Raw genomic sequence first — 71,453 nt, 5'->3', positions numbered from 1 at the left:
AAAAATTTAAATTCTATTCTGTCAATTAGAAATGTGTTAAGGTCAATGACAAATACAGTGGAAATTTATTTATTTGTTTGTTTGTTTGTTTCAAGAGACAGGATCTCATTCTATTGCTCAGGCTGGAGTGCAATGGTGCAATCACAGCTCACTGCAGCCTAGAATTCTCAGGCTCAAGCAATCCTTCTACCACAGCCATCTAAGTAGCTGGGACTATAGGCACACACCACCACACCAGGCTAATTTTTTTTTTAATGTAGAGTCAGTGGTCTCACTATGTTGTCCAGGCTGGTGTCAAAGTCCTGGGCTTAAGCAATCCTCTGACCCTGGCCTCCCAAAGTGCTGGGATTACAGGTGCTAGCCACTGTGGCCAGCCTCAGTGGAAATAAATTTAATAAATTTCAAGAGAGTTTGTAGAAGGAGCATGTAGTTTTAAAGTAAGAGAGGAAAAATTAAATCAATACAGTCCACATTGAATAATTGTAGTATGCATTCTACACAAATAACCATTAGTAAACTATGCTGATTCAGGTGGGGTAGATGGGGTGCGGTGTGGTTCTTGTATTAGAGAGTAGAGTTTGTAAATACATACCGAAGAGTTGAGTTTATTTTGTTCAATCAAGCTTGGTAGAGAAAGAGACAGAGAGAGAAAAGGAAGGAGAAAGAAGAGAGAAAAAGAAATATTAGAACCCATGCCCCAGAGGTAGTGTGAGGTGAGATCCCTGAATCTTCTGTCCCCTCCATCAGCCTCAGTGTCTCTGTTCCTCCCACCATGTGTCTTGCTTCATTGTGACTTCATATTTTACACACACACACATTCATGTGCATACACACAGGACCCCTCAACTACCTCACCTAGTGCTCAACTAACAGAGTATGCTCTCTCTTCCCACACTAAAGGAAATTCTCAGAGTCAGACTGACTCAGAAGATGGTAACTGAAAAAAACATTTCTAGGCTGGGTGCAGTGGCTCACACCTGCAATTCATCACTTTGGAAGGTCAAGGTGGGAAGATTGCTTTAGGCCGGCAGTTCCCGACCAGCCTGGGCAACATAGTGAGATCCCAGCAATACAAAAAAAATTTTTTAAATGAGTCAGGCATGGTAGTGCATACCTGTAATCCCAGCTACTCGGGAGGCTGAGACCAGGAGTTCAAGGCTATAGTGGGCTATGATTAAGCCACTGAACTCCAGCTTAGACAACAGACCCTGTCTCTAAAAAAGAGAAACAAAGCAATTTGAAATTTCCTTTCCTTTCCTTTTCTCTTTATAGGCAGAATCTATGTCAGTTATTTTACCTGTCCTGGTGTGGCAGCCACAGTGGGTGTGTGCCCATATCCCTTCACCATTCAATTCTACAAGCTTCAGGCTACTTGGAAGGAAGACCTGACTCTGCCTGGGGCTCTTTCTGGCTTTAGAGGTAGGGAGTACTGGCCGTTTACTACCTTGGAAATGGCCCTCAACCAACAGCAGACGAGGAGTCGGGGAATAAATACCACCTTCCTCACTCTCCATGAGTCGAGGTCTGAAGCAGGGTCCATTCTGACTGCCCAAGTTCTTAGTGCAGCTGAACCCCTTCTCCCCCAACAATGACGCCCCCTTTATGTGGCTGCCTGTCCTTCACTTATAAACCACTTGCTCTCAAATTCTTATCTTAGGATCTACTTCTGGAGGAACTGAAACCGAGACTCCTGCATTTTTAACACATAAAATCTTTACCTCACTGTTATGTTCTAAAAAGGAAACACTGAAAGGTTTTGAGTGTCAAAATCCAGCGTTATCAACCAAGACCTCTTCTCAGATAAAAACTACAGGCATACCACACACAGCCTATGAGCCTTCCAAGGGCCCAGGAAATGGTTTGAGATCCCAAACAAGAGACGCTGGAAGACACACACACACAAATCCCAGCGAATCTCTGTAACCATATGTACTATATATTAGATTAAACATCTACAAAATATAGTATGAGTCCAACTTGCCATCCACAGCTGAAACAGATTCATGAGTAGCTGTATATGAATTATAATTAACGTGGGATGTGGGTATTTTAGGATGCTATCATTGATAGCAGGCAGGACAGAGCATGAAAAAGGCAGGCTGGTGGGCTATGAATGTCATAAAATAGTCCTTTGGTTCAGACTGGAATCCCTCTGTCCAAGACTACACACTTGGACTCTTGAAAACACATGAGAAAATGTCTTACTGGCTGAAACTGCCTCCCTCAGAGTTATAGATCATCATCTGTGGACAGAAATCTTTTCTGGGGAGATGTCACCAGCGTTCAAAATCCAATATTTGCTCTGGCTTTGTTCTGCCTTCACAGGAATCCATGCTCCACAGCAGTTCCCAGTGAGCTGCACTCTTCCCAGGCAGGATGCTGACACCTCCGCCCCCCACCCCCGACATTAGCTTTATATCCAAATGTGACTTGGAGGCTGGTGAGGCTCAAGGTGATCAATGACAGCTCCAATCAAAGCCACCCAGACAGGCAGTGCACTCGCCGCTCCTTGATATAAAAGGTGTTTTATTTCTCATCCCTTTATTTTTGTCACTGAAAGAATGCTTCCCATGTGTGGATTAATTAAAGTGTAAACATTAAATATTGATTGATGCATTATCAGCATGGAGCAGTGGCCTCCCGTCTGATTGATTCCTACAGTGATTTATTGTCATATTTGGGGAGTCATTTCACTTGATAACCGAGAGGGATCGCCTGCCTCCCCCCACCACGCCGGCTCCACTCCCCTCTTTTTTTCCCGGTACCTCCTCTTAGTCTTCTAGGTGACATCTGAGTTCCAATAACTAAAACATCTTCATCTTACTGTGGAGAGAAAAGTGTGTGGCCTGACATTTGTTTTGCGTATGCGTATGTCTGTGTGTGTCTCCCAGGCAATTATCAAATCAATTAACAATTTAACACAGAAATAACCAATCTGCCCTCTTCTTTGGGATATTTCTGATTAACAGAGCTTTCCCCTACAGAGCTCTGTGAGACATGATTATGGGAAGTTGGGGATAGAGGGTGAAGGGGAGCATAAAATGAAACAGAGAGAGAGAAAAAAAAACCTGTAGTTCCCGTTTTGTCATTTTTCTGAGGTTTGCTTTCGCTGTGGAACTAGAAGTGAAGGGGAAATAAAATAGCAATTTATATTTATAATTGGATGTAAGTCTCTATAGATATGAATCACCATACCACATTGTATCAGATTGACCCACGTGAAATTGCTGTTTTCTAGGTCAAAAATGATCAAATATTGACAATTTCATATAGCTGAAGCTTATATATTCAAACTCCCGTCTGAAGTGGGATATGATGGTTAGTGTTTGTTCTGTTTTTCAGTGAGAAAAGGGCGACACACACAGTTACCATTTAGTTTGTGTTTTAGCATAAACCAGACATGAATCTAAACACTTTATGTAATTTCCTACCACAGCCTATGAGATGTGGGCACTACTGTTGTACCCATTTCACAGACTTTTGAAAAAACAAAAACAACCAGAACAAGGATTCAGATGCTTAAATAAGTTGATGGAAACTTCATGGAGCACATAAGTCTGAAGATGCCGATCTCCTTGCAACGTGTCCAGTTTGAGGCATTCACCAGTCGAGGGGAGACACTGAGACATCCCAGGGGCCCTTTACCCCGGTCAAGGGCACACATGGTCCAGCATCCCCACAAATGGATTAAAGACTTTGGCTTTGAAATCTTTCTGTTTCCTGGCTGAAGGAGGGAGCAGACACTGTCCAGATCAATGTGGGGAAAGCATAGGAGAGTGTTTGACCCTACTCTCTAGGCTGCTGTTCTGAACAGGAGCCCAGAGTCAGCACCTACCTAAAGAAGGGACATTTGAGGCCTTCCTTGCTCCAATAAGGGAAGCCAGAGAGGATTTCCCAGGAGTCTTCCGTCACCAACATCCAGTCTGGACCATTTGCTCAGGGAAATGAGACTCTGGTCTCCTGATTTGTCATCAGACTAATTAGCAAATGGAACCAGAAAAGAAAGCCAGCACACTTTTCCTCTGAACCTCCCTCAGCCCTGGAAATACTGGCTGGTGGCTCAGGGTCCCCATCCCCAGAGGACTCTACCTATTTCATTCAGGGCTCCAGGTCCTCGTGAATGCCACTGCCATATTGTACAAATCACAACACACAGCAAGATGCTTCTCCACATGGTCAGGGGATGAATGAGTCCTCTGCTCCCTCCAGGACCTGCCTGTCAGTTCCCCCACAATCCTTCCTCTCTATCTGCTTTGATTGACACTTTTTGAGGATAACCCTAATAAGATAAAACGTGACTGGTTGTAGCCTATAGAAAACTTCATACTCAGTCAGGCATGGTGGCTCATGCCTGTAATTCCAGCGCTTTGGGAGGCCCAGGTGGGAGGATCAGGAGATCAGGAGATCAAAACCACCCTGGCTAACACGGTGAAACCCCCGTCTCTACTAAAAATACAAAAATTTAGCTGGGTGTGTTGGTACGTGCCTGTAGTCCCAGCTACTCAGGAGGCTGAGGCAGGAGAATCGCTTGAACCCAGGAAGCGGAGGTTGCAGTGAACTCTGGTATGAGCGAGATTGCTCTACTGCACTCCAGCCTAGACAACAGAGAAAGACTCCATCTCAAAACAAACAAACAAAAACAAGGAAAACTTCATACTCTACATAGGACAGTATATAATTGATATAATTATACCATTATATAATTGATAAGTGATATAATTACAATTATTAATTAGTAAGAAATGTGTCAATTGGCAACTCCTTTCTACTAATGTATCAATTAATTAGAAATGTATCAACTGATGAGGGAGATCCAGAAGAACAGTGTGCTGGCTTCCTTTTCTGGTTCCATTTGATAATTAGTCTGATGACAAATCAGGACTATTTAATACAAATGCATCCCACTATTATAAGATGCTTCTATGATAAAACCTCTTTCTTCTTTAGTGTGTGTGTGCATGCCTCTGTGTTGTTGTTGTTGGTAGTGGTGGTGGTATTGCTTGTTTTCCAATTTCTCAAGTTGAATGGTTTGTGTATTCTCAGTCTTGTATTTTAGTAAATCCATGTAAGGCTATAAATTGCTCTCTGATACTACTTTAGCCACATCCCATAATTTCTGGTATGTGGTGTTGTTCATTTCTAAATGGTTTGTTATTTCAGTTTTGACTGCTTAACCCAAAAGTTAATTTGAAAAGATACTTTTAAATTTCTAGGAGAGAACATTTGTAGCATATTTTCTAGAAATATTACCTACTATAAATTCTAGGACTAAACTTCCTGGAATTATCCTTTCAAATCAGTTTCATGGTCCTTAAAATTCAAAGATCTGGAAGATTCAATTGACATGATCCCATTACCTGCAAGGTATATCTGACATACCAGATGATTGAAGTTCATAGATTTGTCCAGAGGCGCAGAGCAGAGAAAGGACATACTTCGTGGTCTCTGGACTTCTCTTAGAGTGCTTGTTCCTGCCACATTTGGTCCTGGCTCTGAATAAGATTCCTTTTCTCAAAAACATCTATTGAATATCTGGTGTATGCTAACTACTATTCTAGGTGCTGGGAGTGCAGCAGTAAGTGATACAGACCAAAATACCTATTCTCAGCAGCATTTTTTTGAGGAGCTTGCTTTCAGGTAAATGAGACCGAAGTGTGAAAAGAGGACCCAGAAAGAGGAGAGAACACTTGGGTGCAGAGGAGCTGCTACTGCAGAGTCAAGGAAGCAGAAAGTCCTCCTCACGAGAGACAACACATCTATCCCTAAAGGGTTCCAATAACTCTTGCAAGTCTGTTTCATCGACTCCTTGGAGGTGCTCAAGTTAGTGATAGACATGCCATACGCTGCTTCCCTTCAGAGACACCCTCCCAAGGCATGACCTTCTTCTAACCCACCAGGCATTTGCTGGGCATCTACCACTCGAAGTATACTGCTAAGCACTTTTACCCAGGATCTTTTTTCTTGTAATCCTACCATTTCTGCCCATTTTACAGATGAGTAAATCAAGGCTCAGGCAAATAAACTCACCTAAAGTTAGCTTCTCAGCAGGATATGGTGCTCTGCTGCTAAGAACAGTGCTCATTCCAAGACTCCAACATTGTTGGGGGGTGGGGTAGGGTGGGTTTCATCAGAAGGAGACGTAGGGAAAAAAATCTGTGGAATTTTGGTTGGTCTGTTATACTCTGTTATCTGTATGTGAAACCTATTTTGCCATCAACATCATCATCAACTTCATCATCTCACCAAGAGATAATCATCTTCATTGCTATTATGTTATGAGCACCCAGTGACTGCCCTAGCCTAACACTTTAGATCCACTGCCCCTTTGCTCAGGATAGTGGTGAAGAGTGAGGATTCTAAAATAGACATCTTGGGTTTAAATGCTAGCTCTACTTTTTAACAGAGTGAGGGTGGCATTGGGCTTAGTCCTGGCCCAGTATTGCAGAGGAAGTAAATAATGGTAGCCTGGACTAAACCTAGGCCTGTTGGTCCACAAAATTCATGTTATCTTGCCTCCCAGAGGCTGAGCATGACTTGAAACAGAGTCCTTGAAGAAAAAATTCCACCATCTTCAGAGAGCATTCTACAGACTCGTGGAAGACATTGAATAAGCCTGAAAAGTCAAAGTAGTATTTGGATCATATCTTGTATCCAAAGGTAAAAAGAAAGAAATTGGACATATGGACATTTTTTGGATCTCAGGTGGGCGTGGGGAAAACCATTGCCTAAGCTTTCTTGCCAAGTAGAGCATGGCTTCCTGGAAGTCAAATGACTTTTTCACATGGTCACAGGCCGGAATAAGCCCTCTACTCCCTCCAGGACCTGCCCATCAACTCCCCCCACAAGCCTTCCCCTTCATCTTCTTCTACTGACGCTCTTCTGAGGATCACTCAGATAAAATCAAACATGATTGGCTGTTATAGAATGGCTATAGCCTGTAGAAAGCTTCATACAATACATAAGGGGAGTATATAATTACAATTATCAATTAATTAATAGTGTGTCAACTGGTGGCCATTTTCAGAAAATGTCCCAGCACAAACACATTCCATTATCATAAGATTCTTCTGTGATACAATTCAGGTAAAAAGTCCTTTCTTTCTATGTGTGTGTGTGCAGGTGTGTGTGTGTGTGCGCAGGTGTGTGTATGTGTGTGCACGCACACGTGTGTGTGTGCATGGTGTAATTGTTATTGATGGTATTTTTTTTTCCAACTTCTTGAGTTGAATGCTTGGCTCATGTATTTTCAGTCTTGGGTTTTGATGAATCTACTAAAAGCTATAAATTGTTCTCTGAATACTACTTTAGCCGCATAGAGAAAGTTCTGCTTCATGGCTTGAAACAGAATTCCGAATGCACAGAAATTGTTGAGTTGTGCTCAAGGGAGGCAAAGAAGCGGGGGAGAGACCAAGAAGAGGCTGAGCATGGCTGTGGTCTTGAGTGAGGTTAAGCTTGGCCTGAGGGAGGTGGAGACTCTGAGAGGTAAGTTGCTCCTTAGGAATGGAGTCAGCCATTCACTGGCTATAGGCTGCTCAGAGAAGGATGGGTCTAACTCTGCCAAGATGACAGCTCTGAGCCATTGGTAGCCAACACTCAGCAGCCAAAGAGTAGGTATCCTCACTCCTGACCTAGCAAAGGGGATGTGGACTGGGCCCCAGCCTTAGGCCCCCCACACAGCTGAAGTGTGGGTGACTGAAGTACCCTCTGTAGCAGCACACCAGTACCTTAGTGCTGACACTGGAATTGCTGGTTTATGGTGATAACAAAAAAGAAGACCATTTTTAGACAGTATTCTGACCTTAAATTCTTTGCAGTCAATGCACCCTCTTACTGCATGCATGCCACTGCTGGTACACTGACGGACACAGGGCCTCTGCATGGAAGAGAAGCCAAGAAGCCCTTTGCAGAATAACCAGGAGGTGTCTCATGGGCTTCATGCTCTCACAACTTGGTTTTGTCCATAACTCAGCAGGAACACCCTGGGATTCACCTCGAACCTCACTCACAAGGGAGGTTGGAGGTCTTGTTCTCAAATGTTCTCTCCATCTTCACCCTCTAATTTCTCCTTCAATAAGAGAATATAGCTTCTATCTAAGGGAAGCACAAGTCAAACCCCACCCAATCTGAGTATGCTTCACTCTTACTTAGCAAAACTGTAACATCAAATACCTCCATTTCCGATCCTGGAAGAAATGGGAATTGAGAGAGTGACAACCTGATCTCAATATTCAGTGAGTTCAAAAATAATGTTTAAATAGCTCCAGGATGACCTTGATGTGAAGACACAGAAACTTGGATGGTGCATTGTCACAGATGTCTCCCTAGGAGAGACGATCCCTTCATTTCAAGAAGGAAGATTCTGACATCCCGGTGGTGCTGCTTTCCCTGCAGATACATTGCAGTGTAACTGACTACAAGTCAAACTGTAGCTACATTTTCTATTAAAAAGAAGATTCCTAGGAGGCAAGATAGCCAAGGCTGCTTCTTACATGGTACCAAGGTGCTCCTTTTTAGCAGACATTAATTCAGAGACACGGGGATGCAAGAATGTCACTCTTCTGTGGCTGAAGGGACCCAGAGCTGTGACAGAGCAAAAATCATAAAAGAGAATGCAGAAACCATATGTTTGAAAGCAGTGGAGCTTTATACAAAAAGACACTAAATCTCCTTTCAACAAAAGCTATATCTGTGACAAACTACTTTTTTATTGAAAACAGCTTCTTTTCCACTGTCCAAGAGAAATTATTATCTAAAAGGAAAAGGATTTAATACTATATTGCATTATTTTCCCCACAAACACTGACACAAAAGACAACTTCGTCACTAAAGCTTTACAATTCTATTACTTGAACTTGGACCCTCTTACCATAAAAGTGTACCTACTCTTCCAAAAGTGAGGGTCTAGAAGGGAAAATTCCATTATTTCTTCTTACAAAAATGGCATTCTCATTTTTTAATCAACAAGCACAAGCCATCTCCTCTTGTTGGTGTGTTATTTCCTGAAATTGTATATGATGAGTTTAGAAAAGTTTGAAAGGAGAGTTTTGAAGTTTGCTAAATGCCCACCATCTCCATAACCACTCAAATCAGGCTATTTTTTATAATTCCTCTAAATTGAATATCTTTGATAATAAATGCAAATTAAGGAGCAATAAATTATAACTTCTAGCCTGACCAGTGACTAATTACATATATTATAATTAACTATAGTTTCCAACACAAGGTATTTATCTTAATAATCATCCCATATCCATTAGCATATCTTAAAGGGTTTTTGTAAAACAGCCTTCACCAGCTGAAGAGCCATCTGAGGTTCCCCCTTTGGGCTATGAAAGGGTGCAGATTCAAAAGAAATGGAATTACTTTAAAAAGAAGTCTTGGCTAAATATAAGTTGAGAGATTCAGATTATAGGCATAAAACCCTGACTTAAAAATATTTATCCTAAATACACCCTGTGGCCGTCACTAGAGTCTTTAAGTTCTAAAAATCTACAATTTCCATGGATCTGCTCAAAATATCTTTAGCCCTCCGGGCCTCTTGTGAATGCATCAATCAAAACTTGGGGTTAGGATTTGAACTTCACCAAGGGAAGCTATCAGATCTTTCAGGAAGTTTCTGATCTTGTTCTATAAAAATTAATAAGGGGAGCCAACTGTTGGTGGTGGCAGGAATGAAATAGCTCCCACTGACTTCATTCTCATCCTTGCTCTACTAGTTGATTTCGAAACTTAACTATCTTCCTGATCCATAGTTAGTACGTGGTCACAGGAATAAAATGTCTCCCTCTGACATTATTCTCATCTTTGCTCTATTGTTTGTTTTAGAAACGGAAGTACTTCCCTGACCCACAGTTAGTTGAGCTCCTGGAATGATTAGGAAGGGAAAGCCCACAGGCTTCTTCAGACCCAGTTATCTGCCAGCTTGTTGTAAACTTGAAAGTTTTGCTTCTTAGATGTGCTATAGAGTTCAGGGGTACATCTAAAAACACGTGAAAATGGCCCCTAGGTTCTCCCCCTTCTCTGCTGGCAGCACCAGCCCTTCTTAAAAACCATCAGAGCCTCCTCCGAGGGTTTTTCCCCTGGTTCTCAGGAATCTCTGGGGTGAACGGTTAAGCCTTCTGATACAGCTGGTAATCCAGCTCTAGCCAGTATCACTGCATTTTCCAACTGTCCCTGGGCAATTGTCCCAGGGACTTAAACAAGTTGGACCAAAGGCACCAGGAAGGTCAAACTGCAATAGAGTGTTCCCTGATTTTATCCGGGAGATTGATGCGCAAATCACCTTGATTTCGATTTGGCACCAGTGTTATAAAATGCACTTGCAATCACCGATAACGTGTAAGATTAGGCCCCAGAGTGGTACACTGTATTTTATGCCCTTCATGGAGTTTTCCCTAATGCAACCATAAATCAGCCCACAAAGCAGGGCATTTTGTCCATGTTAATAAAGAGGACAGTGAAAAACCCAGGGTGTCTTGGGATGGAGACATTTCTGGAACTTGGAACGAGCCTGAAATCTTTAGCTTGTATTAGGGCCACCTGAATGCAGCCTTCAGGGGATAGACGACAGTGGGGGCTTTTGGGGAAGTCACAAAAGAACAGTGACAACAGGATCACCCAGCAAAAAGTGCATGAGCACGGCCACATGGGTGCAAACATTTCCATTTCTGAGCATTTAAGCAGAGATCCAAAATCTTGAGATAGGAGAATAAGCACAAAATAGAAAGCAAATTTGTTCTAATACACATATTTCAATTTGGAAACGAGAGTAACGTAGTAAGAAGAGTGGGGGTCAAAAAAGAAATTCAGTCAGAAAACCACAGTTTGCAAAATTAATTTTGGCCATAGCTACAATATGTCTTCTTCTATGTCTTTCCTGCCTGGCCCCACTAAAGGTTTACATCAAATTATTATTATTATTATTTGGCCAGGCATGGTGATTCAAGCTTGTAATTCCAGCACTTAGGGAGGCTGAGGTGGGCGGATCACCCGAGGCTGGAGTTTGAGACCAGCCTGTTCAACATGGTGAAACCTTGTCTCTCCTAAATATACAAAAAAATTAGCTGAGCATGGTAATGGGCGCCTGTAATCCCAGCTACTTGGGAAGCTGACACACGAGAATTGTTTGAATCCGGGAGGCAGAGGTTGCAGTGAACTGAGATTGTACCACTGCACTCAAACCTGGGTGACAGAGAGAGATTCTGTCTCCAAATAATAATAGCAATAATAATAATTGTTAAGAAAATAGGTACTTTATTTATTTTTAATTCACAGAAACCATCACCATAGTTTTATATAACAATTTCACAAGGTGTCCAGAGTGTCAGATTTCACTGGTGTAGGAAGGTATAACAACTCAATATATGGGGAGAAAAGACTGTCTGGCACCTCAAGGCCCATCTTCCCCTTGGTGGGATGGCTTAAGCTCAGAACAAATTCTGCTTAATGGAAACTGCTCTGCTCTACTCCCTACTTCCTTTCCCCCTCAACACCACCCCAGGCACCTATGGGAGTCTAAAGCAATAGGCATCTGGCCTTGAGCAAGGTCCAGTACGGCTGGTGTGGATCTACAAAAGAAGGGGGAAATCTAGGTTGGAAAAAAACATAGAAGTAATTATTCGCATTCTCCCCAACAACTCCCCCACCACCACCACACACACCTTTTTATTCTTCTAGAGCTTCAAGACTTCTTCTTTAATCTAAAACAAGTAAGAAAATGTCTAATGAAAATGATTCCCCTGTTGGGGACTACGCAGATAGCCCTTTCTCCTAAGTAAAACAGAAACCAACAGGCTGAAAGTGTCAGAAAAACTTATTCCGCTTAATGCAACTGAATTTCCCTTCAATTTAAACAAAAACTCATTACAATCAAACACACATTTGAGTCTTTTATAAAGTTTCACATTTGTATTTTTGAATGTCATTTAAGAATGGGCATGATTTGGGTCTGAAAGTGAAGAAACTAGAGAAACTCACCCTGACACTTGCAAATAACTGGCAGTGTTGGCAAAGCAGGAAGCATGCTTCTTAGCAGATGCCCATGCCATGGTTTTTGTTTTAATCAAAGTGGAAAAAGCACACACCACTTCTTCTTTTTTCTTTTCTAAGAGATGATATCTCGTTCTGTCATCCAGGCTGGTGTGTGGTGGTGCAATCATAGCTCACTGCAGCCTCCAATTCCTGGGTTCAAGGGACCCTCCCACCTCAGACCACTTCTTTTTTGAACCATCCATTCTCTAATGATACCTTATCAAGCTAGGAAAACAAGTTACTGAAGAAAAATTTGCATTGAGTTTAGAAAGGAGGAGAAAACGGACCTTTCTATGCATTTTAAAAGCTCATCGTCTTGAGGTTAAATCTGTGTTCTAATATCTGGCTTTATTGTATCCAAATAAAACTCTCCAACACTTTTAGACAGTTTGCAACAAAAACACAAAACAAAAAGATAAGAATAAAAGCAAGCTCCCTGCTACACTTGCCCAAGGTCAGAATGTCAATTTGAAGTAACAAAAAAAGAGAAACAAAGTAGCAATCACATCCTCCTTTTAAAAAAAAAAAAAAAAAAGGAGGCTAGGCTCAGTGATGAGTGAGAAACCCAAACTCCTGCACTGAGCAGTGGTCTGCTTGCCTTCCAGCACAAGGTGAAAGACTTTGGAGCATCTGCCCACCTGTGGGCAGAGCAAACCGTGCCCAAACCCAGGAAGAATTTTCTCACCGAGGGGATCCCACTGACCCGGCTGAGCAGGCGCACAGAGGAATCTTCTTTTTGCTTCCAGGCAAGAGGGAGCTTTCTGGTTGTCGCTGGCAGGGGAAAGTAGGCAGATAGAGAGGATGTGGGGGAGCAGACACAGATTGAGAAGTCCCGGCTCATCCAGTACCAGGCCCTGGGCTCTGTCTCCTGCCCTGGCCCTCCCAGGAACGTGCAAAGCTATGTGAAAGCCAGGGGCCAGGAGGCTGGGCTCCTTGTAAAATGTGCCACTCAGGGGTAGGGAAGGGGGGTTCACATGCTTCAAGGCAGCGGGCGGAGGGCAGGAGGCAGAGGGCATGTGTGGAGACAGCTGCCCCAGGAGACCCCCTCCCAGGCAGGATACATTTTCTCATCTTGTCTTCACCAACTTCTCCCCATGGGATATCAGAGGGGCTGAGAATCAGGAGACCTGATCTAACCTAGGCGGGTCACTGCTTTAGTGAGTCTTGGATGCTGTGAGAGTTAACCTGCCAGAGCCTCAGTTTCCTCACTGGGGAAAGGCAGTGCTGGTGGCCGACCTGGGCACCTGGGAGGCTCGGGCACCTGCAAGCTTTGTGACCGGGGGGACACCTCCTGGCTAGCAGCCCCATGAGGAAGGGTAGAAATCCCTCCTGTGAGTACTACTGAGATTAGACTGGCTAACTGAATAATGCTAGTTAAACACACACGCACACACGCATACGCACACACACACACGCACACACGCACACGCACACACGCATGCACACATGCGCACACACCCACACGCACACACACACGCACACACACACACGCATGCACGCATACGCACACACACATGCACACATGCGCACACACCCACACGCACACACGCACGTGCACACACGCACACACACACACAGCCTAGTAGTCTGGCACATAATAAAGCCTAAATGTAACACAAGTTTGTTTGCATATTTGCTCATTTTCCAAAACACTACCCTTCAAAAACAGAGATTCAGCGTACCTGAGTGTTAGAAAAGCCTTCCTCCTCGGAGGGTCTTTCCAACACCTTCCACACCCACTCATGTTCAGCAACCTCCATCGATGCCTGTTCCAGTGCTTACGAAAGCTCCCCCATCACACTGGGGGAAAGGAAAGCCAAGAAAACATGCACCAGATTTAATAATCCCTTCTGGGGGCGAGATCTCAAAATGGCAAGGGTTTTGGGGATCAGAGAAAAGAAAATTTTTAAAGATGGCTTTTAAAAGCAATAAGGTTCTATGGGAGGTTGGGTTACGTCTGGGAAACCTCTGTACATACCTTCCGTTCAATTCTGCTGTGAACCTAAAACTGCTCTCTAAAGTCAAGTCTTTTTCAGAAAAAGCAGTAAGTGGTAACTTGATAGAGCTCATGAATAGCCAGTGGGTTTGTGGGGCTTGCCCAAGTCCAGGTAACCCCATCACAATGGATTCCAAAAGTGCTGTATCAAAAAAACCACAGAGCATGGGTCATGGTGGTTTGCCCCTATAATACCAGCACTTTGGGAGGGAGGCCAAGGTGGGAAGATCTCTTGAGCCCAGGAGTTTGAAACCAGACTGGGCAACATAGTGGGACCCTGTTCCTAAAATTTATTATGTTTTTAATAAGAAAGGAAATTAGCCAGGCCTGGGGGTGGGGGGTGTGCCTGTAATCCCAGCTACTCACTATCAAGGTAGGAGGATCCCTTATTCCCTGGGGGTTCTACGTTGCAGTGAGCCATGATTGTGCCATTGTACTCCAGGCTGGGTGACAGAGTAAGACTGTCTCTATAAAATTAAAAAAAAAAAAAAGTTAAAATTAAAAAAACCCTGCTGGAGCAGTGGACCTAAAAAGCAGCATTCAATCCAGGGATAATGAAGGCCCTGGTAATGTTAAATACTATTTCTAGCCTAAGAGCTTACACTCAATGTAAAAATCTGTATTGTTTTAATATCTGAACATAACTAAGTCAGTGGATTAGACATTGTAAGCAGACATCAGAACATTTCTGCCTTGCATCCAAGAGTTAAAGGACTGATGTGGGCAAGGACTTGGGGAATGTAAAGAGCTAATAGACATCTGGCTCTTACTCCCTGTCTAGTCCAGGAAAGTAGACCCACCCTGACGGACGGGACAGGAAGGCTGAACACAGCACATGCTTCTCTCTCCATGTTCACACACTTTTTCTGCATCTGTTCAGAGTGTGTGTGTGTGCATGTGCATGTGTGTGTGTCTTGTTCTTGCTGCCTCTTCTCTCTGGCATTGTCCCACCCCATCCTCTGCCGCCCTCTGTCCCCATGACTCCCCAACCCCCACAGACACCATTCTTGATCATTATAGTTTATTGATTCTCCTGGTGTTGGCTGCCCCCGGCGCTGTCTTCCTTAGTTAGCTGGGGCACCCTCCCAGCTCCATCACAGCCTGCATTTCTCAAGAGGAAAAGCACTCCCATCGCTAATCTGGAGAAAGATGTTGCCTTGACCAAGGTCCTGGGAGTCCCTTTGGGAGGTGAGCCTGAATCCCTGCCCCCCACCAGGACCCCAACCCTCCACCCGCTGAAAGCCGAGGCTGAGCCCAGAGGGCAACTGAAATAATAGTCATAGAAGTAAACATATATTGTCACTTACCACATGCCAGGCAAGTTCGCAGGCACAGTCTGCACGTCCTCCCAAATCCCTGGGGGAAGGGGTTACTACTCATCACTGTGAATGAGAATCAGGGAGGTGCAGGGTTCCCCTGAAGTTACACAGCTGCTGCATGCTGCAGCTAGGATCTGACCCCCAAGCTTGCACACACAGATCTCCAACTGTTGCCTGAAAGGAAGGAGCAAGACCACTGAGGTGAGGACCAAGCAGATGGTGCGGGGTGAAGGAAAACTCCCCAAGATGCTGGCTTTTAAAAAATGCATTCTGAGATGAGCGTGACAGGCAGGTTCCCCGCCCATTGCCACCCAGAAAGAGAGGGTCCCAGGCCAGCCTGAACCAGTGCCCCAGCTGCGGAGGGAGACAGCCTGGCTCCCAAGCTGTTTACTTCTCAGCCATAAACAGGAAGGCCATAAAAGGGGCCCCTTTTGGTCAACCACTCAGGGGCTTCTCTCTTCTCCTCCTCTTCCTTTTCCTACTCCCAAGTACGTGTCCCTAGGCAGAGAGAGTGTTTCCTTGAGGCTGCTATCTCCCAAATGTCATTGTCCCTTTGCCTTAAAGAACATCCTTTGAGCTGGAAATTCCAAGTGCTGAAGTCATGACCAAGTTGACAAAAAGGTAGACATTTGTGTCTAGCCCAGAGAGCTCAAGGACATGTGGGGTACAGTACCAGGCATGCAATGGCCTTTCTGATCTCCATAGGCCACCTACTTTTTAAAACTAATGAATAACTAGAATGCCTCCTTTTCTGAAAAGAGAAAACCACAATTCTAAAAGAAATCTAGAGAGAAAGTGACCAAGATATTCAGAGGTGAGACATCCCAAAGGAAAGATTAGACATCACGTCTCAAAGAAAGTTCTCTACCACATTTTTTCCCAAAAGCTTCTGCAAAAATAGAAAAGATAGAGAGAGGGATTCCACAACCAAGCAGGGTTGCCCTCTTAGAGACACATACATCGTGCATGTGGCTTTTTAAAGGTTCTGATAAGTCCTGCAGCAAAGGACCTTGTTTCATTGCACGAGTTTTCCAAATTTTTTGCTCACAAGATTCTATTTCCACAAATGGTTCATTTATTCTTACGACATTTCAAGTCTCCTTTGATGCTTTGGAAACCTCTGGATTAATGCATGAGGTCTTGTGCTGAATGCTCACTGGTGTCACCCAAACTTGACTTTATTTTTCAGTTTTCACGTTAGGGCCTCTTGGACATAACCTTTACTGTTTACTGTCTTCACTCCTCAAGAATGAGCTGAGCCTCACAAGACAGCTGACGAGATTAGGTAGATGGAAATACCTTGGCCTCATTGGGGAGTTATCAGGGAATTGCCGTCGTTGGATCCAGGTAGATCTCTATTTCCAGGAAGGTTTGTTTGGTGACTGCCTCTTCTCTCTTTGGCTCAATGACATTCAGCTAGAACCTGCTGAATCCCACAGGGCATGGTGATGGGAAAGCTTCTGGAAATGCATCATATGAAACTATTAGTGTTTCCTCAAGGAGTATTTGTGTGTATGATAACCTCATACAAAAATTTGAATAACCCTACCAAAACATTTTCTTGTTGAGACGGTGGCTCATTCACAGTTTACTGCAGCCTCAATTCCCAGACTCAGGCAGTCCTCTCTCCTCAGCCTCCCAAGTAGCTGGACTACAGGTTTCCATCACAATGCCTGGCTAATTTTTAAAATTTTCTCTGTAGAGATGGGGTTTCACCATGTTGCCCAGGCTGGTCTTGAACCCCAGGCTCAAGCAGTCTGCTCACCTCAGCCTCCCAATGTGCTGGGATTACAGGTGTGAGCCACTGTGCCTGGCACAAAACACTTCTGATGTGACAGAGTCCTTGAAAATGTTTGTGACTATTCTCTTTCCATCCCCAGCCTGGGAACATCCATGGCCCCTATCGTCTTACTGCAGGGAACCTCTCTGGGGCCTGGACACCTTACTGCAGTCCTCCCTTCCCACCAAAGCCTTCTCAGACTACCATGGCTGTGTCACTAGCATACAATGTTACTGGCTTGAATTTTTAGTGTTTTGTTTTGTTTTTAATGAAAACTTCAGTGTTGTAAGGTCTCAAACTGATGAGCTGAACCTAGCTCACTAATGTCTTAGTTTCATGGTGTTTAATGAAAGAAAAAGAAAAATATTTCAATCAATTGGTTTTACATTAAAACGCTGGATTTATGGTCTCTGCTTAAAAAAAAAAATTGAGAGGATCTGGCAACGAAGGACTACATTCTTTTACAACCAACAGTAGAAAGTCAGAAGCAATTGTCAGATGGAACAAATACCTTAGTTTGCTGAGGTCCCCACCTTTCCCTAATGTCACTTAGAAACAAAGACACTGAGCCATTTGTCCCAGTTTTACCATTAACTAGTTGCGCGATGTCAGGCAAGTAACTAAATCTCTCTATGCCTCAATTTTCTTATCTGGAAAATGGAAACGACAATAATACCCTGCCTATATCAATTAGGTTAAGCAAGGTTCACTGTGGTTAAAAAAAAAATCCAAAGTTTTAGTGAATTGCCATGACAAAAGTTTATTTCTTACTTACACTCCATGTTTCATGCTGGTTGACACAGGGCAGGGTGAAGAGAGAGGTTGCTCTAGATATCATAGGCTCAGAGTTCCAGGGAAAAGCAAGTTCCATCTTGGCACACTCTTCCATTGTCAACCCAGGGACCGTGGGAGTCAGGGTTGGGAAGGAAAGTGGTGAACACTCACTAACTCTTAAGACTTCACCCAGAGGTGACACATATCAATTTCATTCATATCCCATTGGCCAAAGCAAGTCACGTGCTCTCGCCTAACTTCACAAGGGGCAGGGAACATTAACATGCAACTAACAGACTTACTGTAATGCTTCCAAGCCCTTTTCTTTCATGGGGCCCTGTGCCTAATTTATATTTATAAATTGGTATTCCTTTCCTTCAAGAAGTTCCCCCAAATTGGATATGCTTTAAGCCCTGCCATACCTGGATCCACTTCTGGCCAGAAACATTTGTGAAGAACCCTAATGTTTTTCCAGCCACCTCATCAGCTTGCTGTGAGAATAAAGTTAACACGTGGCACTTTCCAGAGAGCACCAAGCACTGGATCTGTACTCTGTGGGTATTGGCTTCTATTATTATTAGGACAATGGTAACACACAGTTCTGAGTCTCATCCTGGACACAAAAACACACACACACACACAGGCACACACACGCTGCATTTGCTCAGTAAGGAATACTGGCTCAGCAGGAAGTCATCACTAACCAAGAGAATTGTCCCGTGTTAGGGGATCCTTGACTGTGACCTTGAGAAGTCCTGTTCCTTTTCTGGGCTTCAGTCTCCACTTCTGTCCATGAAGGTTGGGGGGGATGTTCCCAGATGACTTGTCTGCTCTGTGACACTGAGCGAAGGGCTCCTTAAGGGCTGCGGGTACAGGTAGGAATGCCAGTTGTGGCAAAGAAAGCCAGGGCTGATTAATTATGCAGGCAGCCCCACCTCTGCAAACCACCCATCTGGGAGGTCAGCCTGCAGACATTGTTTCTCTTGATATTACAGGCCTGCATGTCTTCGCCCTTAGTTGTACATATAAAGCATCCCAGCAGCCCACTTCCGGTGGCCTCATCAGACCCTGGCCCCACACATTGTCACTGGCTCACAGCTGTGGGTCCTTTTTCTAGCAAGCTTTTCTGCTCAGACACAAGAGATGAAAGAAAGGACCTCTCTGATGAGGCAGTTGAACCCCTTGCTTGATGTGTTCTTCCCTGAACTTTTTTTTCATCCTCCTTTGCAAGTTCCCAATTGCAGTCTCTCCAAATGCCTTTTCCTATTTGAATGCAAAAGACAGTAAAGGAAACACGCCCCCACCCCATCCTAACTCACACACACAAAAAAGCCCATTCAAGTCCCCTTTTCCTCATTTCCTGGCTAAGTGTCCTGGGCAAGTAACTTAATCTCTCTGAGTCTATATCTTCACCTGTAAAAACAGAGACACCTGCTCTGTCCATATATGAGTGTTACATTTGAATCACCTTGCGAATGTAAAGGATACCAGTTCCGTTTTGATTTCTCTGAATCAGTATGTAGTAGTTTTCTGTTGTTGTGAAATGAATTACCACAAATTTAGCAACTTAAAACGATACCCATTTAATATCCCAAGATTCTGTAGGTCAGAAGTACAGGTAGGCTCACCTGGACTCTGCTCAGAGTCTCACAAGGCCAACATCAAGGTGTCAGCCAACTGGATTCTTATCTGGGGGCCTTCTGCTTACAATTTTTTATGGTTGTTGACAGAATTCGGTTTCTGTGGCTTCAGGTCTGATGTCCCCATTTTGTCACTGTCAGCTGGGGGTTGGGGTTAGTCTCTGCCTCTAGGCTGCCCATATTCCTTCTCATAGGGTTCCTTCCATCTTCAAAGCCACAGAAGGAGCATCCAATCCTCACCCTTTCAATTAAGAGGTCACCCGGTTGGGCCAGGTTTGCCCAGATACTCTCCACATTTTAAAGTCGATTTACTTAGGGCTTTTCTTGCTTCTGCAAAATTCCCTCTCAACAGTATTTGTGTTAATGTTCGACTGAATGGACAGAAGAGGAGAATCTTGTGGGGACGAGGGCATTTTTAGAATTCTGCCTATCGTAACCCAACAATTCTTCAACTGCCTTCCACAAAGGTAAGATGGTGATGGATGTTCTGTGAAGAAAGCAGTTCATAGCTGAACAATTTGGAGAAATGCTGGGGGAAACAGTGAAACCAGTTTCGTTTGCTAGTTTTTCAGTTCAGGACACAGGAGAGTCTGCCATCGTATCTGGTGATTCAAGAGATGCAGTGGTTCCCAAATTGATTAAGCCATAGTATTCCTTTCTGCCAGAATATCTGTTATTCTTTATAACCCAGTTTGGGATACAATAATCCAGATTTAAAAAGCATTTTGTGTAGATAAACACAGGATGATAAACAGGAAACTTCTTAGATCTTTACATATCTGTTTTTAGAAAATTGTGACCTGATGGTAGGCTCAATATCTGTGGGTGCCCTCCAAGGCATAGTCCTGGACACCAGTTCCTGGAAGGAGTTAATTATCCATGGCCCTCTAAGGGGCCCTCCACTCCAAGGGCTAGGTCCATGGTGTTGTGCCACCAGCGGGTGGGCTTCAGGTACCATAACTAAATGATGCTCACCGTCTTAAAGGCATTTTCCTGCCCCACAATTCAGTTTGCTTTTGGATGAGTCTGAAAGGCCAGGGTGAGGTCCACAGAAGAGAAGGAGGGAGGGGGGTTTGGGCTTAGCATTCTGCTGAAACCAGGCATCTATCTGTTCATTGTCCTTCCAGGATGAGCTTCTTTGACCAAACCCTAAAGCAGAGACAAATGCCTCTTCTTGGAAGGTATGTTCCTAGAGTAGCCCCTTCCTCTGCTGCCTCTTCTCCAGAGACCTCCCTGGGACAGGCCTGGCACCACTTTTACCAACTGACCCTGGGATATCTCACAGGCCAGACCTGTGGCCGCTGTATATCTAATCCTGTGCCCTTGGGATAGAAAATTAGTGCAGATTTTATCATCTCTCCCCTGAAATCAACTCCAAAATAATTTTTGCCTTCAATCCATTCATCTGCCACTCTATGCTTGATTTCAAATTGTGGTTTGTTTTCTCTGTAAGAATCCCCTGGCCATGTTTTGGGTAAATAGCAAGTATGATCTGGGCACGCTAATAAATTGTAACTTCAGACAGAAGCTTGCTCTTGCTGGAGGCAAGTGATTAAACATTTTAATAGCACAGCAAACTTATCAACAGGCTTACCAAAAAAGAGAAAAGGAAGTGATTTTATACTCCCAGCTTGTGTTTCAGAGTATTTTACTACTGGGGCCAAATGTCTGTCAAAGATTTTTGATGCCCAAATTTGACTTTGAAGAACCTCAAAAGATTTCTAGAATGCACACTGTATCACACTCTATAAACAGCCCAGGATTTTCCCTAACACTCGCCTAACTATCCAGTTCAATATCACCATGGTGCCTAAAAGATTTTTAATATAGATATTAAATATATCTATATCATCGCTTCAGTGAGAGCCTGAGCTGTGCTCTTTTCTCTGGGGTCTTCCAAGCTATTTGCTGCTGACATACACTATTAAAAATAAACCTACCCTGAGGACCTAGTCATTTTACATGGCATTAGGACTAATGTCATCATTTAAGTAGCTGCAGAGATTTGCCAGCTACAGAGGCCCCAGATAACGAAGGAAACATGATCGTGTGAGATAATCTTCTGTGCGGAAATGACTTTCATCATCTGTAATATGTCATTTAGATGCTTATTTAAGACTTACACTATTGAACAAATATTGACGCCTTCAACAGAATAAAAAACATCAATGCTGGAGTTAGGTAAAAGATCAGATCCACTTCCAGCGCTTAGGACTTGGCTGGTATAAAACAATATCCTTGGAATCTGTGTAGTGAAGAGGGAAAGAAAGAAGGGGATTCACTCTCATTCTCCCACTTTCCACTTAGTAGCATGTCAGGCCCTGGCAAGTACAAATTTATAGCATCTGCACCATAACCTTATAACAAAGGTGGTACTTTTAGCCTCATTTTACAGATGAGGAAACTGAAAGTCAGCATGTTTTTTCCAAACTGAAGTTTGACCAAGTTCACTGCTAAGATATGGTAATACTGAGATTTGAACATGGCTCTGACAGCACACACTCTACAAGTATTGCCCTCTTCCACCATTAGCAAAAGGACCAAGATTCCGACTGCTTTTTCTAACTCCACCCCCAGGGTAGAAAATTGACAATGTAATTGACCATCTATTCATCCATGGATGCAGATTTCATTCATTCATTCATCCCTCAATCAGTACATATTTATTGTGTATCTATAACACACTAGGCACTGTGTCAAGCACAGTGAGAGCTTACAGAATGGAACAAGGTATGGGCCCCAGTCCCAACAGCAAAGATGGATCTGCACATGCAGGCCCTCCTACTTTGGTGAAGTTAGATGCCTTTGTTCAATGGCTGTGCAGCTTGGTAAAGGCAGTATCCAGATCGTTTGTCTGCATAGTTTTGCAGCCCTTTTTGATAGACCCAATAGGGGTGAGGACTTCCTTACCCCATATCAGACACAGAGCATCACAAATGAGATGCTCTTCAATCTTATCAGACTTGGCACTGCCCCCAAATGCAGGCATCGTTACTCCACATGCATCACTAGCTTCTGTTTAGTGGTCTGTTGTTGTTGACTGTTACATAGCACTATGACATCCATCCATTATTAGCCCACTTCACGGATGCAGAAACTGAGGCTCAGAGAGGTGAAGTAATTTATCCATTGGTAGGTAGATGGAGTGATACAGTGGAGTAAGAACCCTGGGCCTGATGTTTGACTCTCTTCACCTGCCCACGTACCTATTACGAAGGAAAACATCATCTGAGAGCTGATGTCTTGCCAGGCCCTTTGAGGCAGGTATTGTTATCATGCCCATTTTAGGGTGAAGAACACAAGACACAGAGAGGTGAGTCACTTGCCTAAGTGCACACCACCAGGAAGAGGCAGAAGTAGAACTTTAGACTGAGCTTCTGACTCCAAACAAGAAGCTTCCAGGCCATCCTTATGGGACGGTTCTCTTTGAAAAAGGCAACTCGAGCTTGGTAATGACCTACCAGGTCTTCCCCAGTCCCAATGCTGCCACTGTGGGGACCAAACCCTCATTAAAGGAAAAACACTGAAGAAGCCCTCTCTTTTCTCCATCTTTCCCCCACTAGCTTCTCAGATGCTAGGACCCCTGCAGCTTCATAAGATCTGAAGCTCTTGAAAGAGCCTCTTCAGGAATCTATGGGGACCTACTGTTACAGTAAAAAAAAATAGGCTGGGTGTGGTGGCTTACAGCTGTTATCCCAGCAGTTTGAGAGGCTGAGGTGCAAGCATTGCTTGAGGCCAGGGGTTTGAGACCAGTCTGGGCAACACAGCAAGATCTCATCTCTACAAAAAAATTCAAAGATTAGCTGAGCATGGTGGTACAGGCCTGTAGTCCCAGCTACACAGGAGGCTGAGGTGAGAGGATCACTTGAACCAAGGAGTTTGAGGATGCAGTGAACTGTGATTGTGTCACTGCACTTCAGTCTGGGCAACAGAGGGACACTCTATCTCTAAAAAAAATAAAATTAAAATAATTTGCATGAGGGTTCCAGCATGTTGGCAAAAAGAAGATGAAGCGAAGGCACCAGAGCCGGTACTGGGGAAGGCCTGGTGGTGATGGTGTTAGCATCGGGTTAAGCTGCATAGCTGGTCTGATGGGATTTGGCAAACTCCAGCCCTATCTCATTTCTAGTCATTTTTACCTGCTGCATTTGCATATACATATGATATCTGTTATCCTAATTATATCTGTTTTCCCAGGTACAGACAGACATACCCCAGAGTTGGGGTGCCCATTAGCAGATCATATAGGCCTCTGCAGCTGTGTTTTGATCAGTGGAAGAGGTTCTTTGGCATCAGAGAACTGAAATCACCTTTTAGGGTATGACAAGCTCAGCTGAGCGTCTCACAAGTGAAAATCAGAGGTTTCTCTAAGGAAGGCGTGCAAACGACCATAAAGAATTAAAAGAATAACCTTTAATAGTTTTCAGGTGTGAAAGCTCAGTGACGCTGAAGGCCTGCCATCCATCAGACAGTACGATGTTCCAGGATCTCTTCAGGCCCACATTCACTCCCATACATGCCTCTGGAAGGAACTGACAGCCATGGGAGCCCCCCATGGGGAGCTCAACTCACCATTTTTCCAGGCTAGGTTCCAGCAAGGAGGACGTGCAGGTGAAGAGGCCAAGGAAGGCTGGAGGAAGGAGCATAAGAGTATTATGGATCATGATGCATGCCCACCTGCCTTCAATGACTTGCAAACAATATGCAAATCCTTATGCAAGTCACCAAAAGCTTTCTTTTATACCCTGTGGCCCTGGGGGCCCCTTTTACAAGTCATGCAGGTATTTTCATGATTGCCTGCTCTGTTGTGGACTTGCATGCCCAAGCTCTCAAATTCCTTAGGAGGTGTATTAGTTCTTTTGCATTGCTAGAAAGGAATATCCAAAGCTGCGTAATTTATAAAGAAGAGGTTTATTTGGCTCATGGTTCTGCAGGCTGCACAAGAAACATGGCGCTGGCATCTGCTCCTGGTAAGGCCTCAGGAAATTTCCACTCATGGCAGAAGGGGAAGGGGAGCTGGCATCACATGATGAGAGAGGAAGGGCACCAGTTTTTTTAAAAAAAAACAGCTCTCCCATGGACTAACAGAATGAGAACTCACTCATTACGGTACCAAACCATTCATGATGGATCTGCCCACAAGACCCAAACACCTCGCACAAGAACCCACTTCCAACATTGGGGATCACATTTCAGCATGAGATTTGGAGGGGACAAACACCCAAAGCATACCAGGAAGGTTCTGCCCCTGTGCTGTAAATGTGGTCTACGGGTCAATACTTTAGGTGTTAAGTTGGTGCACTCTTTGTAATGCATGGCATTTTCAGAAGCTCTATACTATGAGATCCTTGATAACTCGATAAGGGAGCCTGAGCAGGTTTCATGACCCCTGCTGTACTGGGCTTAAAGGCACTTAGTAACTTACCTCAGGCCAAACAGCTGGGCTTCAGTTGAACCCCCCCTCCCCGTCTTGAACCCGGTTTCCCTAACTTCAAGTCTGGTGCTATTTACTCTACATTTCCCTGATTTAAATATTGCACACAGGGAATGGTGGAGGACTAGAAAGGCAAGAAACAACCAGGAGAGGGAATTCTCAATATTTTTTTTTTCTGTCTTCTAGAGGGAAGAAAAATCCTCCAGTGGCAGGGTTTCCCACTGGAGGGAGGAGAGGCCATGTCACCAGGAGAGGTCACGAAGGACTTGTGGATTGAAAATACTCATCAGGGGACTATTCCTGGGTACCTCTGGGTTGAGAATTACTCATTCATTCATTTTTTTCCTTTGACAATATAGTCATGTCATGCATCACTTAATGACAGAGATACATTCTGAGAAATGCATCACAGAGTATAGTTACCCAAACTGAGATGGTACAGCCTACTACACAGTCTTTATGGTGTAGCCTACTGTTCTTAGGCTACAAACCTGTGCAGCACGTTACTGTGATGAATACTGTAGTCAATTGTAATACAATGGTAAATCCTTATGTATCTAAACGAATCTAAATTGGAAAAAGTACAGTAAAAATACAGTATGATAATCATACAGGACCACTGTCATATATGAGAGAATCACTTGAACCTGGGGGCAGAGGTTGCAGTGAGCCAAGATTGCACCACTGCACTCCAGCCTGGCCACAGGGTGAGACTCGGTCTCAAAAAAAAAGAAGTCCACCCACAGACAGCTGTCACCATATATGGTAAGTGTGTTAGCAGAGGACCCCGGAAACATCAGTGAAGGCCCTGAGTTGAGCACACATCTCTCTCCCCAGCCAGCCTTTGGTCTTCATAAGGGCACAAACAGTGCCATGCCCATTCACCCAGCTCTGTTCAACACCATCTCCTGAAAGATCCAGCAGGTTCCTCAGGGAGTCCTCCAGAAGAAGTGGTAAGAACACAGAAATCTCTAGTCCCCTTGGGAAACTCCAGGCAGAACTAGGTCCACACAATCACAAGGGGAATTCCCTTCTTTTTCTCCTGCCACCTGTCCCCCTCAATGGCACTAGATGATTGTGATGAAGCCTATGGGACTGTCCTCCCGGGACTCCTTTTCTAGGAATTGCCACATCACTCCCCCTCTCCCATCAAGGGAATCGCCCTGTAAGCCCAACCTGACTCCTGACCATAGCCTCAGGAGTTGGCACCTGTCACACTGAGCCAAAAAGAGATCTTTCAGAAATTCTCAATATTAAAATTAAAAAGAACCTCCAGTATCTTCAAGCAAGGCATAAAATGTTCTAGATAGACCATTTCCTTCCATGAGGGTGTCAGAAGTGGAAGAAGCTGCTGTGCAAGAGGATAGGATGTGCAGATGCTCAGTAGGAAGCAGAAGAAAAGAGCACATGTCCTGATCTCATTTGAACCCCTCAGTTTATTAGGTCCCGTTGCGTCTTTTCTGAGATACTCCAGAAGAGTATTCCTCTTTAGTCTCCCTCTTCCATGAACTGGTTCAACTTGAGTTTCTGTTGCTTGCAACCCATGGCCTCCAAATGATGCAGTACTGCTCTGGGAAGTCGCCTTTGGGGGAGTTTCTTCTCTATCCAAACCTCGCCCCTACCTCACCTATAGATGGTGCCATAATTATATTAGAAGGAAAGGAAGTCACAAGCTATGTTTAAAAACATCAAAAAATAACATGAGCCTCTAATGATAATGGAAGGTGGTTAGCCACGCTCCAGCGCAAGGTGTCTGTAACAGATGTCTTTTAGCCATAGATCAGTGAGATGTTAAAGGCCAGGCTGGGAAGAACAATGAAGAAATCATTTGTCTTCATTCTGTTTATACTAGTAAAGCATTTATTAGCTAGATAAAGAGTTAGACTTGACCACAGGTATCTGTATGGTAAATATATTGACTGGCCTGGGTCCTTGTTCTATGTAAAAGATGAATCAAACGTATACATTGTTATTCCTCACAGTGGACCAAGGTCAACTCCCCAACAGCTAAACCACCCTCTGTCATCTTGCAAAGGCCATGCAGTTTGGGGTCTGAATCCAGCTCCAGTTGTAGGTCCGAGAGTAATCACTTCCAGCAAGTAGTTTCGTAGTGGTCATGTGATCCAATTCCAGCCAATAAGATTTAAAGAGAAGTTTGCTGAGGCTTCCGAGAAAGGTATTTCAGGCGCTTGAGAGACAGAGAGTATGAAAGTCCACTCTCACTTCCCCCAGCGTGATGTGAACAAGGAAGCAAAGAGCTCTGATGCCTGTGATTGCCACCCTGAAGCCGTGAGGGGACCCAGCCTTCGGATGAAACAGGCACAAGTCTCTGATGTCATGGTAAAGGCCCCGGATTAGCCTGAGTGTTGGAGCTAGTAAACGTCCATGCTGTTAGGTCCCTTTGAGTAGTGTATGCTATTACTGTTAGCTGAACGCATAACTAACCAATGCATTCTCTAATCAAAGGAAGAGCAGTGGCGAGGTACAGGGGCTTATGTCTATGATCTCAGCACTTTGGGGGGCCAATGCAGGAGAGGATAGCCTGGGCCCGGGAGTTTAAGTCTGCAGTGAGCTATGCTCATGCCATTGCGCTCCAGCCTGGGCAATGGAGCAAGACTGTCTCTGGGGGGCAGAGCAGAGAGGGAAGAAAAGGAAGAGCAACAATTTTGAGTGCAAATCTCAACTCTGCCATTTGCTGCTTGTATGAAATTGAGCAATTTACCCAACACTTCTGAGCATCAATGTATTAATCTGTACAACAGGAATATTAATGTTACTCTGGTGGTGACTGGTCAATTTGGACTACCTAGAATCCAGTCCCCACCTTCAAAACTCTTTGGGGAGATCCCACAGTGATATATCATCTTGGAGAAAGATAGAGCCTGCTAAGTACTCATGTTGCTTAACAGACAAGATCTCTTTTTCCTGCCCTGGCCCAACCAAATGGCAGGTCTTGAAGTAAGCTCAGCAAATCCCAGTTGAGGGACACCAGGGCATGGAGATGACTGCAGGTTTTGTTGATTGTAGTAGCAGAGGTGTCACGTAGAACAGCCTTCCTGATTCTCTGGGGTTCCTGGAATCCCCCTTCTGTTTCACAGCCTTGTGCTCTAGCTTCTGACAACCTCCTTGCAATAAACTCTTGTTCTGAAAAAGCAAGTCGGCTTCTGTTGCTTGCAGCCAAGAATGCTGGCAGATGAAAGGGTCTTCTTTGTAAGGCTGTGGCGAAGCTTCTCTGAAATCTCTCTTGCAAAGCCAGGCTCCTACATGTTAGCTATTGAGATCAGCAGAGGCTCAGATGACCCCATGAAGGGATGATCTGAATTCAACACAAGGTTTTGATTGACCAAAATGGTACACAGTATCCTAGTTGCTGAATTGGCAAATGTCCCCTCTGCACTTAACAGGCTGCTTGGAGTGTCATGCTTGCCACATTCACCATGAATTGGCAACATGTGATGAACACAACAGCACGGAGGCACAAATCCTCCAAAAGCCAAATCCAAACAAACAAAAATGTTGAGTGGCAATGCTGGCAACAATTTCTCCTTCTTAACCATAGTTTGCTAGTTCTGATGTTAAAATCACTTTCCAGTCTCTGGACACACAGCCAATGCGCAGCACAAGGGAGTCAGGACACTAGGGAACATGGGCTCGAAGGCAGTGATCCTAGACTAGCTCTGGAGGACAAGCGACTGTCCCAGGGACATATTCCACAACTGCCCTACCTGGCCTCTTTGCACTATCAAGCATGCTTCAAAGTGGTTGAACCTGCTCCTTACCTGACAAGGAGTGAGTCAGCTGAGTAAGGCACGTGGCTGTACTTTGTATGTTGGTACATTCCAGACACTGGGATCATTGCCATCAACCTCACCACCACTGTCATCATCAACACCATCTCCTTCTCCTCTCTAACATTTATTGAACAATTATTATGCTCCAGGGACAGGTTTAACATTTTGTAAACATGAGTTCATAGAATCCTTGCAAGAACATTAGGAGGTCGGGTATTATTCTATTCATTAACAAACTGATGCTTAGAGCACTTGAGTGACCTGCTCAAGACCACAGAGCTAGCAGGTGATAGAGCCATGATTCACCCTCAGGTTTGGCAAGTTCCTTAACCAAGCAGCAATAACCCAGCGATGTTACTCCAGTGATGCCCTTCCTTCCAGATACACACACACACATTTGGACTCTAATTTCAGCCTGCCCCACACTCATCAGACTTTTTCTTTTTTTTCTTTTTTCTTTTCTTTTCTTTTTTTTTTTTTTTTTGAGACAGAGTCTCCCTCTGTCTCTCAGGTTGGAGTGCAGTGGCCCGATCTCAGCTCACTGCAACCTCTGCCTCCCAGGTTCCAACAATTCTCCTGCCTCAGTCTCCCAAGTAGCTGAGACTACGGTGTGTGCCACCACACCCTGCTAATTTCTGTATGTTTTAGTAGAGACAGGGTTTCACCATATTGGCTGGGCTGGTCTCAAACTTCTGACCTCATGATCTGCCTGCCTTGGCCTCCCAAAGTGCTGGGATTACAGGCGTGAGCCCCTGCACCCAGCCTCAACAGACTTTTCTCTGCCACTTTAACAGCCACACAACAGAACTTTTGCTAAAGTGCCTTTGTGTTCCCATTTGGAAAATCGGTTTTATGCCCTGGGTGGGGCTGGTGGCAGATCCTGTCTCTTCTACATTATAAACTCTTATAAACATGCCATAAAAATATCCCCTAGTTGCTCATGGCAATATGTGAACCATGGTCATATAATCTCACCTGTGTAGTTAGAGGATTGGGCCCACACTTTTTTCTGCGAGTTTGGTCTATAGGCTTTAGGCTTGTAAATTCTCCCCCACATACCAATGCTGGGGCACAAAGAAAAACAATTATTTATGAATGAGATATTCGGGTGTTCTGCTCTGGATTAATTGCTTTCAATCCTATTTAACAGACATCTAATGTGTCAATAGTAGGAAAATGAATCACCGCCACTACTTCAATAAGGAAAAAAAATCAGAAAAGGCATGCATCTTCCTGAAAGGGCGTGGTGAGCAGGGCTCGTGTCTGCGGGAACCAGTATAGTGAGAATCTGCAGTTCTGGAGGGAGGGCAGCTGCGAGGACAGCCAAACACAGGCTCGCCCCAGGGAGCCCACACCACCACCCACCCCAGCCCCCCAGCCAGCAATGACTGTTTTACTACTCTTTGCTTGTTCCAGGGAGAGGAAGCACAGATCAATAAGATGCTTGACAGAGGTGCCTGTGAGCACGGCCATTCCTCAGGCCAGACACTGATGGCACCTATCACTAGCAATAAAAGGCTGCTGGAGACAGAATGGAGGCTCTTCTCTTTGCAGGCCTGTCTACCCCTCTCTGATAAACATCTCCTGCATGAGCTCACAGCAAAAGAACCATTTCCATGAGGCAACGTGCTGCCTGCCTGCCACCTGCCCTCCACTTCCCCATAAACATTTCCTTGTGTTGTTCAAAAGACTTTCCCGGAAGGGCACAGTGGCTCCTGCCTGTTATCCCAGTGCTTTGAGAGGCCAAGACTAGTGGATCACCTGAGGTCAGGAGTTTGAGACCAGCCTGCCCAACATCATGAAACCCCATCTCTACTTAAAATACAAAAATCAGTCGGGCATGGTGGCGTGTGCCTGTAATTCCAGGTACTCAGAGTCAGAGAGAGAACAATTGCTTGAACCCAGGAGGCAGAGGTTGCAGTAAGCCGAGATCACGCCATTGCCCTCCAGCCTGGGAGACAGAGCAAGATTCAGTCTCAAAAAAACAAAAACAAAAACAAAATTCCCAGGTTCACCAGTACTAGCCAGGCTACCTCTAAAGATCATTGCATTTTATTCCTGTGCATTGTGTGGAATGGGGAATGCTGCTGGAGGTTTTGTAGCAGCTCCTGGCTCTCAGGAAGGTGTTGCAAAAACCCACAAGTTCATTTTGGGAGGCTGAGGCACATCACGAGGTCAAGAGCTTAAAACCATCTTGGCCAATATGGTGAAACACACTGTCTACTAAAAATACAAAAATTACCTGAGTGCAGTGGTGCACACCTATAGTCCCAGCTACTCAGGAGGCTGAGGCAGGAGAATCGCTGGAACCCGAGAGGTGGAGGTTGCAGTGAGCCGGAATCACACCACTGCACTGTAGCTTGGTGACAGAGCAAGACTCCATTAAAAACAAAACAAAACAAAAAAACGAAAAACACGCACATACTGTCAAGATCCATTTCAAATTAAATTACTAGAGGAAGGCCACGCCTCATCGGTCCTGCCTTATATTTTGGAGAGGAAAAGGCATTATTTTGCCAAACTAATTCCTTACAGTGTTAATTTTTCTTTTTTGGTCCCTTTTGCTGTATTTGGAAAAAATAAAAACTACCGTGGATGTTACAGCCAAGGGGGACCTAAGTATTCTGCCTCCTCACTGGTCTTGGTTAGGGAGGGTAGATGGTGATCAAAGAACTGTGCTGTGGTTCTGAAACAGACGACACAAGCATACAGCCACTGGGGCTCCTTTCTCCCACCCTCCATTCACGTATCAAATGGGAATATAAAATTGCCCCTCCCACGTCCCTACTGTAAAAGGTGGGGATGGGGGGAATAGGTGAGGGGACAGTGAAGAAGCCTGTGCAAGCTTTTGGTTTAAACTTACACCACTAAGAGACTCTAGGCCTTAAAAATTAGGATAATAGGGCCGGGCGCGGTGGCTCACGCCTGTAATCCCAGCACTTTGGGAGGCTGAGGCGGGTGGATCACTACGTCAAGAGATCAAGACCATCCTGGTCAACAAGGTGAAACCCGGTTTCTACTAAAAATACAAAAAATTAGCTGGCCATGGTGGCACGTGCCTGTAATCCCAGCTACTCAGGAGGCTGAGGCAGGAGAATTGCCTGTTCCCAGGAGGCGGGGGTTGCGGTGAGCCGAGATCGCACCATTGCCTGGGTAACAAGAGCGAAACTCCGTCTCAAAAAAAAAAAAAAAAAAAATTAGGACAATAACATCATAACACATTTTCACTCCAAAGTCTGCTTAGCAAGCTTATAGAATATTCCACTGTAGAACTGGGGATGTGATCTCTATAGAAAGAGCGTCTAAGCCAGGGTTTCTCACTCTGCACTGTTAACATTTGTGGCCTAATTCTTTGTTTTGGCGGGGCGGGGGGGGGGTGTCCTGTGCAATGTAGGGTGTTCAGCAGCCTCCCTGGTCTCTACCCACTAAGTGCCAATAGCACCCCTCAGTCATGACAGCCCAAAATGTCTCCAGATAGTGCCAAATGTCCCTGGGGGTGGAAGTTGCTCCCATCTGAAGACCATTGCTCCCGGAAAAGGTGTGGAGATGGGAATAAGCCTGGTTCTTGAGATAAACACTGCATAATTATTACCCATGTCATTGAGAAGCCTAAAAGAGATGTGAAAGGACTTCATAAAATAATAATCATCACCATCATCATCCTCATCACAGCAGCTATTGTTTCTTGAGTACCTATCACATACCAAGCATGTGCCTGGCACTGGACACCCACCATCTCTAACAAGTATTCATGGCAATTATTGCTGGTGCCACGGGCTGGTGACTCACAGTAACAGATGGCCAGAGCCATTATGCTCACCAAATATGGCAAACAAGAAGTAGCATGGCCAGGCTGCCCTCACTGCTGCAGAGGAAAACAGGGCAGTGCTCTTTCTTCGCCCATGGTCCTGTGTTGTCGGATTGGGGATGTTTCTCAATACAGGGTGAGCTGGAGAACTGAGTCATGTTCCTATCGGAAGACCCGTAGTTGAAGTGACCCCCACCCTACCCCAATCAACTACACATGACTTGTGGCTCCACTGGCCACTCATTTACACCCTCACTACACAAAGAGTGGTCCGTGACCCACAGCTGCAGCAGCACCCTGGAGCTCATTAAGGAATTCAGAATCTCGGGCCCCGCCCTTGACCTTCCAATACAGAATCCTCATTCTAACAAGTTCCCAGGTTATCTGCGAATGCATTAAAGTCTGAGATGCTGCTCTGTGGTAACAGTTCAAGGCTGCTAGCATCTGTCAGCATGTTAGACTGTGCACAGAGGGACTGTAGCATCCCTTCACTCTGGATTCACCCATTCAATAAATATTTCTCGAATGCCTACCACGTGCCCTGCCCATGTGGAGCTGACAGTCTGGTGGCCCCTGGCCACCCCCCAAGCTGGCGACTACCCAGATAAAGTCACTCGGTTTACAACATAGGAGGAAAATGAAGCTCTACCCTATTAAGAAACTTGGGCCACATCTTGCTGTTAATAAACAGAATCCAAGTTTTAACTGAGACATTCTTTTCCCAAATCCTGCCTCTTTTCCCTACATTCATACTAATTTTCAACCACACTCATTGGGGCAAAAAGAAGATACAGAGGTTCCTGAATATCCTAACTACTGAATCATACTGAAAGCAGGATTGAGGGATAGCGGTCACACAGACTGGCGGCTGGCATCAGTCATAAACTCATTCAGAATCAGAGGTTCAAAGACCGCTGGGGTAGGGTTAGCTTTGCTCTAAGCTCTCCATCAGTTTCATCAGTTCTAAATTAAAGGCATTTAAGGGCCACCCATAAAAAAAATACAAAGTAACTGCAGCTCCTGAGATTTTAATGAGTCTGCACCCTCATACTGTATCTTTCTAACATCTGAAATCAAAACAGGGACCCAGATCAGGTTGCTGCTGGGAACTCCAAAGTCTTACCCCAGATCTTTCTGCACTTGGGTTTCCTAAAACTTGAAGCCTTTTTTGTTATCATGTAGTTTTGTTTACTAATAAAAATGTCATGAGACCTGATTTTAGGCATCAAGCCACTCCACGGCTTCATGATTTCAGGGAAATTGCTCATGAGTCTCAGTTTTCTCATCTGTAAAATGGGAAAAACAGAAACATTTGACAGAGTTCTTGGGGAATATGTTGAGCTAATGGATATAGTGTGCTCAGGGGGAGTCCTGGAAAGTGTGCAATAGAAGGCCAATACCTTCTCACTTCCTTTTTTTCTGAAAACATCCCAGGGGTCTGCTGAGGGCAGATGGCACCTGATGAGTCTCCCTAGCAACTCTCCAACACATGTGGCTGAGATGAGCAGGGAGTGTGAAGGAGGCAGGGCCTCATTCAAATGCACCACCACACCCAGCTACTTTTTTTATTTTTATTTTTATTTTTTTGTACAGATGCAGTTTCACTATGTTGCCCAGGCCAGTCTTGAACTCCTGGCCTCAAGCAATCCTCCCATCTTGCCTTCCTAAACTGCTGGGATTACCAGCAAGAGCCAATGCATCCCGCCTCTCTCTGCTTAAATTAACCAGTTTCTGTTGCTGAAGCTAAGAACACTGACAGAAGCAACCCTCAGCTTAATTCCTGATCTTAAACGTAACTTGTAGAGAGAAATAAATGTATACGTTTAGAAAATCCCCACCGCTGACCTATCTCCACTATGCCTACATAAGTCCTTCTGAAAATAGAGCCCTTGAAACACACCCATTGGAGTCAACTGTGGTTTAACTAGGGTATCGATGAAAATGCAGATGCCTGGATTAGACTCTTGGAGGCTGCAGTTCAGAAACATGCTTTTTTTTTTAACCAAGTTCCCCCTACCCATCTTTTTAATTGTTCTGCTCACTCAAATGTAAAACCCACTGGTCTCTGGTGCTTTCTAACCCTTTTCTACATAGACAAGTGTTAACATTTGTGTGGTTCACTGTGATGAAAGCTAGAAGCTCCTATGACTCAAAGCAATTGGCCCTGGGGGACTCTGGCTGCCCCGTCGTACTCAGCCACCCTGAACATTAAGGGAAAACATTATCTAACTACCTACCCGGTGGGTACAATGGCTGTGAGGTTCTGGACTATTACAGGGCTACTCAAACTCTGGTCCTCGGACCAGTGTGATCCATGAGTTTGTAATCCATCTGCAACACCGTAACTACAGAAACTGAAAGTAAGGATTGAAAACTTACTTCGGCACCTTGCCAGAACAATTTCGTGGTTGCTAAGATCCATCATACAATTTTGGACTCATGTTTTCTTTGGCCCTGTTTTCTATTTCATTTTTTTTCTAGTAATATATTTCTAATGTATTCCCGAAAATATTGGTCCATGATAAATTGGAGAAAATAAAAGAAAACCAACTGGTCCATAGCATACCAAAAGAATCATTCAGTGGTGAACTACATCAGTTTGGGGGTTCTGAGTCACTATGTTTCAGCTTCAGACCTTGAATTCCCCCTGGACATATCTGCCACTGGAGGCTATGGCCTTCACTCTTACCACACACAGGACATCTAATTGTGAGTTAGATTAGTACCTGACAGCCAAAGGTCTTTTCGCCTTCAGGAAGAATAGAAAGAGTGACTACCACTCAGAAAGACAAGGAAAACTTAATGCTCTCTCCAGAGTCAATGTAGGTATCTCAGTGCCAGCCCCATCCTGTCCCCACCCTAGCCTTGTTCCCAGATGAAACGCAACCAGGCCCCAGAGAACTTTTGGGGTTCAAGCGCTTTAATATGACACTGGCAATTTTCCTTTCCTTTAAATTCTTTATGTACAATAATCATTTCCAAACAGTTTGGGAAATGAGAAAATTAACTTCTCAATTTTATCAAGATATAGTAGAAATACATTGAACAGCACCTATGTCAAACATACAATTTGATCAGTTCCTCTGCCTCCTGAACTCAGGCAATCCTCCCACCTCAGGCACCCAAGTAGCTGGGACTAAAGGGTCATGCTACCCTGCTTGGCTAATTTTAAATTTTTTGTAGAGACAGGGTCTCACTATGTTGCCCAGGCTGGTCTCAAACTCCTGGACTCAAGCAATCTGCATGCCTTGGCTTCCCAAAGTGCTGGGATTATAGGCATGAGCCGCCATACCAGGCTTGATTGGTTTTAAAATAGGTATATAACTGTAAAATCATGAATATGATCAAGACAACAACCATTTCTATTACCCTGCAAAATTTCCCTGTGCCCCTTGACAATCTCTCGCTGCCTCCCCCTCCACTCCATTTGCATTTTCAAGGAATTCTACATAAATGGAATTACACTATGTGTACTCTTTTATTACTGGCTTTTGTTACTAAGCATAATACTTTTGAGATTTATCAACATCATTGCAAGTATCAGTACTTCATTCCTTTTATATGGCTGAGTAGTATTCCACTATATGGAACTGTTTTCCATGCAATTGGAAAAGCCAGTTTTGAAAGGAAATTCAACTTTTTTAATTCTCCTGAAAGTATAATAATAAAGAAGAAGGAGGAAAAAGGAAAACAAAAAAGGAGCTCCCTTCTCTGCCCTCATTCCCACCTCAGGATCTTGGCACTTGCCCTGTTCTTGGTCTGGAATGTTTCCCAAATCTTGGCTTAGTTCATATCTTCTCATGATTCACAACTCAATGCTCTGGTCACTTCCTCAGAGGCCTTCCAAGATCGCCATTATATCCTAGATCCCTACAATATGGGCTGCTATAAAGTAGGTGCTCAATAAATATTGGTTACGTGAAAGTATAAGAGAATAAATGAATGAATGCATGAAAAGGTGAAAGAGCATATAGATTGAACTAGAGTTTTTAAAGTTATAAAATAGTTTCTTTTGTAAAATCTCAGAACTCCCTAACAGAGTAAAGACATCTGGAAGGCCACCCACCAACATGGGCTTCCTCATGGATTGGCGCAGGGGCCTGGACCAAACCCAGCAGGCGTGACATAAAAACCTATTTAATGTGATAGTGAGCAAGTCAGCCTTGGTGATCCCCACCACAATGGCTGGCTCCCACGCGCCTACAAATCATCTGAAATGCTAAATCATGTTTAAATCCCTCTGATTGTGACCACCAGGGACTCTGAAGGACACTCACACATGATTTACATACTGCTAAGCTCTCATGAGCCTCTAAATAAAGCCCCAAGGGCTCCCAAGCACTATTTTTGAGGAGAAGAACATGAAGAGGCAGATTACATCGAGTCTGCTACCCCAACATCAGGAAGAAAAGAAACCTCACCGTCCACTTGCTGGGACATCTGCAAATGTCTTAAACTACATTCGCTATCAGATGCTTCCCAGGGAAGCCGTGATTACATCAAAAACGAGATGCTACTGTCTCTCTTGTTTTACACAACTCCACTGGTAACAGGTATTTTTGCTCAGATTTTCATTCCTTCTCCAGATTGTAACCATAAAGCATGTTTTAATCTGAAAGCATGAGAGAGGGGGTTTCACAAGAGCACTGTGCCTTTTGCCTGCAAATGTTAAATCACATTCGGTCACAACATGGTCATCACACCAATAATGAGTTCGTTCATGAAGCAGCTATTGCAGGGTCTGAATGCAGACCCAGGAGACACACCTCTAAGAGCAGGACAGGCTGGTGGGAGGAGTTCCCATCCCAACTCTTCGATTTGGCTACAGATTGTGCTATTGTAATAAACATGACTAATTTTTACAATCTGACAAAAAAGGAAGTAAAATTGCCAGAAAAGTGAGGCCTATGAGACTCTAAGTGACTCACACCTTATAGGCCCTCCTACACACAAAAAAATGGCACCTGTTTTTTGCACAATTCAGAGAACTACACTATTTTTTAAAAAGTGAACCAAATAAAACAGCCAAGTGAATACAGGCTGACATCCGAGCCAAAGGCCACTTACAGTGCTTCTAAACCTTCTAGAAGCATGAAGATGGTCTGTCCCTGACCCAAGCAACCCACAGGCACAGCGAGGCTTTGGCTCATGCACAACTTGCTCTAGTCTCAAATTTCTTTACTAGCTAGAACCTCCCGTTTGAATCTTAGAAATTACCTGAGATTAAGCAGTGCTTTTATTCTTTCCACTACAATGTTCCCTTCACCCCCAACACTGAGCCAGGCAATAACATGCTCTCAGGAAATAATGATTGATTAATTGCCTGTAAGCGAGGAAAAGATATCCCATGCCTAACATGCACCTCTGAGAAGTGAATGAATAAATGGATGCATCGATGGATGGGCGAATACAGAATGATATTTTAACCATAGGATATCATTTGATTCTGAAAACCACCTTGGGAAGTAATCACACTAATAGTTCACACCTATAGTGTGCTAATTATATGCCAGCCACTATTCTAACTTCTTCATACATATTAACTCTTTTAACCCTCCAGAACTCTATGAAATACATATGATTATTACCTTCATTTAACTGACCAAGAAGCTGTTGGAGCCATATAGAGGTCACACTGCTGGGAGGAGGTATGCTTCTCCCTTAGCTACATTTTATGAAGCAGAAAGAGGAGGGTAGTAATCTTAATTTCTTTTCTTTTCTTTTCTTTTTTTTTTTGAGAGAGAGTCTTGCTCTGTCCCCCAGGCTGAAGTGCAGTGGTATGATCTCAGCTCACCGCAACCTCCACTTCCCGGATTCAAGTGATTCTCCTGCCTCAGCCTCCCGAGTACCCCAACTACAGACACATGTCACCATGCTTGGCTAATTTTTTGTATTTTCAATAAAGACGGAGTTTCACCATGTTAGCCAGGATGGTCTCAATCTCCTGACCTTGTGATCCACCCCACTTGGCCTCCGAAAGCAGCAATCTTAATTAGATCAAGGCTCCCCGCTCCACAAAGGCAAGCCTAGGGCTGTGTTCCCTGGCCAGTGTTAAATGGTAGAGCCATGATGTGCACCCAAATAACCTGACTGTGAATCTGCACACTCAACTCTCAAGTACTACCTGTGATTGAAGCGAGTCCACTGCAAATATGTGAAATCCATAGAGGAGAGATTGACCGGGGGTGGAGTCAATAGGCACTGGGTTGGGTAGCACTGTTCTCCCAATATGGAGGTGCTGTGGGGCCCAGGAAAGAAACAGAAAAACAGAAACAAACCTGGAAAATGTGGGCAGCACCCTGATTCCCTTGAAATCATTTTGCTTTGGTTGGGGAAAGAGAAACATGCTGGCATCTTCCCCATTTAGTTCCCAGGCATCCATTACAGCCTGAGCAAAGGACTTTGTAGCAAGACCTGGGCCCAGTTCTCCATGAAAGTTACCTGCATTACAGCCTTGAGGATTGGAATTACTACAAAACATGGTCCAAGAGTTTTGGGGACGTGGGGAAACCCAGGATGAAAGAGTGGAAACCAGGACAGAAGGAGAATTTATAAACATGAAGAGGAAGAAAAGATCGGAGCTAGTTGCTAACATTAATGTGTGGGTTTAGGATTATGGCTTCAGGGATAATTGCTTCTGTTTTGAGAAGGTGCAAGGAAACAGGGAGACATGGGTTTGGAGCTGGGAAATGGTCTCTTAAGTGTAAAACTCCATGTTAAACTGGATGTTTGGTTGGAGAGAACAGTGTTATTAATGTGGCTCCAGAGACAAAGATGAAAATTGAAAGAAATAAATTATAGTGTAATAATTAAGAAAGTTTAGTCAATCTGGGAAAGGGGGAAGGGAGAGAAAAGTCAGTATTCCCCTACCCTTTTTTTTACCCCTGCCTTACTGACCACACATATGGAGCTGAAAAGAATGTGGGTTTGCACTGAAAAGGTTGCACAGGATTGATGAATTTAAGTTCACTGTGTGGACAGAGTAAAGCTACAACTGCGATTCAAACTGCAGCCCCAAGAAACCCTCCCTGCATCAGGGAAAAACCAAAGAAGATCTTTGCTCAAAAGTCAGCAGCAAGAAACCCTGAGAAATATTCCCTGTGAAAGTCATAGCTCAACTGAGACTTGTGGGGTTTGTAAATTACAAATAATGTGAGGGTCAGGCAGATCTTGCTCACAGCCAAGTGTCAGTACCCCAGCACAGTTCTGAAACCAGACCTTGCCATTTCATTTCCACCAAACAGAAACCAAAAGATGCTTTTTCCTCCATGAAAACTGAGGAAGAGAAGCCATTCACTAGCAAGGGTTCACTGCGCACAACTTTTTTGCAAAACCAAGATGTACATCTCTGAGAATTTTTTTCTATGTTCTTTAACAATGAAAGTTGTGCTGAAAAAGTGGCAGTGTAATTTTATTTTCAATAAAACTTTGTTACAAGAGATGTGCTAAGTTAGTTCATCCAGGAGTGTCATAAGGAGGTCGTTTGGGGGATCTCATTTACCAGTGAAATGCGCTTCCTGGCAGACTACCAGTCTCTTCCAAATCCATGCTTTCTCAGAACAAGACTTCACAGATCTCACACCTATTCCCAACAGAAGACACAGGAACTAACCACTATTCGCTGGATCCTAACTAAGGTTCTATTTGAGCTGGCAGATGGGAATCTGTGCGCTCTGCTGGGCTTCCTGAACATACCACTACTAGGTTCCAAGAATTAGCTACACTCTATTGCACGGTGATGATTTTTTTTTTTTTTCACGCTCAGAAAACCGCAAAGGGATTTAACCAAAGGGAAGCAAAGGTTTTCCTTTTATAAATTCGATTAGCCTTTTCCACTTTCTCTATGTCTGGACCTTTCCATTGGGAGGAATTTCATACCCAGAGGCCCCCTTGGTGAGGCACTGTTGCATGCGGGGCGCAGTGAATTTAAGTGCATGCCGCTCAAATGTGGACAGAAAGTCAAAATCACAAGCACTTGCAGTCGCTAGCTAAGTCGGTTTCTGTATACCGGTGTAGGAATGGCCCTTCAAGCAAAGAAAGACTAACTTTGCCGCTGGCAGACAGTACCGGACCCTTGGCTGGGGCGCGTGAGGTGGTTACCAAGCCCGCCCTCCGCTTACCACCCCTGAGTTTTCTGCTGGAGCCGGCGCCGGGGCGCCGGGTCACTGGGCTGCACCCGGCGCCGGTCTGGAGATAGCCCTTGGTGGTGGGCGGCGAGAGTCCCCCGCAAAACGCGCGTTTTGACACTGGGACTGAAGTGCTGGAGAGGGAGTGCGCCGAGGGTGCACAGCATAGACTCGGCAAGGGCGGGATACCCACTGGAGCCTGCTCCAGACCTCGGGTTCGAAGGTGCTCCAGTGTCCGAAGAGAGTTTAGGATTTGAGTGACAGCAGTTCAGTAAGAAAGGAGTTTCTGAAACTCCCGGGGAAGCGAAGTCCCGGGGTTTGGAAAAATAACCGCATCTATGGAGAGCTTTCCAAACTTGATATTTGTTTTATGTCATTTTTCCCTCTCTCCCCGCACCCCCACCAGACCTTACCCCAAAGCCCAATCTCAATCCTAGGAAAGAGCCGTAAGGGTTAGAGGGTACTAGCAACCTCAACCCTTCCTTCTCTTTCCTCTGTACCGCAAACTTTCAGACAAGGAAAATACAAATAAACCCCAGGTGGTTAATGCGGGTGTATTCAGGAGCCCCCCCCACACACACACATACACACGCACACACATACACACGCACACACACACACGCACACACGCACGCACACACACAGCTCACCACCCTCTCTGTCCCACCCACCTCCAGGCAGGGGAGGGACTGGGAACCTGATCTCCGGGCTCCGGCCCCGAACGTTTCCCCATCAATAATGTTGATACCATCGATGCGCCTCCTCCCCCGCCCCCGGGGCGCCTCTGCCGCCTTTTCGCCGCTTTTTGCTTGGCTGAAGAAAACGAAACCTCCACTACTGCCCTCCTAGCCTCGGCCGGGGGCCAGCCGTGCCTTGAGCGGGGGACTGAAGAAGCTGGGGTGCAGGCAGCGCGCTGTGGGGCGTCCTCCATGTCTGGGGTAGGGTGGCCAAGTAACACTAAGGGAACGGAAAAGAGGGTCTGAAGCCCAGGCAAGGCCTCATCCCAGGCCCCATCCCAGACCCGAGGTCAGATCGGGCCAGAATAAGATACTTTTGCGGGTAAAAGAACCAGGCCTCAGAATGGAGAGCCTCGACTCCCCCCACCCCCGTCCCGTTCCCCCTTCGTAGGACCAGCTGTTGAGCGAAGAAGCCTGGAAACCCCGTGGATGGGACCCCAGTTGTGGCCTGCGGCCTTGGGGCACAGACCTTCGGCCCCGCCAACTCATCAAGGACAGTCCGGGACTCGGGAAAACTGAGGGGACGGATTAGTAGGAAAAAGCGTCAATCCCCCAAGATGAGAGTTTGCAAAACTCGTCAAGCGCCTCCCCCGGGTGCGGTTCCTTTCGGCCCACGAGGTCGCGACCCCGGCGCAGCTGCCGCCTCTCTTCGGGCTATCCCCATTCGCTATTGCTGATCAGCCCCTAAGTACCAGGCCCTCTCGAGGAACCTGCAAGTCCGAATTTCGCCATCCGGATTCCCCCAGTTGTCGTCCTCCCCCACACCCAGGGCTGGTAAGGCGCGACCTCACGTAAACCGCGCAGGTCTCTGGGGTGAGCAGGGCGTGTGGAGGGACTCCGGTAGTGGCACCTCACTCCCGCTCGCTGCCTACTTTCGACCTGCACAAAAATAAAAATTAACCCCCACTCTATCTCCGTTTTTATTGATTTAAGTATTTCTTTGCATCGCGGCACGCGGAGCCTCGCCAGCGCCCTGACACTGCGGCGCCCGCACCAGCGAGCCACGGAACTTGGGACCGAGACAATGGCCCGTAATTGATGTATTGCCATCAACAATAAAGACCAATTCTCCTCTCCCCGCCATTCCGACCATCCCCCTCCTCCCATCCCCCTCCTCCACCTCCCACCTCCTCACCCCGGGCCATGGAGAGAAAGAAAACAAACAAGAAATTAGCGGGGTACGCCGAACGCGGAGAGAAACGCCGGTCTTTATGCCGTCGAGGACGCAAAAGAACGAAAAAAGTTATTAAAGTTTGGATCCCCCAAATTTATTCGTCTCTCCTCGCCCATTTTTAATTAAGCACCGCGAAGCTGCTTTTACGTGTTCATTTGGTTTCGTTATTTGTTGCAGTGTTTTGGGGGGCAGGGAAAGTTGCCCCCCCTTAGTCTTAAATCACACGTGGCGCAAGTAACAAACACGTGTGAAGCTATTCCCGGGAGCTTCCTGCTGCGCACGCGACGCGCACCAGGAGAAAAGCTGTGCGGGACCGCCCGCTCCGCTAGGTTCCGGGCCGCATGCGGTGTCTGGGAGGCCCCTACTTTGAAGAAGTCAAGTTTGTTAGAGAAGGATGCGGGCGACTCCAAACACGGGCACATTCTGGGAAAGGAGTGTGCAAGTGCACAGATGCGTTTGTGTACCTGGGAGAGTGTGGGTTGGTGGGTGTGCGAGAATCCCTGTTTGTGGGATGGGGGGGCGGGTGCGGGATTTGCACGTGCTCCCGTACACGTTCCCGGGGGCCTGGAAGAAGCGAGCCGCTCGCACCCCAGGAGTGTGCAGATCCATCTTTGCCGAGGGATCTCTTTAAATATTCAGTGAGAAATAATGGCATTTGAAGCACCACCTATGGAAACATTATTATCTTCATTCTTCAACATCAGCCCCACTGATAGCTTCGTTTGTCTTTTTATCAAAATCTACTGTACCCATTAGGACCTGGGGAGAAAGGGAGAGCGAGGCCGAGAGGGTGTGTGTGTGTGTGTGTTAGGGAGAGAGTGAGGGCAGAAGAGAAGAAAATAAGAGAAAAGGTGGAAAACCGACAGGCAGGGAGAAAGAAGAAGTTATACCAAGAAAAAAATCAAGTCAGCAGATGAAAAACAAAAACATTCACCCGCACAAAAAAACATGTTTATCAAGAAAGAAAAGAAAGAAAAAGAAAGAAAGAAAAAAGAAAAGAAAAGATTTTAAAAGCTAAGAGAAAGGGAAGGGTCCTTTAGAGGAGCGCAGTATGGATCCAGAGTACCCGAAGTCTGGCTCGGGAGACCGGTGCCCACTTCGCGCGAACCGACCAGACTCACGGGCGCTCGTGAATTGGGGCGTCCTTATGAGCCCTATCCTTTCCTGATCGCGAGATAGGGCAGGGATTGTGTATCTGCACTCCCCTCCTCCCCCATTACTCAGTCGAAGTTTAGTTTAGTTTAGTCATTGGGGCGAAAGACTTCGGGAACCTTGGAGAGAGGAGACCCCGAGGCGCGAGGGGAAAGAGCTAGGCTGAGCCGCGGACCGAGTCTCAGGTTCGCGGGCGCCTGAGCCCGGCAGAGGGATCGGGCTCCCGGCTCTGGGCTCTGGGGTGCGGGTAGGGAGGCTGCATCTCAGCGTGGGGAGATAGTGATAGAGCAAAAAGTTTGGGCGCCGCTCTCGGCAAGTGCCCGAAAAGTGGAGGCGAGCTTCCGCGCCGCTAGGAAGCAGCTGACGGAGCCTCCACCTCCCCGCCGCTTCCCGGTTCGGCGCCGCCAACTGGTCCCCGACAGCTGGGGCGCGGCCCCCTCCCAGGGAGGGGTGCCCAGGAGTCCCGGGGACTGGCCCAATCCGGGGCCCGGTCCGGCAAGGCCGTGCCTCCCCAGGCCCGGGCGGGCTGCGGCGCCCAGGGTGTGCGGCAGCCCCGCCCCTCCCCCCGGCCGAAGCTGAACTCGGAGCTCTAGCGGGTCCCGGCTCTCAGCCCGCCCGGGGCTCTGCGGCGCCACCGCTGCCGCCGCCTCCCCGCGGAGTGACGCGCCCTGCAGCCAACCCGGGCAGCCGGGGGGGAGGTCCAGAGGGGTCCTGGGCGGAGCCGGGCCGCCCCCTTATCCCACGGGCTCGGGGCCGCTTCTCCCGAAAACTTCAGCCCTAATTGTCCTGGGAATGTCCGAGGTAGAGAAAGGGAGCCAGGGAGCAAGCCAGAGGCTGGAGGATCAGGGCCCCTGGCGGGGAGAGGATGGGGTGGCGGGAGAGCTGCCCCTTCCCCCACGACAAACCCATCAGGTTCCCAAACCTTTCCTGGATCCTCTTCTCCGCGCCCCCGCGAGCCCGGGATCCAGGGGATGGAGAACTCGGGCGGAGGAGCGCCGAGCCAGGAGGGAGGGAGGCCGAACCGTGGGCGGGAGGCGGACCGGCGTGGGGCTGGCTCTTCCCCACTCGCTTATTTTTTTTTTTATGGGGGTGGGGGTGGGCTGCTTTCTGGTAGCTCTTAAAGAAACGAAGAAACACTCACGAAACTGGACGCCCTCCCCCCAAATCCCGCCGCGGGACTCCCTCCCCCCCGCAGGCCAGCGCGCCTCGCGCCCGAGTTGGGAAGTTCGCAGGGCGCCCGCAGCCCGGGTCCCCAGCCCCCGCCGCCCCGCCCCACCCCCGCCCCCAACCCGGGGCGGCTCAATTCCGGGGAGGGCATGCTAATTTGGGTCGGCCCAGCCCGGGATGGGGGGGCGAAGGAGGGAGGGGAGAGGGAGGGAGCGGGGGGCGCCGGCCGGGGCGCCGGGCCCGCAGTGGAGAGGAGGCCGGGCCCCGGTGGCCTGGCCGCGGAGTCCCGGGCGGTCGCAAAGAGGGTTAACCCAGTGTCGGGAGGCGCGGAGCGCAGAGCCAGCCCCGCGGCCGGCTTATTGGGCCAGCGCGCGGAGAGACAGGGGTCTGCAGCAAATCACGAACTAATTGATTAAGGCGAGCGGGTTTGAATAGCGCTGGCCCGGTGCCAATCGCCTTTCAAAGAGCCCCTCTATGATTAATCGCAATGCATTATTGATAATCATAATTATAGCAGGACACATGCGCGCTGCGCCCGGGGCCGGGGAGCCGGGGAGGGGGCGGGCGGGCCGGCGGGCGGGGGGAGCCGCCGCCGCCGCCGCCGCTCGATTTCCGTAATTTTGAGAAGATTTTTTTTTAGTAATTTTTTATTCTGCCCCAGCTGATGTTTGAGCCAGCATGTCGCGGAGGAAGCAAGCGAAGCCTCAACATTTCCAATCCGACCCCGAAGTGGCCTCGCTCCCCCGGCGAGATGGTGAGTGCTCCGGCCCGCGCCGTGGACACACACACACGCACTCACCCTTACACTCGGACCCACGCACACGCGGCTGGCCCCCGCGCCCCCTACCCCACCGCGGCCCCGATCAGCTCTTCCACTTGGCGTGATTCTTTTTTTCTTTTTAGTTTTCAATGTGCCTTTGCTGGGCTTCCCCCCGCTGCCCCAGGGAAAGCAGGCACATCTCCCTGCAGGATCTTTCCGGAGTTGCCGGGTCCTCCCGGGGGAAGGAGGGCGGGCAAGCCGGCCTGGCTCCTCCATCCTGGTTTTTCCGGGGATCCCAGCCGCGGCCAGGACCCGGGAGCCCCATAAGGCGTGGGTGCAGGCGGAGGTCGTCCCCGCCTGACGGCGCGGGGTCCCTCGCGCTCCCCGCGCTGCGATCGGGGGCCCCCGGCCCGGCCTCTCTAGCCCGGCCCTGCTGCCAGCGGGAAGGAAGTTTACTTCGGGCGCCCGGCTGAACTCCGAGCCTGGGGGGAGCTTGCTGCGCCCCCAGCCCCACGCACACACTCCTCCTCGGCCCTCGCGGCAGAACAGGGGTGCCTTTAGAGGTTCAGAGATGCAAGAAGGTGGAGATTGGTGTCTGGGCGCCCGCTCCTGACTCACTGGGATCGCGGCCGGAGTGGAGAGTGCCGCTTGCCGCCAGTTGTTCCGGCGACTGTGCAAACGGACAGGGGAAGTGTCGGGTCTGGCTCCTAAAGTTTACCCAGGCATCTCTTCCTCAAACACTTGTACCCTCTGCCCCCCAAAATCTCTTAATGGTCGGTATGCTCTATCTGCGGATCGTAGTGCTCCCTACTTCCAGGCGAGTCGGGGAAGAAGTCGTAGGATAGTTTTACAGGTTTGGGGGTGGCTAGCCAGAGTGGAATCCCCCCGAAACAGGAGCCCTCGCTTCCTCCGATGGAGGCGACAACTGTGGGTTCCGAAGGGGCTGAACGAGTCCAGAAAACGTTTGTGTGCGGGAGCTATGGCAGACAGTGCAAGAGATCCGGGCTGGGAGTTGGGGTACGGAGGGAGGACACCTGGAATCCCTCCTTGCTCCTAAAGGTGTTTCACTGTGCCGGCCTCAGAGCTCCCAGGCCTAGAGCCCGAGGCGTTGCAGCGGCTCTCGGGCTCGGGTCCCCAGGTCGTCCCGGCACGAAGCTGGCCTCGGCTGCAGGAGGACCGACGAGGAGCAGCCTCGGCGGGGTCTCAGCGGCTCAGGATGCCGCTTGGGATGCCTGCGTCCTCGGCGGCATTTTGGGATGTGAAGGAGGGAGCTGGGCCCCGACAGAGCTCCGAAGCGTGCCCCTGATCAACACTTCAGTCCAGTAAGCAGTGGCCGCTTGGGCCCCACGGTCCCCGGCTTGTTTCCCAGCGGCCTGCCTCTGGGTACAGCTGAGAAGCAGTGAGGAGAAGGGACCCCGGCTCCCTTTACTCTTGCTGTCGGGTAAAGGGAGTCCTGACTTAGGGTCCCTGTAAGAAAATGGGGGACTTGAAATCAATTAAGAAAATGGTTAACAGTAACCCTCTTCCCGGCCCCCAGTATTTCCTCAAGCTTGAATCCTTACCCAGGTCCTCTGCGATTTCTCATTACGCTGAAAAGAACCCCTGAACCCCGCTTTCCACCTCCAGCGAAAGCGAGCACGCGGGATAGCTCGAGGTGAGATGACCCAAAGGCCGCAGCAGCTGCGCCGAGTGTTTTTCCGGGTTTTCTCAGTGTAGTTTCTTCTGCTTCCCGAACCCACACCCATCTTTCCTAAAGTTTCTGGTGAGACCTTTTGCACCGGAAAACTGCACAAGTTAACAGTTTGTACACAAAAAAGCAAACTAGAGATAACAGAGCGTTTTCTAGTGGTTTGTAAATTTGTACTGATTTTCTACATTAAAAAAAAAGTCTCGGCCTTCGAGGAGAAATGACGCGTGCTAGATCTTTGCCTTTCGCCTTCTGGATCAGGAATTTTTAATAGTTAAGTCTTCTCATAAAGCAATAGTATAAAAGGAATTCACTGCTTCTTACCATTATTCTTTATTAGTACTTTCTTTTTTTTTTTTTTTTAGTTTATTTGAGCTTTGAGGTAAGTTAGTTAAGTAACTGAATCAAGTTTCCTTTCTCTTTTCTCTCCTTCTTTTGATTTCTTTCTCTTCCTTCCTTTCTTTTTTCTTCCCCAAAGCTAATACATTGTCCTAAAGAAGCAGTAAACTGTTAGGGGCTCCCTAGGAAACACCCCCTCCCAGCCGTCTTTCCTCACCTCTCCCCACCCCCTCCTCTTTTTCTTCAGTAGTAATGGTTTTAGGTTATGACTGTTTTTACATGGTTGAACAATAAGTTTGGGAGAAGTTGCCTAGAGGGTAGATTTTGTAATAGGGTTTCAGGATTTAGTGTGTTGTAATAATATTAGTACACAAGTAATCCACCCCCATGCGGGACATACTGGAGGCCTAGCATACTCCAGTTCTTTTTATTTGGGAGTAGTTCTGAGATAAATAGAATTGAAAGTTCATGACATAACTCAAGGTTACCTTTTAAAAGTCACCTTTACTGCAGTGAATTCAGCAATCACATTCTTCTCCCCACATATAACCCATATTTCTAGGAGTAGCTGGGTTTTCTGTTTTGTTTTGTTATTTGCATATATAAAGAAAGGTTGGTACAGTTTTAGAAGGCAAGCCCCTTTTTAAGGATTCTCATTACGTTTTCTTATGTCTTGAGATACTCTTTAAAATATGACAAATGAAATATGAAACATACCAAATTAAATCTAGTTCATGCACTTCTTGTTTACCAGCACGTCAAATCGTATGACTTCTACCCAGAGACCAGAAAAGTTTGTAGACCCAAGTTACAGAAGCCCTGAAGGAGCGGCTCCCGAAGCTGAAAGCAGCTAGGGCTACTTAGTGTTGTTGTGTGTTCTGCCTGTGTATGTTTGAGTGTGTGTGTGCTTACAAAGAAAACCCAGGCCATGCTAAGGAGCTGCACAGATAGCTTCATCTAGAGCAAGTGCAACTAATGATAATAGTAATAACCGAGTATATGGTCGATTTCAGGATGCTGATGTTTTATTCTACTTTACAGCAGCTGCAATGCCAGAAACACTCTAAACTTGGTGATTTTTCTTCTTTTTATGAAACCAAGATTATGGCAAATATGATTTGTCTCTTAAATGATATTCAACAAGTCTCAAATTACTTGCAGGAAGATGACTGCTACAGGAAAGATAAATAATTCTGAGGAAAGGGAATATTAGAATCTAATGATTTTATTTGTGGGTTCTTTACTCTAAATTGGGATTTCAGTTATGTATTGTGTGTGCGTGTGTGTGTATGTGTGGGGTTCTTCTTTCTTGAGTGGTATTTTTAAGATTTCTGAAACTACTATGTGGATGGCCCATTTAGACTCCATTCATTTATTTAAAAAGAATTTTGATGCTCAGCTGTTTCAAGGAAAAGATAATATTGGAAAAATAAGACACCATGAAATGCAGATAAAACACTAACAATCATATGAAGTATCATAAAAATTCCTCTTATTTATATTAACAATGAAATTCTATCATTTACCAAAGTAATTTGTTCATTTTGAGCAGCTTAATAGCAGCACATTGATCCCCAGGCCCAAAAGGTTAGAGAGAACTGTAATTAATTGCTTGCTTTAAAAAAAAAAAAAAAAAAAAAAAAAACACCTGCAAGATAAGGCAGTTGGAAGGAATTCATGTTTAATCATAGACATTTTAAGTTTGTCATAATGGAAGATTCTAGATGAGAAAATGCAAACTGTTTTTGTGCGATCTGCTTCAGGCAGCACATACTTTCTAAAATGTTCAAACACACACACACATGAGCAAACTCGGGCATGGGGTAGTATGTGCGAAAGTGAATATGTGATACTGAATGTTTTGTGGTTTATTTCACATCGTTTCCCCTGGAGTTCATTGGCACAAGTACTAACGTATAGGTTATTCTTTGGAGGCTTTATTCCTTTTCTTTATACTTTTGGAGGTAGCAAGTTGTCTTTACCAACAGAGCCTGTTAGAAGGTAGAAGAACTCTACATTTTTTACGGTGAAGGTCTTACTGGAACAGAAGTAGGCAGACTGGTTAAGTTTCTGAAATCGTTAAAAGCCAAGCTCTCGTAGGAACCAGAACAAATTCCTTCTACAACCTCAACTAGGTTTTTCTGAGACACTTCTTGGTGCAGATTGCACCAGAATATTCCAAAACTATCCTTAGATTATTAAAACTGAAGCAGTTTGGCAAAAGAGGTGGAAAGTTAGCCGAAGAAATAACACCCCTCCCCCAAAAAAGAAAAAAGTTTGTGTGCCAGGCTTTAGAAAACCTAGATGTGTCAAGCTGTTTTAACCTTTGCTAGCCTCCTCCCATGCAAAGGTGACAAGGTCCAGATCATAATATGTCCTTCAGTATCTTCCCAGTGACCCCCAAATTGAATCCTGCTAGTCACTTAGCAGGAAGTTAGTAGTTTATTTTAGTTTCACCTTATCAGCTTGGCTTCTTTTCCTAACCTTATTCCCCCGTCACCCTCAGATGCCAGACCCCCAAAGGGGAAGATTGACAGGTAGTTCCCATAGCTCAGTTTTACCCTCAAACAACAGGGATTTAGTTTCTTGTGCCTTTGCCAATGTTTATGTAGTCAAAGTTTAGATCTCGCCTTAAGGAGTCTCTTTTTTACGCGTCACTGCAATAGGAAAGCCACAAAGAAGTTTTTGAACAAACCCTTGCAACTGGAACCCCATCTAGTGTTCAGTTTGATTCATCCATGGGAAAGACATTTTCCCCTTTCATTTATTGTGTCTATTAGGTGGGCTTGGATCACTATTTTAAAAGCAGTGTCTCGTCCATGTTGTTATTTTTTCAAAGATTTCACTTGTATTCTTCCACTAGAGAATACGCTTAATCCCAGTCAGAACAGCGAGTAAACCTCAAGGGTACCAGGAAATTTGTCCTTTGGTTGTGTATCACATAGAGGAAACTTTAGACATCACAGAAAATATGCACAGCATATGTTGTAGTGTTTGAAATTTCTTTGGAATCTTAAGTTGGACATTTGGATTCAGACTTTTTGTAGGTCGGTGTTAAAAAAAAAAGATAAGAGATCAATCAATCAAATATGTTTGTGATAAGAAAAGAAACAGGCTGTTAAAATTAAGGACTCCAAAACCACTATCCTGAGAAATTCTATTAAGAAGTGTAAATGCTGTCTTAAGATAATGGGCAGTACAGTGAAGTGTCTTTCTGAAGAGCTCCAACAAAGAAAACTAAATCTGGTAGAGTAAGGTGGTTGCGTTTGTTTTCGGTCTTGTTTTCCTTTCCTGGCTGGCTAAACCTTTCTGTGTGGGGCATAGTTTTATTTTTATTTTCTCAGTAGACAGATGTGCTAGAACACTTCAATTTTCTCCTTCCGATTCTGCAGTTTGGTTCAGAGGATGAAAAACTGACAAATTTGAATTAGGCATCAAGTACTTAAATAGTACATCAGAAACTAAAACATTTTGGATTTTAGTATAAATTTGGTGGAGACATAAGATCACTCTTCCCCTCCCACCAAAAGAAGGCCCAGAAAATTCCAAATATCTGTTTGTGTGTACATACTTAGAAAAGCACTGCTTCTTAAATTTTCCTATCTGACTAGGGTTGTGTACAAAATTAATCTGTATGCAAAATCCATAGAAAAGGAACAGGAATGTTATTTTCACCATAGTATAAGGAACAAGGCAACTGTATTTACTATAATGGGGTCACCAGTTGCAATCCTGTGTAACAGATTACTGAGAAAGATACAAGATAGCAGACAATCAGAAAAATGAATTAGAACATGTTCCTCTGCGTGTGTGTGTGTGCGCGCGTGTGAGAGAGAGAGAGAGAGAGAGAGAGAGAGAGAGAGAGAGAGAGAGAGGGAGAATCTTGCTACAACTTAAAATATTCCCTTTGGTAAAAAGTCCAAACTAGTTTTCATGTTTTGTCTTTTTCTTTCTTTTTTTTTTTAATAAAAGGGTGTTTCCTTGGAATTTTGTTCCAAATGCAGATAGATTTAAAGTTAAGAATTATTACAGTGTAGCGACACCTGCTTTTGAAATAAATCAGAATAGATACCAGTATTTTGGGGGAGTGGGGGTGTTCATAAACATCAGGAAATTAAATTAGTTGACTCTACAGTGAGATCAAATGTCAGCTTATTAAAAATGTTGTGAAAACCTAAGCTAAAATACGGGCAAGTTTTTAACACAGTCTCTTAAAAGCAAGCAGACATTTATTTTTAAACATCTATATTTTCCATCCAGTTAGCACAATCCTAAATATAAAAATGTTCACGTTGAAAAACTTGAAAATTCTCAAGTGAGTCTTGAGGCAGCACAAATGCAGAATTTGAGTGCAGGAAAGGAATCATCAGCTAAATCCTGTGAAGTAACCTTCCTTTTATTTTCTCTATATATTATGGGAATATCAGATGTTTGCAAGTCATAAAGAATTAAAATGTCTTTTAATCGTGAGCACAGATGTGCTAAATATTTGAAGCAACTACATTGTAATGTGTACAATTGATGAAGTCAGTTTTCTGATTTCCCTTGCTAGTTATTTAGTTCTGAATCTGTCATTATTTGTCTAAGCCCAGCTGACCAAGCAAAACTGTGTTTTAAAGTGGCTTTATGTTTTGATAAATGTGAGCTGGTTGAAAAGTATTTTCCACTGAATGCAGAGCTTAATAGAACATGCTGACATAATAGTTTTAATGCATTTTGTTGAAAATGTGTGAACAAACAGAATAGCTTTTGTTCCTTCATAATTGGCTGTAAAAGTAGATGGAAACATAACCATTACATATGGAAATGTGCAAAGAGAAAGAAATAACATTTCTGTTGAATATATTAGGAATTGCATTTCCTAGTTTAAAATAAGCATCTGAAATGGATGCATCATTTTAAATTGGTTGTCAAAATAAGAAGCTTTAAACAGAATTTTTGTCACATTATTTTTGTCCCAAGTTAAGCAACATAACTTTAGTAAATTTCATCTAATATTTTGTTTATATGATTTTAAGGCAGGGGGAGAGACAGAAAATGCTTCAAACAGCACCTTCCATATGCATAGGAATCCAGTGCCAATTAGGATGATTAAACATTAAATTAAAACCAAATCATCACTGGTATTTTCTGCTACAACTAAGATTTGTTTGGTGGTGTTAATGCATTTTGCACTATACCCTTGTGGAGATTAAAAGATGGGTATTAGGAAAGCTGGCTTGTTAAGTATAACTTAGCTACTCAAACAACACTCCCAGCGAATAAAGTGTGCATACATTTGGCATACTTCACCAGGGTTCTAATCAACTTCGGCATCACTCAAGGCAAATAGAGTTAAGGAATTTCTAGAAGTCAGTATTTAGTTATTAATTTTATTTTCTAGAATGTCAAACTAGTCAAACTTTTTAAAATGTTTACTACAAAAAGGCAAAGAGCTGACCCTTTCGAGTGGACTTTAGGTTTACTGGAAAAAGCAGCATTTTGATTTTACATTTATCCATATCTGCAATTACTTTGTTTTCTGCAAGTTTTCTAGGAGATTCAATTTGGAAGTCATGGAAACTACCTATTATCTGATTCAGTTCTGCAGAAAGGCATGCAGGGAGGTAATCCTGAATTAAACAGTTTTTTTTTTTTTTTCACAGCCTTCGTAGATGACCACACACCATTTGTACAACAGAAGTTGGTGTTCCCCATGCTGGGCAAACAATGGGAAGCCATCCTGTCTTTGAATAGGATGTTAGCTTGGAGTTAGAGATTTTTCTGTTTAATTTACAAATGGATCTTAGTGAGAAGACATCTGAGCAACCAGTGGAAACAAACATGAAATAAAGGGATTTTTATAATAAAAGGTTCAGGACAATCTGTTAAACAATTGATAACAGTTAAGAGCAAACTGTTTTTAAAGACATTCAGACAAGGAGAGCTGCAAAACATTTCCAAACCCTAAACCAAGAATTATTTCTTAGGAGATGGGAGCACTTCGCAACTGCACATACTTCTTGAAGTTGATGTTTAATCAGAAATGTAAATCTTGTGCCAGTTTTTATAGACATAGAGAGTACTTTTGATGAAATATTTAGAGGCGTAATGTTGCCATTCGAAGCATAGTGGCATATATCCTTTGATTAGTGGGATGGTAGCCAGAGTTGCATCTTTAATTTTAAAAATAAACATGCCACCGGGTGATATATAGGTGCCAGGCAGGCCTTGTAACGGATTATGATCATTGTGTTTCTCTTTATTGTGTGTGTTGCCTTCCCTTTTGTTTTCAAGTGAGTTTTGAGGAGCGGTTTGGAGGATTTGTTACTGACGTGACTAAAGTGTGTTTGTCACGGATCAGACTTAGTGCAGGTTCGAGGTAGGGGCTTGAGGTGATTTTCAAGTTGTCAGTCTACAGCTTGGTGATATGCATCCCCCCCCAACTCTTGTCACCAACTGATTGGAACCTGAATGACTACAAATTAGTTTAGTGACAGAACAAACTGTCACAGATATCTTTGAGTCAGTTGAAAATGAATAAGGTTGACGGAAACTGAAGAGCCTAATAAGTCCTCAGATTGGTTTGTGGACCCTCTCCGGACAAGTAGACAATAAGGTGTATAATAGATTGGAAATCAATATTTTGCTATGGAATTTCATCATGCACCAATGTCTCCCATTTGTAGTATTCTATATTTTGATGAAATATCTGAAGTCAATGACTCTCTGAGATACCAGATGGATAGGAATTCTTCCATATCCTTAAAAATTAATTATGGGTGTTCTTAGGTAATATTGATTGGTTTTCAAAGGCTACCATTTTGAATTTTGCAGGTTGCAGGTAGAAAACCATTGATTAGCTTTTTTTTTTTTTAAGTCATAGGTGATTGTGTGTCCTGGCCCCTTTTCTAACCCTGCACCTTTTTGATGTTTGTAGGAGACACAGAAAAGGTCCAACCGAGTCGCCCCACTAAGAGCAAGGATGCCCACGTCTGTGGCCGGTGCTGTGCCGAATTCTTTGAATTATCAGATCTTCTGCTCCACAAGAAGAACTGTACTAAAAATCAATTAGTTTTAATCGTCAATGAAAATCCAGCCTCCCCACCCGAAACCTTCTCCCCCAGTCCCCCTCCTGATAATCCTGATGAACAAATGAATGACACAGTGAACAAAACAGATCAAGTGGACTGCAGCGACCTTTCAGAACACAACGGACTTGACAGGGAAGAGTCCATGGATGTGGAGGCCCCGGTTGCTAACAAAAGCAGCATCGGCACTTCCAGCGGCAGCAGCCACAGCAGTACCGCCCCAACCAGCAGCAGCAGCAACAGCAGCAGCAGCAGCGGCTCCTCCACAGGTACCTCAGCGATCACAACCTCTCTACCTCAACTCGGGGACCTGACAACACTGGGCAACTTCTCCGTGATCAACAGCAACGTCATCATCGAGAACCTCCAGAGCACCAAGGTGGCGGTAGCCCAGTTCTCCCAGGAAGCGAGGTGCGGCGGGGCCTCCGGGGGCAAGCTGGCAGTCCCAGCCCTCATGGAACAGCTCCTAGCTCTGCAGCAGCAGCAGATACATCAGCTGCAACTGATCGAACAGATTCGTCACCAAATATTGCTGTTGGCTTCTCAGAACGCAGACTTGCCAACATCTTCTAGTCCTTCTCAAGGTACTTTACGAACATCTGCTAACCCCTTGTCCACGCTAAGTTCCCATTTATCTCAGCAGCTGGCAGCAGCAGCTGGATTGGCACAGAGCCTTGCCAGCCAGTCTGCCAGCATTAGTGGTGTGAAACAGCTACCCCCAATCCAGCTACCTCACAGCAGTTCTGGCAACACCATCATTCCATCCAACAGCGGCTCTTCTCCCAATATGAACATATTGGCAGCGGCAGTTACCACCCCGTCCTCAGAAAAAGTGGCTTCGAGTGCTGGGGCCTCCCATGTCAGCAACCCAGCGGTCTCATCTTCGTCCTCACCAGCTTTTGCAATAAGCAGTTTATTAAGTCCTGCGTCTAATCCACTTCTACCTCAGCCAGCCCCCGCTAACTCGGTTTTCCCCAGCCCTTTGCCCAACATTGGAACAACTGCAGAGGATTTAAACTCCTTGTCTGCCTTGGCCCAGCAAAGAAAAAGCAAGCCACCAAATGTCACTGCCTTCGAAGCTAAAAGTACTTCCGATGAGGCATTCTTCAAACACAAGTGCAGGTTCTGCGCGAAGGTCTTTGGGAGTGACAGTGCCTTGCAGATCCACTTGCGTTCCCACACCGGAGAGAGGCCGTTCAAGTGCAACATTTGCGGTAACAGGTTCTCCACCAAGGGGAATCTGAAAGTCCATTTTCAGCGCCACAAAGAGAAATACCCTCACATCCAGATGAACCCCTATCCTGTGCCTGAGCATTTGGACAATATCCCCACGAGTACCGGCATCCCATACGGCATGTCCATCCCTCCAGAGAAGCCAGTCACCAGCTGGCTAGACACCAAACCAGTCCTGCCTACTCTGACCACTTCAGTCGGCCTGCCATTGCCCCCAACCCTCCCAAGCCTCATACCCTTCATCAAGACAGAAGAGCCAGCCCCCATCCCCATCAGCCATTCTGCCACCAGCCCCCCAGGCTCAGTCAAAAGTGACTCCGGGGTCCCTGAGCCGGCCACGAGAAACCTAGGTGGGCTCCCAGAGGAAGCCGAAGGGTCCACTCTGCCACCCTCCAGTGGCAAAAGCGAAGAGAGTGGCATGGTCACCAACCCAGTCCCAACAGCGAGCAGTAGCACCCTGAGCTCCCCAGTGGCAGACTGTGGCCCCTTGGGCAGTGCCACCACCTTTACCAACCCTTTGTTGCCACTCATGTCCGAGCAGTTCAAGGCCAAGTTTCCTTTTGGGGGACTCCTGGACTCAGCCCAGGCATCAGAGACATCCAAGCTTCAGCAACTGGTAGAAAACATTGACAAGAAGGCCACTGACCCCAATGAGTGCATCATCTGCCACCGGGTTCTCAGCTGCCAGAGCGCCTTGAAAATGCACTACAGGACTCACACTGGGGAGAGGCCCTTTAAGTGTAAGATCTGTGGCCGGGCTTTCACCACAAAAGGGAATCTTAAAACCCACTACAGTGTCCATCGTGCTATGCCCCCACTCAGAGTCCAGCATTCCTGCCCCATCTGCCAGAAGAAGTTCACGAACGCTGTGGTCCTACAGCAGCACATCCGAATGCATATGGGAGGGCAGATCCCCAACACCCCAGTCCCCGACAGCTACCCCGAGTCCATGGAGTCTGACACAGGCTCCTTCGATGAGAAAAATTTTGATGACCTAGACAACTTCTCCGATGAAAACATGGAAGACTGTCCTGAGGGCAGTATCCCCGATACGCCCAAGTCTGCAGACGCCTCCCAAGACAGCTTATCTTCTTCGCCTTTGCCCCTAGAGATGTCGAGCATTGCTGCTTTGGAAAATCAGATGAAGATGATCAATGCCGGCCTGGCAGAGCAGCTGCAGGCCAGCCTGAAGTCAGTGGAGAATGGGTCCGTGGAGGGGGATGTGCTGACCAATGATTCATCCTCAGTGGGTGGTGACATGGAGAGCCAAAGTGCCGGCAGCCCAGCCATCTCAGAGTCTACCTCTTCCATGCAGGCTCTGTCCCCGTCCAACAGCACCCAGGAGTTCCACAAGTCACCCAGTGTTGAGGAGAAACCACAGAGAGTGGTCCCAAGTGAGTTTGCCAATGGTTTGTCTCCCACCCCAGTGAATGGTGGGGCTTTGGATTTGACGTCGAGTCACGCAGAGAAAATCATCAAAGAAGATTCTTTGGGGATTCTCTTCCCTTTCAGAGACCGGGGTAAATTTAAAAACACTGCTTGCGACATTTGTGGCAAAACATTTGCTTGTCAGAGTGCCTTGGACATTCACTATAGAAGTCATACCAAAGAGAGACCATTTATTTGCACAGTTTGCAATCGTGGCTTTTCCACAAAGGGTAATTTGAAGCAGCACATGTTGACACATCAGATGCGAGATCTGCCATCCCAGCTCTTTGAGCCCAGTTCCAACCTTGGCCCCAATCAGAACTCGGCGGTGATTCCCGCCAACTCATTGTCATCTCTCATCAAAACAGAGGTCAACGGCTTCGTGCATGTTTCTCCTCAGGACAGTAAGGACACCCCCACCAGTCATGTCCCTTCTGGGCCTCTGTCTTCCTCTGCCACATCCCCAGTTCTGCTCCCGGCTCTGCCCAGGAGAACTCCCAAGCAGCACTACTGCAACACGTGTGGCAAAACCTTTTCCTCGTCGAGTGCCCTGCAGATTCACGAGAGAACTCACACTGGAGAGAAACCCTTTGCTTGCACTATTTGTGGAAGAGCTTTCACGACTAAAGGCAATCTTAAGGTACCTTGCTCTGTCTGCACCCCACCCACTCCCTCAACCCTGTCCCACTGTCATTGATTATCTATAATGCATGCCCCCAGAGTCATCAGCCCAGATATTCAGGGTGAGAGCTCTTGCAAGGGAACCTGCTGCACATGGTGGAAGGCGGAGAAACGAGGGTGCCTGGGAGGGTCAGGATCGTGGCAGGGACAAGGGCAGGCTGCAGCTCACTGAATGTCAGTGCACGTTGAATAATTTGGTACCTAAGCGAAGCAGCGGCCTCTCTCTGTTGTCTCGCTAAGTGCACCAAATGAATTGCTTTACCTACCAAGGAAGACAGCCTGGCGTTGCCATGGGGTATTGATTAAAGACCTCCATGTGGCCTGTGTGCTGCCCGTATCACTTAATAATTATGGTTCTTGGTGTATGCATCTATTTTTCATAACTGCAGTCCAGCATGGTTTGTTTGTCTAAAAACAATAATATCGCTGCTCTGCTAATGGGTATTGTGATAATTGATTATACAGCATTTCCTACTGATATGGAAATAAAGCAAATATGCTCAAGTTCTAGAGCAACAGTTGAGTGCTCTTAGTGTGTACATTCTTCTGTTGACAGAGTATTTCTCTGGAGATTGCTCCCAGTAATGTGAGATGAATAATTACTTTCTGGCTTTTCTCTCCATATGCAGGCCCTCCAATGGGCAATCAGGGAGGGATACCTTCTTCCCATCTGAAAAGGACATTTATAGGGTAAAGGGTGTCAGATACAATACTTAACATTGCAATGAGAGTGGACATAACAATTCTAACCCTGAAAGGAACTATCCACCACTGCCTGGCTTGCTTGAGGCCATTATAAGCTAAATATGGGTAATAAAAAAGAAGTAAGTAAGGCAGCTTTGCCCAGGAAGAGGGGAGCCAGCCCAGGGCTGCAGAGAGTGAACATGTTATTACTAGACAGGAGGAATGGATGGTTCCTGTTGCCTTCACTGTCTGTCACATGATGAGAATAGACATTTAGGCCACTTGCTTTGTGGACATTTGGGATATGAGTCGAGACAGATTCAGCTACTAAGCTTCTCTCCCCCTCCTCTTCCTCCCCTCTCTGCCTGCCCTCCCCATATCTCAGGTACACATGGGCACTCACATGTGGAATAGCACCCCTGCACGACGGGGTCGGCGACTCTCTGTGGATGGCCCCATGACATTTCTAGGAGGCAATCCCGTCAAGTTCCCAGAAATGTTCCAGAAGGATTTGGCGGCAAGATCAGGAAGTGGGGATCCTTCCAGCTTCTGGAATCAGTATGCAGCAGCACTCTCCAACGGGCTGGCGATGAAGGCCAACGAGATCTCCGTCATTCAGAACGGTGGCATCCCTCCAATTCCTGGAAGCCTCGGCAGTGGGAACAGCTCACCTATTAGTGGGCTGACAGGAAACCTGGAGAGGCTCCAGAACTCAGAGCCCAACGCTCCCCTGGCTGGCCTGGAGAAAATGGCAGGCAGTGAGAACGGAACCAACTTCCGCTTCACCCGCTTCGTAGAGGACAGCAAAGAGATCGTCACAAGTTAAAGCAGCTGGGCTGGAGACATAGCATTCATTCCTGTTCAGAATGCAACCTATGGTGGCCTCCTACTCCTTGCCCCCCGCCCCCCGCACCATGCCCTTTCCTTCTGTTCCCCTGCTCTATGAACTACAACATTATGAAGACATTTTTTTGTACCTTGTTCAACTTTAGAGTTCTAAGAAAGCTTATTTATTAGTGATATAACCTTGCTTTGCAAACAGAATGCAAGCGTTAACTTTGGTCTTCTGTATTTTGGACTAAATACTAATTGACTAGAGTGCTGTAAACTTGCTGTAACATTTATGGCAATTGCAAGTTGCCCTGCTAGGCAGTTGTAATCTGGCATTAACTTATTTTCTATATCCAGTTTAATATGAATCTGGTGTTGATGCAATGCCTCGGTGATGCATTAGATCTCTAATAAAGTCTGTATATACATGTACACTTTGATCCTGCTGGGAAATTTTATCAGCAAACACATTGTCTAATCGTTCAAAACAGATTTAAGGAAAGGACTGAAAGTACAGACTGAACAGTGTGGTTCTTTGAAAGGTTTGTTTTTTTAATTTTTATTCTAAAATTCAGCCAGTTTTGTTTTGTTTTGTAGATTTAACCCTTTCCATTGGGAACTGCTATTTGTATTGTGCTTTTTACTTGAGTCGTCTTCAATGTCAATAAGTTTCTGTACAGTAATAAGCACGCAGAATTCTTTAGAGAAAAAGAAAACAAGTGTTGTTTTGGTAGTTGAAACTGAGACGTAACATTTTGCCTTGTAGGTATATTCACAATAGAAAATGTGTGCTGGAATTTCACAATGCTGCTAAGTATAGCATCTTGAACAACCTTCAGTGGAGAAAATGTAGATGCTCTTGTATATACAATAAGAAATATCACTTTCATTAAAATGTACATATGTTCTTTACAAGAGCAAATGCTTCTTCTTGATCAAGAGAGCAGGTATAGTGTTTGTTTATTTTGTATTAGGTATGGAAGAAAAAAATTGGACTGTTACATGCACTTTCTTGGAAAGTTGAAAGGAAAGGGGGGGTCCAATTTCTTTAACATTTAATACTTACTAACAGCAGAGATACTGTAATTTTACTCAAGTAATCAAATACATTTTTTTTTGCAACAGATAAAACCAAATAATGTGTCTGTGTTTTTAGAGTGCATTTCTATTTAGCTAGGCCCTTAAATGCATTTTCACTATTCCCCAGGTAGCGGTAAATTGTGTATGTGAGTGTGTAACTCTCTTTAATTGAGGAATTGTAAAAGGCATAACAGAAACGAGTTTGCATGGGCCTGCGTTTTCTTTTATTTTGAAATCTGGAGGCCCTAGATATTTTCCCAGTATCCATGACTTATTTAGGAATGAATTTTATAGACTCTGCTTGCTACCCACCCCCAAGAAAAATGAAAAAAATGAAATGACATAAAAAGATGTTGTTGGAGGTTTTATCCCAACAGGTAAGTTTCTTTTAAGCCAGATATTTATGCCGATTTAGATTTCACTTTTATTATTTTGGTTCTATTTCCCTTAATACAGTCACGTTTTTTTCAGGCAGTTGAGAGCCACATTGCTGGGGAGTTCCCGATGCTGCGCGGTTATATAATCTGACTCAAACTGGGCCTCAACCCAGAGAGGTCAACATGTTCTTTATTTAATTGGTCTTTTAGGCATTTAAAGGCACATGCATATTTGAAAGAAAAAGTCTATTAGAAATGTTATGTAGAGTCAGCTTGAATATTTCATCATGCAAATTCAATGGGATTCTTCCCCTCTCCCTGTTGCTCTGGGGCGGAGCGGGGAAACAGGCTTTCTTCCTCCTGATCTCTATTTTGGGGTGAGCAAACAGACTAAATGGAAGTTGTGTCCAGAGGGGTCGCCGATTTTTTTATTTTTTATTTTTTTGTTTTTAATGTTTCGGGGAGGTGGTGAACTGCCGCAGCCGGCGGTTGTGCCCTGGTAAGGTAGAAAGTCTCGGGCCGCTTCCTGCAGAAGTTTCCACCAGGGCTCGGGCCTCCCGGGGCCGCTCTCCCCCGACCTTGCCGTTAGACCTTTGTGCGGAGGGGGCGCCCTCAGCCCCAGCTCGGCCTTCGGGCCCGGGCCGGGCCTTCGGGAAGGTAGGGGCTGACCTGAGCCGGGACAGTGCAGGGGAGGGGGTGGGAGCCCTAGAGGCAGAGAGGGCAGCGGCGGGGTGGGCGTGGGGGCGGCGGGTGCGTCACTTAATGAGTGATGCTGAGAATCACCCCAAAGGCTGGGCACCCAAACAGTTAGAGGGACAAATTTCTCGGTCTCGCCTCTCCCGTCCCGTCCCCTTTGCCCCAGGGTGACCTTTTTTCCTCAAGACTGGGGACATGGATTGAAGGCCGGAATTCCAGCCAGAAGCTCTTGTTCTGTGCGGGCCAGACTGAGCGGCTTCCACTGCATAGACGAAGTCCACACCTTCCCATCGCTGGGCGTGGCGAGGAGGGGCTGCCCCGGGCTGCACGCCCTTTGCGCCCAGGCCCCTGTCCCGCGGGCGGACCGTGCGCGGAGGGACAGGGCCTGGGGACATCCGAGGGAAGTGGTCCGGGGGTCTGCCGGCCACCGAGAGGGGCAGGCTTGGACAGTGCTCCCCTGGCGCACACGCCAGGCTCCTCGCCGGCCCTCTCCAAAGGGCCCAGGTGGCTGCCCCGCGACGCCATCCACCAAGAGTCCGACAGCAGCTGGATCCCGCTTCCAAAGGTCGCCGCCGCCGGGTCCCCGGGGCTCCCGCACGCAGGGCCTGGCGCGAAGGTCACCGCCCAGCACCACCTCGGTCTGCGCGTCCATTTCCAAGAGGCAGGCGGTGGAGAGGGGAGCCCGGGCACCGTGTTCCCTTTCCCTCTCATTACCAACCTCCTACCCTCCATTGGTTTCTGAAAGTGAGTTGCGGGGAGCAAAAGTCACTTTTCTTTCGGGAGGCATCAAAAGCGTTTAGGAACAGGTCCGAGGGTCTCTGTTTCTCCCCTGCTCGCGCTCTCTCTCTCTCTCTCTCTCTCTCTCTCTCTCTCTCTCTCTCTCTCTCTCTCTCTCTCTCTCTCTCTCTCTCTCTCTCTCTCCCCGCCCGGTCCCTCGCTCCCTCCGTCCCCGCTTTTGTCCCTGCCTTTTTATCCATTTATTGATTGACTATCGTTCTAATCTATTGATCATTACCTGCCCATTCATTCCCCTTTCCATCCATTTCCAAAATAAGAAATCGCCCTCTGCCCTGCTTCTCCTCCCAGTGTGAAAAATACACTCAGCCTTTGGACTCGGCCGGCAAAACAGAACTAGATTTACGTTTATAAAGCAACAGGGTTGAGGTGAAGGCAGCCGAGGGGCACGCACCCCCTCCTCACCTACTCCCCGACCCTCGCCCCGCCACGCCTCACTGGAGGTGCCCCTTGGTGGTATTGGAATCACGGAAAACCGAGTTCACTGAATTAAGGAAGGATTGTTGCTGCAACTAAGTTCACAGAATTTTTTAATTGAAAATACTCACTTTGGTGACAGTTTCCCCAGCTTTTTTTTTTTTTTAATGGGAATTGTAAAAATACAGAACAGCACAGAGAAGAATTTAAGAAACGCTTTGTGCCTTCACTCAAAATTTACAAAAGTTAGGAACTTGTAGTTTATTCGAGTTTTTTTTTTCTTCCACCCCTCCCTAGGAGCTACGTTTCCTGTTCTTCCCCTCTGCCTAGGTAGCTATCATTCTCTCATTCTCTTCTCTGTCTTTCCTTCCTTATATTCCTTCGCGCTTTTCCTTTTTCCTTCCTCCTCCAACTCCACTACCCCTCCTTTCCTACCCACCCCCACAGGCTTCCTTCTTTCTGGAAAATATACTTGGAAGAGCAGTTTGGTAATTGACAGGGACCTGGGGAGGGAAAAAGAGAGAGAGAGGAAGAAAGAACAAATACTGACCCAAGCTGCCGAAGAAGAACTCCACCTCCCCCACCCCCCACCCGTGGGGGAAAGGTGGGTAGCTTAGGGGAGGATTCCTGAAGATCAACTGGAGATACCTGAAGGTGACTTTGGGCTTAGAGTTTTCACATCCCAATCTTCACAGGCCAGGTCTATTCAAATGGCTTTTTAGGGAGTGGAGGGAGGACAATTTTTTTTTTTTTTTTAATTAGAGGAAAAAAAATCTTCAAACAGAAAATTCTAAATGATTTGCAGTTGACATAAATTTCTAGCAGTAGATTATTTGCTTATTGTTTTTGGCATGTCGTGAATGTCAAGAATGAGAGAACTTAAAAAAAAAAAAGAAGTCTCCCACTCTGCTAAAACTTAGCAGTCCTGTTAGAAAAATAAAGCAATGGATTCTTTACTAGGAGTTACACACTCCACCCCGAATGAAACAAATGTCAGAGGGGGTAACAAAGTGGAAAAAGTGTGAAGTGAATTTCAAAGGGCTCCACAGTAAAGCGCAATCTGAGATTCACAGAAAAGTAGAGACGGATAAGACAGGAATTAGGTCATCTAGTCCAGACCCCAGGAAATATGTCTAGATCAAAGCCTGCTCTGTTAGAATAAACAAAACAGGACCCATTGGGCCCTACCAATATTTTCATCTCAGTGCTAAGAGCTGCTAATCTAACCAGCTATATTTGATGAAAGGGGGTAAAAATTACAACTGTAAAAATGAGGACGTAAAAAATGTCCTCTCAACTCTTAGAGGAAGATAAAGATTTAGATTTGAGCTAAAAAGTAACAAGATCCAGGCCCAGATCAACACAAACTTCCTGGAATTTTAGCACTAAGTAAATTATCTAATCCTAGCCATTGTTCCCTCCCTGCTACCACCCCTCACCCCCACCCATCTTGTGCACCCCATGCAATTGAGTGTGCCAGATGATTTACATTAAAAATTGGTTAAATTTTAACTGCAGTCTGAGGACATTGCAGGAGGCCTATGGGGTTCACTTCTTTTGCATTCCTTAAAGACCTCCACTAGCCCCAGCGTGGCCTGCCCCCCACCTCAGTGGTTGGGGTAGCAGCCTGGACTTCCTTGTGTGAATGCTTTGTTTAAGCCCAGTCTTAAAGTTTGGGTTCCCTTTCCACTGTGAAGGGCAGATGGACAGAGGCCTGGCTTGTGTGTCCCATCAGCCTAGCTTTGGGTATGCACCATCCGTCAGCTTGTTGATATTTTTGCAGCTAAGCCGAAAGACTGTGTAAGTACTTGGTAAGGCTTTCTTTCACCACCAACTTGATGGCCTTCAACCAACGGCCAGGGAACATTCAATAGGTAGAAACATCTACAAAAACGGACAGGAAATCCCAGAGAAGGAAAATTCGCCCGGGCTAAATCCCAGGTTTGTAGTTCCTGACTGAGCTTGGCTTCCTCTTAACTGTTTAAACATACGACTTGGCTCCTCTTGTGTTTCTGTGTCCATCTGAGCTCAAGTTGAACAAAGACTTGTGGGCCGCGTGTCAACCTGGCTCCAGCGCTTTCAGAAGCCAGGGACGTTGACAACAGGGATGGGGAGTGTGACCTGCCTTTCTGAACGCAGCCAGGAGCAGACCATTTTCTGTGTGTGGCCCCTGCCTGCTCACTTTGCCAAAGGCAATTCCAGGATAGGCTTTTTGCTTACATCCTGTGGAGGGCTTTGAAGACAAGTGAAACTGCATTGGCGGCCACATACAAGTCGATCCTTCCTTATAAGACCCAGAGTGGGACCTAGTCCAGTTGCACCAGGCACAGCTGAATCCTGCCACAGTGCAGTCTGTTAGGTCATGGATGCCTGGAGACCAGGAGGCCATGTCACCTTGTCTTCACAGCGACATTCAGGGTGAAGTCCTCGAAGTCACCTGGAAACATGGGTAAACATGGTAGACCCCTCCCTGATGTTAGAGGCAGACAAAACATCACTATATACTAATCACTCCGCAGACCTGCTTCTGTATTCAGAAGTCAGAATTCTCTATGTCTTATCTTGCTTGTGATTCATAACAATCCATTTAACAGATGACAAAACTAAGACCCTGAGAGCAGAGAAGGAACATTTGGACACCAGGAGACCCAGAGCCTGAATGCCAACTTTGGGCATTTGGCAATCATTGCCTGATCTGTGGTACCATTCCCCAGACTATGCCGTGAGAGGTTAGACTTCCATCAATAGTCTCCAGTAGCTTCCTTCAAACTCTTGCCATGTTTATAACCACATTAGTGGAATCCCACCTTTACTTTTACTTATTTAATAATTTAAGCATACTTCCTTTTTAAAACTTAAGTATATTTATATTAAAAGGAATGGGAAACATTAAATTCATTTATCTCCAGTAGTCTTTCTAATCCGGTGCAAGAGAAGCCCTTAGAGTGCAGAACGGTTTTACGCTGGGGATGTGCCCGAATTCGAGGTAATCTGAGCAAATCCTGTGGCTTCACCCAATGACGCCCTTTCTGGGTTCTCTTCTAATCAGCTGCCTCTTGTTTCAGACAAGTGTGAGGTCTGTGGGTCTTAAAGAGTTTTATTGAAGCCCCATCTCCCCCTGCCCTTACCCGTCAATACACACCTTTGACCTGGCCCAGAGTTTTCCAAACTGCAGAATGTGACCCAACAGTACATTATGAAATCAGTAGAATATATCATCACTAGGACTATTTTTTTTAACGTAATAGGACAGAAAAATATCAGAGTATATCACATGTAGTGAGGGTAAGTGGTCTCTTGTGAAGCTTTTGTTTCAGTTTTATATATGTGTGCATTGGGCATGGTGTCATTTTTAGCATGAGTTGCCATCAAAAAAGTTTGGGCCGGGTGCAGTGACTGAGGCCTGTAATCCCAGCACTTTGGGAGACTGAGGCTGGTGGATCACCTGAGGTTAGGAGTTCAAGACCAGCCTGGCCAATGTGGTGAAACCTCATCTCTACTAAAAATACAAAAATTAGCAGGGCGTGGTGGCGGATGCCTGTAACCAGCTACTCAAGAGGTTGAGACAAGAGAATCACTTGAACCTGGAAGGCGGAGGTTGCAGTGAGCCAAGATCGTGCTGTTACACTCCAGACTGGGTGATAAGAGCAAGACTCCATCTCAAAAAAAAAAAAAATTTGAAACTGGCCAGGAGCAATGGCTCATGCCTGTAATCGCAGCACTTTGGAGGCCAATGTGGGCAGATTGCCTGGGTCCAGGAGTTTGAGACAAGCCTGGTGTCTCAACATGGCGAAACTCCGTCTCAACAAAAAATACAAAATTAGCCAGGTGTGGTGGCATGTGCTGTAGTCCCAGCTACTCAGGAGGCTGAGGTGGGAGGATCCATTGAATCTGGGAGATGGAGTTGCAGTCAGCTGAGATCACACCACTACACTCCAGACTGGGTAACAGAGCAAGACCCTGTCTCAAAAAAATTTAAATAAAACAAAAGTTTGAAACATAAAGAATGATACATGTTTGAGATAATGGCTATGCTAATTACCCCTTTCTGATTACTATCATTATATGTATTGAAACATCACTATATACCCCATATATACAATTATTACTTATCATTTAAAGACTAGAAACTACAGTAATATTAATTCTTGGTTTAAAAAAGTTTGAAAGCTATTGACAAAGACTCTGAAACATGTGATTACCCTCTCTGTTTCTCAGCTGAAACACAGAACCAGAATCCTCAGAGAGAGGGCTGCCACTGAGGTTTTTGGGGATGGACAGAGAAGAGATGAAGGCACAGGAAGTCAAAGTCGTTTCTCGAATCTCTTTGCCATCATTCATCTACTATGCAGAGTTCTCTAGCTGCTGCTTCTGTGAGAAAAGAGAGGCCAGCGCTGGCTCCTGGTGCTGGCTTGTGTGTGTTCTCCCCTCATAGGCTGCTTCCATATGGAGGATTTTAATAGCATTTCGTCGTCAAGGGGATTTCTCCTTAAACACACACATGAGTGCAGAAGGGGAAACAAAAACCATGAGCAGGAAAGCTTAATGACTGCACAAGCGGCACTGTCTCTTTAAGATCCCTCCCCCATTGGTAATTGGGCCCAGCTCTTGGGTAACTAAGATAACATCCCTCCCAAATCCTGCCATTTCTAGGCATCCTCAGTCACTGTATAACTGTGGGGTTTAATAGCCTAATAGGATAAAGCCTTAAGAAATCATTCTTAAAAGAGTCCTTTTAGAAATGCTGCTCTAATAGGGAGGCTGTCTGAGAACTTCAACAAAGATAAGATTTTCAACTCTCTCTCTCTCTCACACACACACACACACACACACACACACACACACATTTACCTAAATGTTCAGAGCTAGGAGTGGCCAGGGAGAAACTTCTTTGGATATATAGCGGTTGGTCTGAGTTGAAGCCTGACTCATTTAGAATTATCCCTCTCAATCTGGGAGCAGAAAGACTTGCCCAAGTTCAACTTGTTGAGTTGAAGATCAAGATACAGTATCTCATTCTTGAGTCTCAATTCAGTACTTCCTGTTTAAATGATAATAAAAAGAGCCACCCTGGTAGTTCCTTTATTGGCATCGGCTCTTCAGCTTTCTTTGATCCATGCCCTTGGCCAGGTAACTTACAGTCCTTCCACACTTCCCTGCGTCTTTGGGTTTGATGGTGTGACTTGCGTTGGTCAGGAGAGAGGTCGATGCTATGGTGTCCGGTTCTGAGCTACACTTCAAGAAGCCTGCATGTTTCTACTTGTGCCCTTGCACCTCTGAGAAGCACAGGCTGGCTGGTCTCAGGAAAAGAGTAGAAGCCCTGTGGACCAGAGCCATCCCCAGCCAACCCCAACCCAAATGTACCAGAGTGAACCCAGCTGCACAGAGCTCACCCACAGTTCTGAATAAACAGTGTTTGTTTTAAGCCACCAGCTTGGGAGTGATTCCTTACTTAGCATCATTGGAGCCAGTTAACCATTTCAATAAGATGTACTTAGCCATGACGAAGTGTCAGACATGGTTTTAGATGCTTTATTTGAATTAGCTCATTTAATCCCTTGTAACCACCATAAGAAGTAGGTGTTATCATTGACCCCATTATATGGATAAGAAAACTAAGGCGCAGAGAGGTTAAGTGAAATGTCTAAGGTCACACACCTGGTAAGCAACAGAAATGTGAACCCAGATCACCTGGCTACAGAGCACACGTGCTGGTTCTTCATCACTATGCTACTATTTTGCCCTATCCCAAGTCTTCCCAAGAAACCTGCTAACAGTCCCTTCCTAACTAAACCTCAGGTCTGGAATTCTAAAAGAAATATATCTCACCCTACACCTTCCCCACTCTGAAGTTCTTAACTTTCTCTACTTTACGTGTAGGTCTCCAGAAGAAGAATCCTCAGGGATTCACAGGTAACAGATCTGCTCTCTAAACCCCTCCTTCTGCAAGAGAAATCCTCCTGCCCAGACTCCCTCATGCTCAGCATGCAGTGTAGACAGAAATAGCAGGATCTACATGAACTGTGGATCCATGCACTCATTCCAAGATCTTCTTTCTTCAGCGAGCAATGGGTGCTCCATGCATGTGATTATCCCTACGTACCCTACAAAGACCTTGCTAATGCTTAGAGATCAATTATTTGCATATCTTTTCCATGGAGGAAATGATCCATCCACCTAATAGTGTGTGGGCTTGTATCCCCTTCTTTTTTTCCTCTCGTGGGAAAACAAATCAACTGTTTTTCCTTTTCCTTCTCACAAACTGTAAATCATGCTGTCTTTCACCGACCAAGGAGGAAAAGTTGCATCTGAGTTATCGCTGTGAAGAAGTAGTTCGCAAGCATGCGCAGCCGGCATCTTCTTGTCTCCATATGAAGAGGATCAATGCAATTCATGTTTTCTTGTTCACACAAAGCTAGATTTGAAAATTCCTGGAAAATCAAGGAAATGTTTAGAGAAGTTGTTAGAATTTGGAGAAACTTAGGAAATTTGAGAGGAAGATCAGATTTTCATAGTCTGGATGCACCGTGGGAGAAGTGAGAGGGGTGGGAAGATGGGTACAGTGAGCTTCCTTCTTCTCTAGATGTTCATTGCCTGATTGGCCAATGTGTTAGCTTCCTAGGGCTGCTGTCACCAATAAAGTTATATAAATGTATTCTCTCACAGTTGGGAAGTGAGAAGTCTGAAATTAAGGTGCTGGCAGAGCAGTGTTCTTTCTGAAGCCTTTCTTTTAGCTTCTGGTGTCACTGGCAGTCCTTGACACTCCCTGATTTGTAGACATGCCACTCTGGTCTCTGCCCAAACCATTGCATGACAATCTCCACATCATCTCCCTGTGTGTCTGTGCCTGTCTCTGTGTCTCTTCTCTTCTTAGAAGGATATCAGCCATACTTAATTAATGTCCATTCCACTGACTTCATCTTATCTTGAATTCCATCTGTGAAGACCCTATTTCCAAATCCGATTCCTACCAGGTTAGAGAGAAGCTGTCTTAATAGCTCAGGTGAGACACCATGAGGACCTAAGAAGATAAGGAAGTACGGAGGGAGCTTTGGGTATTTTTTTTTTTTTAAGCTGAGTTCACAGTTCAGAAAGGCCATGGCTCTCAGAGCTAAAAAGGTGCCAGGAGCCCTCAGGTCACAAACTGGAGACTCACAGACCGAGTTGGGCTCACAGACGTGTTTTAGTTGGCTCAGGCAGTATAGTTAACAAATTTGAAAGCATTGCCAATATTTAGAAGTCAGGAGGTCTCCTTTAAAAGTTCAAATTTCCAGATTTTTTTTCCAAATGTCAGATGATCTGGTGTTCTTGACTTCCCACATTTCAACAATGGGCTGGCACAAAGGCGTGACAGTCACCTTTGGAGGGAAGAAATCTGCTCTTCATCTTTTTTTCATTCCCACCCAGCTAGCTTTTTAGCTCTGAGAGCCATGTGGAGATTGTCATGCAATGGTTTGGGCAGAGACCAGAGTGGCATGTCTACAAATCAGGGAGTGTCAAGGACTGCCAGTGACACCAGAAGCTAAAAGAAAGGCTTCAGAAAGAACACTGCTCTGCCAGCACCTTAATTTCAGACTTCTCACTTCCCAACAGTGAGAGAATACATTTATATAACTTTATTGGTGACAGCAGCCCTAGGAAGCTAACACATTGGCCAATCAGGCAATGAACATCTAGAGAAGAAGGAAGCTCACTGTACCCATCTTCCCACCCCTCTCACTTCTCCCACGGTGCATCCAGACTATGAAATCTCACCTACCTGCCTGCTGGCCTCTGTCAGGTCTGACTTCTTGCAAGGGAGGACAGGAAGGCCAAGAGATAGAAGGACCTTGCTTTCATGATGAGTGCAATCACAGATGAGTCCAGCAGGGGCAGGTTGGGGTGGAATGGCCCAACTCAGACACCTTCAAGGTAAACGGACAAAGACACTAAAGAAGGTCATGCACAGCCTACAGGTATTTTCAAGAGAAGGAAAGCCAAACTTTGGGTTCCGACAGGACCCTGGATTTCCTGCAGAATTTCTTGCATGAGATGCTAGACAGAGAAAGGGAGAAAAAGAACACAAGGGCTGGAAGCTGAGCCTGATGGGAGGAGAGGGAGTTTTGCTGATGATCCTCTGCATGCTGAGGCTTTGTGCTTTAGAGGGACTTTCACATTCTCTGTTTTAATTAACTGTACAGTGTAGAACAGATGGCACCACCATTTCCTCTTTACAGGTGAGGAAATGGGGGTCTACAGGATTTACTGTGACCTCTCTGGGGTTTGATAGTATGTGATAGGGAACTATTTAAAGTCAGGAGATCTCCCTGTAAGCCCATGCTCTTTCCAAGGAAACACCCACTCTTTTTTTTTTTCGAGGTAGGATCTTGCTCAGTTGCCCAGGCTGGAGTGCAGTGGCACAGTCATAGCTCACTGCAACTTCAAATTCCAGGCTTAAGCCAACCTCC

At 45.7% G+C, this 71,453-nt stretch overlaps 1 protein-coding gene and 2 long non-coding RNA genes across 5 annotated transcripts; 2 read left to right on the top strand and 1 right to left on the bottom strand.

The window, feature by feature from the left end:
• Positions 1-11,237: 11,237 nt before the first annotated feature.
• Positions 11,238-44,743, bottom strand: LOC103789410 (uncharacterized). 2 transcript variants are annotated; one of them, XR_008478103.2, is made up of 11 exons: positions 44,684-44,743; positions 24,112-24,169; positions 17,901-18,762; positions 16,645-16,805; positions 15,334-15,519; positions 14,393-14,493; positions 14,009-14,168; positions 13,713-13,830; positions 12,716-12,801; positions 11,661-11,699; positions 11,238-11,567 (listed from the first exon to the last, which is right to left on the bottom strand). It is a non-coding gene; the product is annotated as an uncharacterized LOC103789410 (long non-coding RNA). The 2 variants fall into 2 exon arrangements; XR_008478102.2 differs by having other exon boundaries at positions 17,901-24,169.
• Positions 41,405-42,702, top strand: LOC144580544 (uncharacterized). The gene is made up of 2 exons (XR_013530190.1): positions 41,405-42,209; positions 42,369-42,702. It is a non-coding gene; the product is annotated as an uncharacterized LOC144580544 (long non-coding RNA).
• A 429-nt stretch (positions 44,744-45,172) lies between the features above and the next one.
• On the top strand, positions 45,173-60,772 carry SALL1 (spalt like transcription factor 1). Of its 2 annotated transcripts, none has more exons than XM_078357801.1 (3): positions 45,173-45,682; positions 54,634-58,085; positions 59,196-60,772. In XM_078357801.1, exons 1-3 carry the CDS (start codon positions 45,607-45,609, stop codon positions 59,634-59,636), a joined length of 3,969 nt encoding a protein of 1,322 aa, XP_078213927.1. In that variant the 5' UTR covers positions 45,173-45,606; the 3' UTR covers positions 59,637-60,772. The 2 variants fall into 2 exon arrangements, with proteins under 2 accessions (XP_078213927.1, XP_054104410.2); XM_054248435.2 differs by having other exon boundaries at positions 54,634-58,089; positions 59,200-60,772.
• The last annotated feature ends 10,681 nt before the right edge of the window (positions 60,773-71,453 follow it).

Source organism: Callithrix jacchus, chromosome 20, assembly GCF_049354715.1.
Source record: "Callithrix jacchus isolate 240 chromosome 20, calJac240_pri, whole genome shotgun sequence".
Taxonomy (NCBI): Eukaryota; Metazoa; Chordata; class Mammalia; order Primates; family Cebidae; genus Callithrix; species Callithrix jacchus.
Note: the sequence above shows the minus strand (reverse complement) of the source record. Positions and strands in the feature narration are given on the sequence as shown.

Excerpts from the sequence above, each read along its gene's own strand:
- SALL1 (XM_078357801.1), top strand. The coding sequence starts at position 45,607 with ATGTCGCGGAGGAAGCAAGCGAAGCCTCAACATTTCCAATCCGACCCC. Across the intron at positions 45,683-54,633 it reads CTCGCTCCCCCGGCGAGATG|GAGACACAGAAAAGGTCCAA; the intron begins GTGAGTGCTCCG and ends TGATGTTTGTAG. Across the intron at positions 58,086-59,195 it reads CGACTAAAGGCAATCTTAAG|GTACACATGGGCACTCACAT; the intron begins GTACCTTGCTCT and ends CCCATATCTCAG.